The sequence below is a fragment of the Amblyomma americanum genome, chromosome 5, assembly GCF_052857255.1.
Source record: "Amblyomma americanum isolate KBUSLIRL-KWMA chromosome 5, ASM5285725v1, whole genome shotgun sequence".
NCBI classification, from domain to species: domain Eukaryota; kingdom Metazoa; phylum Arthropoda; class Arachnida; order Ixodida; family Ixodidae; genus Amblyomma; species Amblyomma americanum.
This window is the reverse complement of record NC_135501.1, coordinates 130,759,146-130,831,234: the sequence shown is the minus strand read 5'-3', so window position 1 is coordinate 130,831,234 and position 72,089 is coordinate 130,759,146. Positions and strand designations below refer to the sequence as shown.

At 48.2% G+C, this 72,089-nt stretch overlaps 1 protein-coding gene across 1 annotated transcript; it reads right to left on the bottom strand.

The window, feature by feature from the left end:
* Positions 1–26,830: 26,830 nt before the first annotated feature.
* On the bottom strand, positions 26,831–44,309 carry LOC144134195 (uncharacterized). Its single transcript, XM_077667154.1, has 4 exons — positions 44,200–44,309; positions 38,308–38,334; positions 35,977–36,105; positions 26,831–27,039 (listed from the first exon to the last, which is right to left on the bottom strand). The coding sequence occupies exons 1-4, from the start codon at positions 44,285–44,287 to the stop codon at positions 26,831–26,833; spliced, it is 453 nt and encodes a 150-aa protein (XP_077523280.1). The 5' UTR covers positions 44,288–44,309.
* Positions 44,310–72,089: the final 27,780 nt, after the last annotated feature.

Sequence of the window (72,089 nt, the reverse complement as noted above, 5' to 3'; positions counted from 1 at the left end):
ACAGCACTAAAATTGTTTGTCATTTAACTTCAGATGGGCAGCATATTTTTAAATATAACTTGGAGCGTTTCACACAAGTTTTCAGAACTTGAGGCAATAGAATAGACGCTCAGATATATTGAAAATTTCATACCGAAAGCTCATGAGGTACTCTCCCCCATTAGGCAGAAGATAGAACATACCACTGTGACAAGATTCACACCATCAACTGCATTACAGCCTTAAATGTAGCTGAATTATGCACTGCCTGAGCGAGGGTGTCACCTCATCATAAGCGGAGGAGAAATGAAGACTCCCTCCACACCCCCGTGATTTACACCATTGTAATCCCATATTGTGATCTGATGGAAGACACTATCTTTTCTAGGCTTAAGATTGTCAAATTATGTGGTTCTGGTGACGTCTCAAGGCCCTCTCGAAAAATGATATTTCGTTAGGGGAACTCGGTAGTTTTTAAGACTACAAACTACATCCTATTGCGTTAAAAATGTTCACACGCTAAGAGAACGAACACAGACGCCACAATAACGTGTAATCGCGGAAGAGAAAATGTACAAGAGAGGCTACGTACGCGCGCTCGCACTCAACATCGTATCACAAAGACACCATGCGTGTTCCAAAAAGGGTAAAGCTGCAACGTTTTCAAGAAGTCTCTTTAGACGTCTCGTGAGGATATTTTGCACTCTTAAGAGAAATTTGCTCTCGCGTTCGGTGCCTTTAAATCTCTCCTGCTTGCGCTTCACGGCTATGGAAGTAGCGATAGTTTTTAGCAAGGGTAATGTTATTGTCGCACTTTTGGCGAGCAAACTGTTACATGAGCGGGCGAGCGATACTGGTATCTCCGCGTCTCCCACGTTACGCTCCATTGCGCATAAGTCATCAAGCATACGCAGTTCATTTATCGCGCACTGGTGTCACGACATTAAGCTAACCTCTAAGTTGTGGCCAACTGAGACCATAGGATTCTCGATACAAGGGCTCCAAACACTAACTGGTGTGCTGTGCTGAAAGTACTCTTAGCACTACGCGGTACGCCCAACCGTGCAAACGTTGCAACCGTGTGACGTTAGACAGCATAGCATGTACCGCCACCGCTTACCGCGCCGCGCAACTGCGCATGCGCAGATCGCCCGGAAGGCATTAGGTGGCGCCACGTTCCCGTCCGCAGCCCGCTAGCCTGCCACGTCGAGACTGCAGCGCGGTAGGCGTTTAAGAGGTAGCGGAACGCGCTATGCTAAAGGCATTTCGTCGCACGAGGGAAAGAGCGTTTCTCGGTGCTGCAGAGACGGCGAGAAGAGCCGCGATGCTTCTGGTAGAGAGCGGTAGTGTGACGCTTACTCGAAGCGCACAAAACAAGCCGTGCACAAACCGCGTGCTTACCTGCTCTGTTTTAGAGAAAATGCTGATGTATTTGTAGTCGTTTATCTTTTTGGAGAGTTTGAAAACCCGTTTGGCACCGCTGAGATTCTCGAGTTTTGACATTCTGAAAGTCGACAGCTTATGGTGAGACACTGAGGACCTGCCGAGTCGCCACGTATGGCGATGATGTGGTGCACCTCTATCTGATATGAAAACCTGAAGTGCGCACCTGCTCAAAAGTTGCGGAAAGAAACTTCACTTACTATGTCATTGCTGCGGAACGATGCCTGTTTGTTTTAGCGCAAAAGCGCTGCTTCACTGTAGTCGGATACAACTCAAGAATACAGCGGCGTTTCCCCGTCAAAGGACCCCCTTTCCTACCAATGCCATCGGCCGACTCGCAATACCCTGGCACCGTAACAATGCAGGAAGCAACGCGACAATAAGGACCGCGGTTTATCGCCGAATATAAAGAGTTGAGATTATCCCCTTTAACCTACAATTCCCTGCTTCCTCATAATGACAAGGTCAAGAGAATCGGCCGACGCCACTGCCTGAATGGAGTCATTTGGCAGGGAAAAGCCGCTGCGTTCTAAAATTGGTTTGGTTTGGTTTATGGAGGTTTAACGTCCCAAAGCGACTCAGGCTATGAGAGACGCCGTAGTGAAGGGCTCCGGAAATTTTGACCACTGGGAGTTCCTTTACCTGCACTGACATCGCACAGCACACGGGCCTCCAGAATTTCGCCTCCATCGAAATTCCACCACCGCGGCCGGGATCGAACCCGCGTCATTGAGGCCAGCATCTGAGCGCCATAACCACAAAGCCACCGCGGCGGCGTTCTAAAATAGTATCCGACGATACGAAGGCAGAAAAATTGAAGGTGATATTTTAAGCTTTGTCTTAAGTATATGACGCGATAGGAGATGCGGAACTGATCATTTACTCATCATTTTCACTCCCTCTTTCATCCCTTCCCTTACAGCGCGATTCGGCTGTCCACCTAGGTATGGGAGAGAGCTGCAGCGTCATTTCCTTTCCTCAGCAGCCAATTTCAGTTTCCAATTACATGTATATGTCCTTGGGGGTCATCATAGCGCTCCTTGCGGATTGGTGCAGCAATGGCCCTGCGATGCCCTGTAATGCCAGGTGCTCCCATCGTCGCTGGGTATTGTGCGACCCAAGTTGCTCTTTTCACGCAACCTCACGCGATCTATCATTATTTAACTGCACCTTGACGTGGTGGTTGGTTTCCTCATTACACGGTCGGCAGGTTGTCATGATCCTCACAAAGTCAAGTGACCTAGGTAGCCCTCTTAGGAAGTTTCTTCGGGGGTGACCGCATGAGCCAACCTATGCCACCCTATATCTCTCACAACGCCGACAACGACGACGCCGGATTTTCTGCACAACGGGAGCTTAACGCTATGGCGTTAAAAACGCGAGGTTAAGTGAACCCCTAACCTGTGACGGTTTAGCGGTGGAGGACTTGCACAGCTCTTCAGTCAACGCACGGAACTTGAACCTACGTCCTCACTCCCCGCATGCTGATAGCTGATAGCGCGACTGCGGCAGCAGCCGTCACGATCGAGATTCGCACGGCTCCCTCAATCCCGCTACGCGAAGCGTGGGGAGAGTGGGGGAGGCTCAAAGGCCTGCCATGAGCTACCTCTTTCTTTATGTTCCCTTTCGAGTTCTCCCTCTCGCCTTCCTCCAAGAGACGAACTTTTCGCAGAGGCCAGCCATGTAGCTGCCTCTTCTCACATGTTCCCTCTCTAGTTCTGTCCTGTGCTGATGCTCCAGGAAACAGACTTTTCGCCGAAGCCGGCCGTAGATCTGCCTTTTCCCACGTGTTCTCTCTCTAGTTCTGCCCTGTGCTGTTGCTCAAAGAAATGGACTTTTCGCCGACGTCACCGTGTATCCAGCTATTGCCACATCTTTCCTACCTAGTTCTGCCATCTCATGTTGCTTTAGGTAACAGATTTTTGCCGAGGCCAGCCGTGAAGCTGATTTTTCTACATGTTCCCTTTCGCGTTCTGCCCTCTGCTGTTGCTAAACAAAACAAACTTTTCGCAAAGGCGAGCTGGGGAGCTGCCTATTCCCATATGTTTCCTTCATAGTTCTGCCCTATGCTCTTGCTCCAGGAAACGGACTTTTTGCAGAAGCCAGTCGTGCAGCTGCCTTTTACCTCATGTTCCCTGCCTTGTGTCCTCTGTTTTCTCTCAAGGAAACGGACTTTTCGCCGAGGCGAGCCGTGGAGCTACTTCTTCCCACATGTTCCCCCTCTAGTTCTTCTGCCATCTGTTGCTGCAGGAAACAGACTTTTTGCAGGCGCCAGCCGTGCAGCTGCCTCCTCATGTTCCCTCTCTTGTTCTGCCCTCTGTAGTTGCTTTATGAAATGGACTCTGCCGAGGCTAGCCATGGAGCTGCCTTTTTCCTTATGTTTCCTCTCTACTTCTGCCCTCTGATGTTGCTCCAGGAAACGAGCTTTTCGCCGAGGCCAGCCGAGAGAGCTCGCGGCACAGCAGCGAATATCCTTGGAGTGGTGGTCGTGGAGCGTGTGCGTGCTTCACTTTGGCTCCGTCCAAAGATGGCGTTTTTTGCAAATCGCCTGCACTACCAGCATTGATACCTTCGCCCAGATCCTCGTGAAGGTGAGCACCACTGACAGACAAATTTTTGCACACGCCGGACCTTTTTCGGGCCCCACGGCCCCTTTTTCAGCAGAGCCAGCACACGGCTTAAGTCTGGCCTCGATCCGCCTGAAGCTAGGTGTACTGCTTCGCGACCTCCCCTAGAAGCCCAACTATAGCGATGCATGTACCCAGAGACCATCGATCCACGGGATTGTGACCTCCGTGACTGGACATTTATTTAGAGTGTTCCAGCCCAACACCAGGAGCCGGCTAGAATTCACCCGATAGCCTGAGAACGGCGCCGCAGAACGCCATAAACCCCAGCGCAACATCTGGCTTGCAACGCGCTGTCCCTGCGTACCTGTCTCCAATGACGTAAGCGCTGCGCGCTGCACGCCTAATCGCCCAAAAATCAAGACAACGGCCTCGGCTCCAGCCGGCATACTTCACGGTAGTTCTCCGCTCGAGAAGAGGCCTACAACTCACCACTCTGCTTCCCGCCAACTACGGTCCGCTCTTCTCCTAGCAGCCCAAGAGCTCCGAGAACCAGAGAAAGTACAACTGCGCATCCATCCAGCTAACAACACATGCGCTGCAAGCACACCCAACCAACAAGACGCCATCAGTATGATGCACCTACGCCCTGGCAGTGTACATAGCTTCCTCTGACGGGTCAGTACGTGGGGAATTAGTAATGCGTACTGGAACGAGATCCCAGCAGAACTCCTGGATGACTTAATCAAAGGAAACTGGTTTGGTTTAGGTTTGGTTTATGAGGGTTTAACGTCCCAAAGCGACTCAGGCTATGCGAGACGCCGCAGTAAAGGGCTCCGGAAATTTCGACCACCTGGGGTTGTTTAACGTGCATTGACATCGCACAGTACACGGGCCTCTAGAATTTCGCCTCCATCGAAATTCGACCGCCGCGGCCGGGATCGAACCCGCGTCTTTCGGGCCAGCAGCCGAGCGCCGTAACCACTCAGCCACCGCGGCGGCTAAAAGGAAACTGGCATGCCCCTTTAGTGGCTGCCAGAAGGATGGGCAATATCATATGCATTCTCATCACCTTCCGGGAAGGTCCATCCCTGAGAAAAATCTTTATGGAGGAGGTCTGCACCTCTGCACCCTGTACTGAGGCCATATGGACGGGTGCATTAACAGTAGGAAGCCAGGGCATCGATCTGGTGTGCGCATATTACCCCGCACCTACAACTGCCCCAGAGGCTGTACCCCACACCCTCTAGAAGAAATACCTGCATGCACACCAAAATGCATCCTGTGTGGTGGGTGTCACAAGACGGGAATAGCCGGATGCAATGCCCGTGGTCACCGAGCCCTCAAATCTGGCCACTCTACTCACATATGCCGCAAGGACGCTACAACCCATCGCGAGAACTCCCACATCAAAAACCGCTCCGGTGCCTTCAAGTCAGAATCACGCCCCCGAAATGTGGACTCCTCAAAGTCAACCACCACACCGCACCACCTCTCATGGGCCGACAAAGTTGCCGGCAAGACCCCCCCACTTCGTACGGATCCCCGGGACAAGGAGCTATAGGCCCTAAGGGTGTAGGTAAGCCGCTTTTTCTCGCTAATGCTTACCTGTTCTCATAACACTTCTCCCTCAATCCATCCCACACAAACATCCGCATTTCCACCCCCCTCATACCACTCCTCCCTCTCTCCATCCCACACAAATTTCCTCACTCCCATCAGAAAGCCCCTCATCACGCATCACACCCACTCCCCCGTAGCCAATCGATCCCCTGCCCGCTAAAAAGATACGCACACTGGAATCCCTTCATATCACCCAAGACGGCCACAGGAAACTGGAAGAAAAATTGAACTCAATATTACAAGAAATGGAGGCGCGCCTTGTGACAAAATTTACCAACACCATGGATCAAATCACTCACCGATTTCTACACCAGATGCAACAACTGTTCACCGGAATGATTCAGACGCTCGAAATGCGCTTAACAGCCTCACACCTCTCAGTCGTGGCACCCCCAACCCTTCAGTATGGCGGGGCAGTCACTTCATTATAGCCAATTACCTCTCCTCCAATGGAGCTGTCACGGCTTCCGTGGCAAGCGCGCACGCCTTCAACTTCTCAGCCTCACCTCCAAGCCCCAAATCCTCCGACTGCGAAGACCCCAACACATCCGCCAATCTCCCCAGTCATGTCTCGGTCCACACCGACACTACACTACAGGGTAGCATCCTCTCATCATTTGGGGGGGGGGGGGAGTTCAATTGTGCACACACTGTTGGCGGGTACCATGCCCCACTGGGCAGAGGGCAACGCCTTTGGTCCTTGGTGTGAGGCCTCCCGCTCACTGTGCACATTGACTTCCACACTGCCACGAGAATCGGTATCGCATTTCCATGGACATCAGTCCAGACCTGAATATAAGCCGCCCTCTCGTGGGCATCACCGGGAACCGGAAAAACCATACACTAGGCATACCATACTCTGTCTCTATCCCGTTTATACAACAACGAGGGAAATACCTTGTACACAAGCTAACAAATTGCGAAGTCATCTGCAAACTGCGAATGCACACCCCAGCGGTCGCCATCACAGACATCGACCCATGGGTGAGTTGATTCACGACCAATGTTGCCACACACCCAACACATTAAAACTATACACGATGCCCCCACATTATACTGTCAACTCTCCCACCTCTGGGAAGCTTACCACAGTCTCCAAGAGTGCTGGAAAACGGACAAACTCAACCGCAGTTCGGAAAAGCGGCTGGCTGCGCTGCAGACTCAGATCAACCAACATGCAGAAGAGCTATGCCGCTCCAAGTTTGCCCAAATCTTTGACACCATGGCAGGTAATCTGTCTACCAAGCGAGCCTTGCAACTGATCCGCCATCTCAACGACCCCACGCAGTCCAAAACAGCTACACCCTATCATGTGATACGGCTCATGCACAATACTCACTTATCCTTTGACCCCCTCCTGGGCAACCTCAAGCCAACTCATACATCGCTGGGCATATTCGACTCCGTTCCTCTCTACATAGGCCAACCAAATTCAACCCTCGATGCCTACTTTGCGGCAGCGGAAGTCAGAGCGGCCCCCCTGACTCTCCATACCTCCTCCGCTCCTGGTGTTGACAAACTCTCAAACTCTATTCTCTGCAACCTGGATGATCAATAGATGAACCCAATTACGGGCTACTTCAACTAATGCTGGGTGCAAGTCATCCTTCCCCAATCTTGGCGTCACAAAAGATATTTATCCCCAAACCGAACAAACCACTCACACCAGCCAAAATCCAGCCAATCGCTCTCACGTCGTGTCTCGAGAAACGTTTAGAACACGTCGTGCTGGCGAACTCACTCAACACATGACGAACAACGACATGTACCCCCCCCCCCCCCTTAGCATAGTAGGCTTCCATCCCCATTTATGGGCGCAGGATACCATGCTGCAGCTCACAATCGACATTTTTGACCCCGCCATTCCAGGTCACACAAAGGGCGTCCTGGCTTTGGACTTATCTGAAACCTTTCATCGCGTTGACCATCAGGCAACTATGATGCTCAACAACCCATCTTGCAACCTCTGCAACAGCTTTTCTTAAGAACCGCAGGGCTAAGTTCAACTTTGGCCCACATAAATCACGTTCTTACTCCTGTAGAAGCGTCGGAACCCCTCAGGGGTCCGTCCTCTCCCCTTTCTTTTTCAACGCGACTATGACTCTTCCTCGCTCATAAACTCACTAATATACAACACCTCCGGCACACTCTATGCCGATGACATCACGCTGTGAAGCACCCTCCGCAGAGATGATGTAAAGACAACACGCTACAAACCATCGCCACATTCACACAAGAACAATCCTCAATCATCGGACTCTTGTGCTCTCCAGACTCGTCCGAGCTCACTCTCCGTTCCACCACGCGTCACTGTCCCACCAGGCCTATAACTGTTGCTCTGGACGATCGCCCCATCCCAGAGGTCGAGACTGTCCGGGTTCTAGGCCTTCATATCCAAAAAAACGGTAGGCACAGCCTTATCATGAAGAAACTTCAGCAGGTGAAAGGTTCGATCACGCACCTCATCCCCAGAGTTTTGGGCCACCATAAGGGCATGATGGAGCCCAACCTATGCGTCTCATTCACGCCTTTATCCTCAGCCGATTCCTATATACGCTCCCATACCTCAGACTTGCGGGTGTGGAAGCCTCCACCTTGAACGCTATGCTTCACGCCGCGTTCAAGAAGGTCCTCCATCTACCCCTGAACACTTCAACAGAAAAACTGCTCCAGCTGAGTCTTCACAAAACTATTGGGAGCTTGCGGAGGCCCATACACAGTCCCTGTATATCCGATTAACATGGACGCCACAACCCCAACACTCTCGGCATTGATATCCCGGCTAACGATGCCACACTCCTCTCCATCCCACGCCCTATCCTCTCCAACCTCCTCGTCAAACCTCTTCTCAAAAACACCCATCCGCAACACCACGGGCCACGCCGCCGAGCTAGGACAAAGGCTCTCCACAAATATTGCGGCTATGTGGAGTATGCCGTGAAGGTGGACGCCGCATGCTCGGGCGAGGAAGCGGCGGCAGCCATGGTAGGCTATACTCCTCAATCCCCTGCTACTTTCGCTCTTTCCCGGTGTCCTCTTCATAAGTGGTTGAGGAGGCAGCCATAGCCCTTGCGATTGCCCACACGGAAGCCCGTTATATACTCACAGACTCAAAAACTGCACTACTAAATTTCGTGAGTGGGCGAGTTCATATTCCTGTGATTTGCACAATGACCTCGCCCGGTGCCAACAGGCCCCGCCGCGTGGAGCTGCTCTGGGTACCTGCGCACCCAGTGCAGTGGGGTCGTGCGGATGCCCAGGGGCCTCTGTGCCCCAAACACCCCAGACATCAAAAGTTTTTACCACCTCCACCGTCGCAGTGTTGTTTTTCGACCGGCGTGTTTTGCGCAATCTTATTCTTAATTTAACTCTGCAAGACGAAGTGAAACGACATACGACTAGACGTGCGGCCTTTGTGCTTATATGAAAGGATGACGGTGTAATGCTGCGCACTGAATAGCGCAATCAGCTGTGCTATTCAGTGCGCAGGTGCGTACTCATCTCGACGTTTTTTTAGTGCAGGAAAGCTTAGCGAACATTTCGGAGCTACTATAACACCTCGCAGGCTATTGTTCAAATGATCCGACTGACGGCAGTCCCTTGATATTTTTCTGCAAATAGGTGAATACAATGTCCTTTTTAGTAAAACTGATAGTAATAATAACATTAAATCACTTTCTTTTCACCTTCGTGTAAAAGGCAGAATTCTGTGCCGGTTAAGCAAACCATGCTTGAGTGCGGCACAGGTGGACAATGGCTCACATAGGACCATGATAGTACAAAAACTCTGACATGTAGCAAAACCAAGCTGCGCACTAACACGGTTCTGACCAGAAAAAATTTTGTTGTGGGGTTAATTTTTTGGGTTGAATAGCAGCCATGAAAGAAGGCTTTTAAGCGCTGCCTTGCGCGCAGCTGCAGCGCTGCATGGTTCACTAGCATATTGTTTGTTTCGGTGATGGTCATCTTGGGTCAGCTAATGCAATAATGGCATATTTAACTTCTCTCGTGTAATCGCCAGGCATAAATCGAAGCAGCCTGGACTGACGCAGTTAATTATTCGCTTTCAGTCGAAACCGCATTCAAAAACAATCAAGCGCAGAAAAATCCAAACTAGAATTTACTCAGTCCAGCTTGAACAAACACGTTCGTTTATGAAGTTGCTTGAAGCGAAAATAGAAAAATCAAGAAGGAAATATCTGTAACCATGTTAAAGAAGGCCCACGCATGTATTTTCAATTATTATTCATGCTGATATGAAGCATCCAGTCCATAGATGCCGTTACTATGTCTAGGCACCGCAGCGGCTTGGTATCAACACTGAACCCTTGCAGAACACGGTCAGCAGTGCACGCAGCATCAAAGCTAAACTTGCACCGCGAGCAGCGTACACGGCGGGGCTCAAACAACATGAAGCGCAACTTTCGAGTCGAGCCTGCGAACGATTCCGACTACAGCCAAACCAACACGTCATGTAATGCGCGTGACATCAAAGCTACACCTGCAGAGCCTAGCAGTGCGGCGGGGCTAAGACAACGAGAAGCACGGCTTTTGTAGCCCGCGAGGGAATGAATCCATCTACAACCATTCCAGACAGCATTTACTGCGAAGGCTGCAGTCGCTCGCGCTTCACACCGAATCCTCCAAAAAAACACGACTGACATGAGAGGTACGGCCACTAACATCGCAAAGACGCGGATCCAGCACATTATCTAATTTTTCCGGGCCTATCCTATGCGGCCAAACATTTCAGAGAGCCGCGTTGCTTTTTCCGGACGGAATGACGAAAAATTGCCGGTGTGTCACGGATCTCTCCGGAGAACACTCGGACTGAAAGAATGGGCTAGGCGACTGGTGCACGCACACAAACGCACATTCAATGCACCCTACGTGACACACACACGAACGCAAAACTAACAAAACTAACAAACACAAAACACAGACTATAAATACACACGACCCGGGCACACTACTGCCAGCGTCTACTACTCGCGTTCTACTATTAGCGGTCGGCGTGCGTGCTCACGGTTGGCTCGGTGCGGCTGCGGCGTTGTATCGATCCCGTAGCCGGCGTCGATGTGGCGTTCGGCGTGCTTGGGCTGGCGTCGCTGGCGGCGTCGCCGGCTGTGTGGTACAAGCTACCGGTCCAAGCGCCCGTGGAGGTGATGTCGGTGTTGGCGTTGAGGCACCACCCGGATGGGTGGCAACAGCGCTGGACACACCTCTGGTCGTAGCAAGTGGTAGCGTTCTCCGTTGACTCCACGGAACGGGCTCAGGCACGGCAGGAAGTCCACGATGCGATGTCGTAGAACGCGAGCTCACCGGAGCAGTCGCCGGCGTCGCTCTCTTCCAGCCGATGTGTCCCTGACCTGCCGGAGCCTCTGCTTCTCTACTGTTGCCCCCCGGGCCTTGCTCTCACTCGCCCTTTTATAGCCTCGGTGTTAGTCCACATAAGCCTTGTCGTCGTCTTCTCTTCTCCACAAATCATCTCTCTCCACCTCAACGAATGCTTCTTCCTCTTTGTTCTTCGGTTAATTCGCGTCGTCTTCTTCACACCTTTTTCCTTTAAAATTGAATTTAGGCTCCTTAATATATGTGACACGGTGGTTTAGCTCTGGTTAAATCTGGAGGGACGCGATAAGTTCTTGTTGCCTGAAAATATGATGGCACATACCCGCGGTGGGGGATGGTCCAGGGTTTGGTGCAGATCCAATCAGGGAATGTCTAATCCAAGTGAATCTCAACCGATTTATCAATTAAGATTGGGAGTGAAAAGAAAATCCTTAATTTGATTGAACATGAGGAAATCGAGTTGTAAATCAAGGAAACAAAGCTGTGCGAGTAGAATTACTGATGTGAGGATTGATAAGAAAGCAAATAATTTTGAGAGAATGACAGTAAAAAAAAGAAATTAAAACAAGAAAAAAATAAATAAATCTAGAAATTAACACTAAAATCTCCCAGTTGCACTGATATACTTGTGGAGCAGTTGGCACGCTTGCCAAATGGCATGCCCTTTGACGGTTGCACCGAATGAGAGGAGGACGGGAAGAGTAAACGGCAGTCCTAATTGAGCGAGCGGATTTACCAAAAACTGAATTCTCTGCCGGGCAAACCGCCGGCAGTAGAGGATGAAATGATCTATGGATTCAACTTCCCCGCATGACGCACATAGATTCGACGGCGTGAACCCCGAACGGCATAAGTATAGATTAAGGCGAGGTATCCTACAACGCAGCAGTGTCAAAGAAACCTCACATTGTCTTGATGTACATTAATGTATTTTCCATGGGAATTTCAAATGTTCGAAATCCGCTGTACCAAGGATGGGCTCATGGCTCAGGTAATGGTGAATTTGGAAGCGTTCATACCGGGACGTGGTCAGAAGTATTAGGTTTGGAACGCCCTGGGCAATAGGGCCATTGATGGCATATTTCGCTAGGAAATCGGCCATAGAATTGGAAGAAATGCCACAATGTCCTGGTATCCACTGAAAACGCACCTCTATGACATGACGTGGCACGAAGTACAATAGGGATTGGTAAAGAAGAGTATTTTGCGAGCTTTCCAGTGCAGCCAAGACTGAGCGGCAGTCCGAGAGAATGTCTTGATCAATATTGCTGGGAATGCTTTGAAGGGCAAAACCGATAGCGAGTAATTCAGCAGGGTAAATTGGAGTATAATCGGGGATCCGGAGAGAGTAACGCCAATCTAGTGTTTGTGAATAAACACCTTTTGCTGCCTTTTCGGCTTGTTGAGAGGCATCCGTAAAAATTGCAGCATGGCTCGGATACTGCAAAAGATAATCATCCAGGAGACAATTTAGCATGTTGGCAGGTAATTGCTTTGCGTAAATAGGAATCACATGGTCAACGCAAACAGTTATTGCAGCCTGCAAGTCGGTGACGCTTTGCACGGACCTAAGCGTGACTGCAATTTTGGACAAAAGGTGCTCTGTGAACACAAATTGAGGCAGTTTGTAGATCGGCCAATGTTTATCTAGAAAGAATGCCGGGGTTGTCAAAAAAATTGGAGGGGCCACTCCAGGCATTGGCTCAAGTCGCTGTAGGAAGGTGCGCACTGTGAGAAGTTGGAGATGGGAGCTTCCAGAAAGAGGACCCAATTGGCCACTAATTTTGGTAGACCCAGGCATAGCCGTAGAGCACGTCTCTTCAAAAGAATCAGCGGTTGATTTTTATATCTAGGGCAACCGGAGAACAGAACGCAACCGAACTCCAAAATTGGTCTAACGTAAGTTTTGTAGAGAAATAAGAGAGTGTATCTGCGCATACCAAATTTCCTATTGCAGATTCGCATGAGACGACCGAGAGCTCGCTTACCATTTAGGGCTATACTTTTGCTATGAGGTCGCCAGTCGAGGTGAGGGTCGTAAATGACCCCTAGATACTTTAAGGACTGCACTTGCGGGATTTGGGCGCCACAATACTGTAGACTGATATAAAGAGGGGACGCTGGAGGAAAAATGAGAACTGAAGATTTGTTCACGTTTAGAGGTAAGTGTAACTTGCCCAGCCATACTTCCAGTGCATTAAGGTAGGTCTGCAAAAGCTGGTAAAGTTAGTGTATGTCTCTAGAAGAAGCTAAAAAGGCGATGTCGTCTGCATATACATACACCTTGACGTCACCCTGAATAGATATATATTTCGCACCAGTATGTTAAAAAGTAACGGAGACAGTACAGAGCCCTGCGGCACGCCTCTAGTCTGTGGAAAAGTCTCGGACGTAAAAGAACCGTCCGAACAGAAGAATCGCCTTTCTTTTAAGAATTCCTGAACCCATGCAAGAATATAAAAAGGCGGCCGAATTTCGTCCAGCTTGTTCAATAAAATCGAATGTTCTACACTGTCATACGCTTTAGCAATATCAAAGGTGACTAAAGCCACGACCTCTTTCTTCCCCATTGCCATCCTAATTCTACTTTCCAAGTCCATGCGCGCGGTCCAAATTGAGCACCCCCGACGAAACCTTATCTGAGAAGCGCCGAAGGCTTGTACCGCTAGAACATGATCTGTTAGACCGGTGTGCACAATTCGTCCAATAACTTTAACTAAATTACACAAGAGGGAAATTGGTCGAATGTCCATTTCTAACACCTTCTTTATCCTTAAGAAGTAAGATTATTTTCGCAATTTTCCATTCAGGAGGAAGCCAAGATTTCTCCAGAGAGACATTAACCAAATGCAAAACATCCGAGGTAAATTGTTGCACAAGAGATTTCAACATACCAATAGAGATCCCATCGCATCCGGGAGCTGCAGGTTTGAGGCCAGAAACAATGGAAAATAATTCAGAGGGTGTAACCGCAGTGAAGTCTGCGCGCGGAGGGGGTTGTACAAATGGAACCGCCAACCGCGCCTGAAAAAGGCCTTGTGCTATCTGGCCAAGTTGATCTTTTGCATCCTCTGGTGATAAGACCACGGATCAGCCACGGCACCGGCAGCTTATCAGAACCACGTGACAGCATGGCGGCGCAGCCAAAGGGTGGCGTCGCCGCCACCGCGCCGGTGACGGCACGCGGAAGGCTCGAAATGCTACCGTAATGTAGCTATCGCTACAAAACTTTTTCCCAATGTGGCACGGGAAGGAAAATTTTTTTTCGTTCTTTTATCATCCCACAATAATTTTTGTCCCTCCTCGGTTGTCGCACTCGTAAGCGCAGCGGAAGCTTTGCATCACCGCAGCGCGTAGACGCCGTCAAAGGTGAAGAGAACGAGGCGCGATTTCTACCCCCGACCATCACAGGAGAGATCTACAGAGGATACAGCTACGAGACAGACTTGTTCATCTTTAACGAGCTTAAAACTTGCAACCCTGACCTTCCTATCGCGGCGTTGCGGCGTTTGGGCCAGACTCGCCACTTCAGATTACCTTTGCCAACACCACACTTCCCCGGTACGTCCGATATCTGAGGTTCACATTCGAGGTTTCTTTCATTAAGAAGAAGACTGGGGGCGTGTTTTAATTGCCGCTAAAAGGGGCATCGACCGGTCGTCTGCTCGCACCTAAGGCAGCAAACCTGCCACAGAACCGGCATCGAAGATGCGCCGCCACAAGGACAGAATCCCACGTTATAAGTGGTATGCATTGTGTGCGAGAGCCCACATCCGACCAACAGCAGGAGCTGGAAGCACCACTTCGTACAAAATCGCCGTGGCATCTCGTCTTACCATTCGAGCTCAAGCTCCAGCTCAAGCCTGGACACAGGTGACACGGAGCTAGGACCCTCACCAATCCAACGTCCATCTCGATTATGGGTCAGAGGTCAGCCGAATCGGGAACCAAGGGAGGACTCTTTTCCGCCTTTAAGTGGGCGCAGTGGGAGCACCGGTAGGAGCACATCGTCATCTCGAAAAAGCAGCTCTCGGACCAACTCCAATTCTGGAGCAGAAGACAAACCTTCGAAACATTTGGCCAATTATCGACGGCAAGCAACGCCAACCAGCACCCGTCCCACAGGTATAGGAGGTGGCAGAGTTAGTCCAACAACAGTCAGCACAGTCCAACGCTAAAGCCAAGCGGCAAGAAACTGCGAATGCGTAATCCAAAAATAATATCACGTCGAGTGACACTTGCACTCGCGTCGAGGTCACCCGCAAGGAATACATGGAAGTGGATCGCACCCGCCGTAACAAACGAAAAGCGCCGCTTGTACCTCGGCCATATCCAGATGAGCTAGACAATAATTACGAACAGAGGCTTGCAAAAATAGACGAACGACTCGACGAGATTATCCAGAAACAGGTATCACTGCTGAACAAAGTAACCGAGGCGGTGGCCAGCGTTGCAAGCACTTTCTAAACGGTGTTATCTAAGGTCTGCACGCTATCAAGTAGCGTCGACGCTCTAGCGGCCCCTAGAAACCTGACCATGACATCGGCAACGCTAAGTGTATACGCCCCGTGCACCGCCTATAGAGGCGCCAGTGAAAGCCGCCTAGCGGCCGTTTTCGGCCCATCTTCCGGGAGTCCGGTTCAGCGCCTCCCGTTGCCACTGCGAGAATGGCTGAAGTTCGCAGCTGCGATTTCCCGGTTGTTCGGGTCCCCGACGAATATTTCTGTGGAGACAGCGAGAGAAAGGGCCGGGCTTTGTACGAGAGCGGGCATGTCTACGACGTCGCAGCCGTCTGGGACAACCCAGTCCGCATACGTGCGAAGTGCGTGGCGCAGACGAGCGTCACGAAGCCCAGCTACGAAGTGGAGCTCGTGGTCAGTAGCCGCTTTGTCGATAAAGTAATCACTTCAACAGAGCCTCTATTTTTTTTAAACACATCTCCCGCACTGCTCATGTGTGGTGAGCACATGCGAGTCGCGCGATTTATATGGACCCAGCGCACATGCTCATGTACATGTATCCGGTCCTCAAAACATCGCTTCACTGACGTACTGATATGCGCTGGCGACCGGGATACACGAATGGCAGAAGCAGACTAACGCGCTGTCACAATCTAACTCCCACCACTCCTTTGGAAAGCAAGAACGGGAAGTGCTGCGCATACGCAGGTGTAGTGTCGGCTGCGCTGCCGTGCATGCATAACCCTGACTGCTCATTCTTGCTGCATTGAGATATGCAGATCAGCACAGCGCGCTCCGCTTACTGGTGTCCGCGCGTGTACGAGAATTGCCATTGCAGCGCCCAGTTCGCGAGTCTACCGCCCAAGTAGACACTCTCCTTGTCCCTTTTACCTTTTCCGGCACAGATCTCACATAATTACCTCTCTGTAACCAGGAGACGCGTACGGAGGACGGTCGTTAATTTTTTTTTCGGCATTTCTTGCATTCACTACAACATGTCATAATATGGATATTAAATACCTACATGCGACACGGGTCCAATTGTGTAAAAAAGTTATTTCCTCTTGATACTAGATTCACACATTTAACCCTTTGTGGGACAGTGGGACACATACGTCCCACATAGTGCTCGACTCTAAAGGGCTCGTACGAAGCAGAAGGAAACCGGAATCATTCTTGTGATGTGCTGCCACCTATTGAGAGGTTTCAGCACTTCTTTTAAATATAGTTTCAGCAGCCTCCACTAGATGAGGCAGTGAGTCCAGAACTTGAAACTTCGTTCTTTTTTTCTGATGCATTGGAAGTTTTCGACTATATGCGATCTGGCAGAAAAGAAAATCAACATGCCTGGTAAGTAATTCCTTTTTTCTGCATTCAGAGAAACAACCCTGGATTAAAATCAGCTCTTGTTTCTGAGATTTGAGCTGACATATAATGAGATAAATGCAAATTTTCAATACCATGCTGAAAAAAGTTGCACATTTTGCTAAGCCTAATGGCAGAATTTTGAGCGGTAATTTTCGAATTATTTGATCTAGAACTTGTCGTTGCTTTCTAATGCAGGGTTTCGATTGGTTCTTGGACGGGAACTCATCAATGGCCAGACATTCAGAACCACCGGCAGCAGGAAGCCGTTCAGAATGAACAAGGAGGGTAGAAAAAATGGTCACAAAATGGTTGGCGTATCGGATGAAGTTCGGTTCATGGGAAGAGAGCACAACCCTGTGAAAGTGGAAAATAGGCGCAGATGCCGTTGGTGTTCCACGAGGGGGAAAGAAGTGCGAACAAGTTTCTTGTGCAAGGCATGCTCAGTCCCGCTTTGTGTGACCTGTTTTGGACCATTCCATGAAGTGGTTAGTCAACACTAACCTAGTGTGGCACCCGTGTAGGTCAATGGGATAAATACGTCCCACATTTCATTTTCCCATTTAGTGTCAATGGGACAAATGCGTCCCACATTTTTTTCTTTAACTATACCTAATAAAATTGTGAAATTTGTTCAGAATCATTTCTGTACGCCTCATTTTCAAGTGTAATAAAAATTTTTTTATAATTCTTGCAAAACATATATGTTGTCCCACAAAGGGTTAAAAGAAATTATTGGACCATTGTGGTTATGCAAGGAACATTTAATTGCAGCATACGCCATCGGCATTCCTGCAAGCTTTAGTGCATTGCTAGTGTTCCACAAAATTAGTTACTGCTGAAACTTGCTTTCTGAAATAACAGAGCCTTAATTATGTTTAAAATCTCACCCTTCAGCTGATTGCACAAAGAATTTTTCTCATCAATTTTACCTGATGATTCTTGCATACTGGTAGCTTGTGATGAAAAAGAGAGTAATATACATTTTTAAACTTCAGTTCTTCATTATTTTCTTGGCAGGCATCAGTTCCAGACTTTTCGCTGGAAGATGGCAATTGCTCCTGTAAGGCAGGACCAGGTGGACGATGCAAGCATGTTGCTGCTTTAGTGCAGTACATAAACAAAGAAGAAAATGCATCACGTACAAGTGGACCAAGAGAATGGGGGAAGCCTTCAGTACGGTCACTGGGGACGTATAAAAAGGGAGCTTGCTTGGACGGTTTTCTTGGGAAGACGGTTGAAGACATTGAACCAATGGCACCAGCAGTACCGCCGCCTCAAGATGCAACTGCTGTAGCCGCATTACTTGATGAACTGTGGGACCATAACTGCTCACTGGTTACAGCCATCAAGCATGAGCTATCTGTGAACATCGATAAAGAACCAGTGGAAGAAACAATTGTGTATTGGCCACCAGTGGTGCAAGGCAACTTGCGAAAGTCTGGTCTCTACCGCTGTCTTGAAACCAATGAAAACAACGACGAAGATATGAGTTACTACATGGCCAACATTGTACAAACTGCTGAGCAATAGTAGAAACTGAAAGAAAAACACGAGGGTCAGAAAGAGACTTTCTGCAATGGAAAAAAATGCGGGCATGCCGTATTTCAGCCAGCAGTCGGCCGCACAACATACTGAAATCAAGAAAGGAGCGCCATGTACTGGCTGAGGAGTTCTTGTCCGAACGGTCATTTTGGTCATCAGCTACAGCGTATGGGAATGCCCTTGAAGAAGAAGCCATAGAGTCATTTTCGAGGGAAATAGAAGCAGAAGTCCACAAGTGTGGGCTTGTGATTATGCTCGAGCAGCCTTGGCTGTGCTGCACACCAGATGCTACTGTTGTACAAGGCCCTACTGCATCGCTTCTTGAAGTGAAGTGTCCCTACTCGTGCAGAGACAAACCTATTGTAGATTTTGAAAACACCATATCTGGTGTTCCATACCTGGTTTTCCAAGATGGCAAGTTGGAGCTTAAGCGTACACACATGTATTACACGCAAATTCAAGTTTCAATGTATGTCCTCGGTTTAGAAGCGTGTTTCTTCTATGTGTACTCGAAACAGCAGCACATTACAGTCAAGGTACCAATTGACAACGCCTTCATTGCTCAGGCTGTTCCGCAGCTTGAGAACTTCTATTTTAAGTATTTGTTACCGGCACTAACAAAAGAAGTGATGCCCACTTTCAGGTAAACTGGTGTGTATTCTTCTGTGCATCACAAAGATTTCAATTCAGTGTTGGATATTGTTATAGCGCGTGGTTGCGATGAGCACGCGTTATCAGCGCGCTATCAGCCACGGAAGTGTCGCCATGGTTTGGAGTGCGTGACGTCACCTCGTGCTATATATATGTGTTCTGTGCCCATGAATAAACGGCTTTTTGTTCCCAGGATGCCAGCGTGATAACTTACTTCAGATATTAATGCAAGTGCATTAGAGGGACCATGGTGAGAAAACGTGGTGGGGCGCCACGCCAACAATAGTGATACATGGCCACGATGCATGACCATGGTGCACGGAAAGGAATAAAGAGCAAGAATGACGGAAGCAGTCAAAACGAAAAGTGTTGCTGAAAAGACAACAAGACAGTTTTCAACATCATCCAAGCAGGCTTGAAGATATTGGTGGCTTTTTTAGGGCTTCTGTCAAGACAGGACAAGAACTAAATCAGCGTGGAAAATTTAAACTAGAAAAGGATTGAGTGCCGCTGATGAAATCTAGGGACATAGTGTCAAGACTATTTTCAACACTAAGGAAGCAAGGAACGAGCACAATGGAAAGGCTAAATAAAAAATAATTTATTGTGAACATTGATCCCTCAGAGAAATGAGTTCTTTTTACCAAAAGTTTCATACTTCATCTTCAGCATGGAATCAGCATTTTCTGGTTGCTTCACTTATCAAAAAAAAATCATACGTTAGCCCCTTTATTTTTATAAATCAACAAAACAACTAATAGATTATCAAACATATACCACAGCCACTGTATTTACAGTCTAGAGCACTGCACATGCAAGTGCGCTTTTCTACAACTGGATAACTGGCACCGCAAATCACTGCCATTGAGCTCATAAGATAGAACAAAAAAGGGTGAGGTGTTTTCATTCAATTACTTGAATGTATTGGGCAGAAAAAGTGGGCTTTTCGTAAAAGCGGTTTGACAAACTCAGTTGCCCTTCAGCTCTCATTGTGCACATACTGCAGAAAAAGTATTTGTACACATAAACTCAGTGTGAAATGCAGAGCACGAAAGAAATGCTTCAAGATGTTCTGAATGCATATGACAGCCTGAAACGGTGAGTGCTTAAGCAACTCCGAGTAACAAAGCAATCGCACTTCAAGCTGAAACAAAGGAGTGCTCGATGAATTTAAATCCCTACTCTGCATAGCATCACACGAGAGTGATGTCTAGTTTTTGACCACCTGAGAGAAGTTTGGCAACCATGGCAGCTGCACGCACTCTCTCTGCCTGCCCATTAGTTCACAAGTATCCAAAATGTGGCACATACGTGTTCTAGCTCCAACTAGACGACCCTGTACATATTGCCCGCCTGACTGTGCAATCCACCAACACAAAACATGCCAAAATATCTCTTGTATTTAAAATTAAAATCTGTAAATGTTACAAAAAAGTCACGCTATAAGTTCAGTCGGGGAATTAAAAGATGGCAATGATTGTTAGTTGCCATGGTCACTCGGAAAGTAAGTGAAAACAGGATTCTCAACAGGGTAAACCAAAACCTGGATTTTTAAAAATATACATATTGCAGTTTGACAAAAAATCTGCTTATTTCCAAATTTGTGTTATGGTTTATGGGGTTTAACGTCCCAAAGCGACTCCGGGTATGAGAGACGCTGTAGTGAAGGGCTCCGGAAATTTCGATCACCTGAGGTTCTTTAACGTGCACTGACATCGCACAGCACACGGGCCTCTAGAATTTCACCTCCATCGAAATTCGACCACCGTGGCAGGGATCGAACCCGCGTCTTTTGAGCCAGCAGCCGAGCGCCATAACCACCGAGCCTCCGTGGAAGCTGTTACCAAAAATGTAGCTATGGCTGCACTCCAGAGATCTTGCTGAGACATACATACTCGCATTGGAAGGCTTACCTACTTTTAATGGTATTTTTTTAAATGCCTATATTAGTTATGTAACCTAAGTATAAATGGAAGTTGAGTGCTCATTGTGCTCTCACACAGTCAGGTTTCTAGATTTGTGTAGTAATAGGATCACTGAGCAGCCTAAGTTTTTCGTGTCTCAATCAGATCACTGTTCCCAACAGTCAAACAAGTCCCAAGTTTCTCGATGTTTTTAAATAGATGTTTCAAAATTTTGACAAAGAAATGTATCCTGCAATGCGTACCTTTTACTAAACACATCCTTGGTGCAACTATTTTGATAGAGATACATGAAGATCCTAAAAAAAGAACTACTTATTTCCTGCAGTAAAAAATGGTTTTGTGCATTAATGGTAATAACCAGCCCTCAAAAGAATATACTTGCACTGTAACGTCATCTGTCTATTTTGTACATGGTGAACATGACAGCTTGCACATTACCACATTACTCTTTAGCTTTAATGATTGGGCTGTGTAAGTTTGTAAGCACACCGCACATATCAATTATTTTTGAGACGTGAGGAAGCAAATCAGCAGACAACTTTTCTGACAATATCCTGAAAAGTTTCATACGTTGAATACATCTTTCAAAGTGTATTCTTGCACATGCCACTTTGTATGAGGCAAAAACTTCCTCACGAATAAAAGGCTGGTTTGGTCGTGCAAAAGTAGGCACCTGAAATAGCACTCCTCGTTCCACAAGTGCACTTCTGATTTGAGGAAAGCCCTTCAGCAAGCACAAGATCTCTTGGGCTAAGCAAGTGCAAAATACCAGAATCAGTTGTTATGAATGAATCGGTGGCACGGCCACCATAAGGCCTTAATAAGAAGCAGATATTTCCGCTAGGTGTTATTCCTACAAGAAATTTGACAGTGTATGTGCCTTTATAATTAGAAAACATCAGCACTTTCTCATGCACAGTGTTTGGTGCTGAGCAGAAAACCTCAGTGCAATCTATAATGACTCGACATTTTGCATACTCGGGCTTGAAACATTCAGGCATCATGAGCTCAATGGTTGATTGTGAGGGCCAGTAGATAAGACAGCGCATTTGGCCATGTAAAAGATTCAAAATCAGAAAAAAATGTCGTGAACAAGTTGTCCTATGCATACCAAAAGAGACCGCTAAAGCCGAATAGGAAAGGCTGAGCTTTAGCTTCATGAGAAAGAGGAGGAGTTTGTTTGATGCATTTACAATTTCCTCTTCCCCACTGACAGTAAGCACCCCCACAACAATGCTCTGCAATTTTGAAAATACTGGCAGTGACACACCAGCAATGGATTTTAAAATGTCTGAGGCCTTTTCACTGGAGCAGGCAGATACACTTGAGTAGCCTCGAAAGCTACAGGTAGATTTCAAGCTGTCGATGTTCATTGGGTCCCACGCGCTGTCCTTGACGCCATAGGAAGTGCCCCATGCGGCATTCTTTGTTTCCTTCTTGCTAGGAAAGGTAGCCTGCAAGAAATTACGCACACAATCATTTGAAGCCGTGCTTATTAGAGGGTAACAAAGCTATTTTATGTACACATTTGCATTAAATATTGCTTAAAGATTAATGCAGTTAACAATGACAAAACTGAAAATGTGCTTAAGATAAATATTAACACATAGTTTATTTCCCAATCTGAAGTATTTTATCTATCATACGCGCTAGCTGCTATCTCAAAGCTGTACCTACACAGCCCAACACCCAGTCCACACTTCGAAAAATTGGGGCGCTGCAGAAAGGTATCAACAAGAAAATATATGTAATTTTAGGTACAAGTCTATTAAGGTGCAATGAAATTAGAGCAAATATGCATACTAGTTCCCATCCTACCTGTGTCTCAGCACTGCAACTTTGCATGCAGCAAAGGAACAGACTCGGCATATCTGGCTCCAAAGTCCAAGTACAGGTGTCTGTTTGTGTTTCTGCCTGCATTCATTAAAAGGCACAGTCACTTCTTTTTTGTTCAAAATTTCCTCCCCACATTACACAATGCAGTCATGCAGTGAATCGTAGTGTTTGTTAGCACCAGTATAAACTGCAATCTTTTAAAGAAAAAATATGAATGACATATATGCAAATGACCTGAAATTGTGCGGTAACGATTAATGAAGACTTCTGGTGTGTTATGTTCACTGACACAATGTTTTAAAAATGTCTTGGGCAACTTTCCTAGATAACAACACAACTGAAAGCACAAAATGTCAGCATGCTATGTGCAAACTGATACAAAGAAAGAAACCAAAGACTAGAACATCGTCCTGTCCATAGACACAAGCATATTAAGGGCAAAAAAACTGGGAGAAAGCATTAAATCTAGCTTGCCAGAAATTCCAAAGCTTTGTTTGTTGTTCAAGTCAACACAGAACTTTGTGAAATCAGCTTAGTAACGTTGGTATTGTGAAAGCTTTTCAGGATGGGTATGTGAAGAGAAATACACTTATGAGTCCATTTGTGCAATCGTAGCCTTCTTCATCAGTAGCCACTTCCTGCACACAGCTTGATGTGGGTTCTTTGCTCTGTTCACGTGACCGCAACCTGGATTAAGACAACTCTTTGAGGATTGTTACACTGTGAATCAATATTCATTGAGAAAAGTCATTACCTAGATAGAACAAGCAACAAAAATTGCTCCACAGTTAATGAATCTTTGAATACTATTGCTGTATTTGGTCTAGCACTAGTTGAATCAGTTTCATACTAGCTGCATAGTTAAAGCAATGACACAATGCGTAGTTATAATCCTACCACCACAACTGCTAGCCACTAGGACCTACAGTATGTAAAGCAATCATTACATTTCCAGTATCGCCTGCCCTATTTGGTTCTCTCTGTCACAGTTCATTCCAAGTTCCGTTCCATTCACATTTAATAATGCCAGCCACAAAGCACACCATTTGATTACAATTTTTTCGCTAGTTCATCTTACCTTTCATATCTGTAAGCAGAAGGTGTCTTGGTGCGTCTGTATTCACTTGGAAATAGGGTCGGCAGATATGCTGGACTCCGAGGGTCGTTGGATTTCTCACCATTTACAAAATGGTTGCTGCAGATCCTGCTGTGTTTGGTCGGCTCCCACAGGCTTCCGTCTTTTCTAATAAAATTATGACAGAAGCACACATAAACACAGCCATTACAGCAAAAGGGAATAAATTGTTTGGTTTTTGGCTGCATGGGCAATGAGGGTCCCCGTAGCGGAAGACTGCAGATTAATTTAGCACCTGGGGTTCAAAACAGTTTGCTGTTGGGCTAGCTGGTGCTTTGACATCATATGCATCTAATTTAACAGCACAGGACAGCGTGTTCGTCTTTTATTTTGTCCGGTCCTTTGCACTAAATTAAGCGATTATGATGTTACCTAAAAGTCTTTAACTTGCGCTGACATCGTACAGCCAACGGGCATATTTTTTTTTTATTTCGCCTGCATCGAAATGCCGCCTCCGGCGGCGGGGTCCAACCCATGTCCTTGGGATCAACAGCCGAATCCACAGGGCTACCGCGGCGGGAGAGACCTGATAATGCAATGTGCTGTCCTGCCTCTAGACACAATTAACTACAAAAAAATGGACACAAAATCACTGCAAGCATGAGGTCATCGCGTCACAAACGAAGCTCAGACCACATCCATGCAAAATGAGCAGAGGTCTTGCACGCGGTAGCAATCTGAAGTTTCAATGCGCGAACACACAGGCCCAAAACATCAACATGCGGAAAATGAAGATCAAGCTTCTAGCGATAGCGAAACTATCTCCATGACGCCGAGACACAGTCATGCAGGGGACAACATACGCAGCATTCACATATCCTAATCGAAATAAAGCACATTATCACAGAGCAGACAATACCCACAACCTGTGCATTAAAATTATCGCCATTAAAAAAGCAAACGTTTCAACACGAAAACACAGAGGCGCGATAAATATCAACATGCGAAACTTTCGAGCGATAGCGGAACTATCTCGACAGTGACCCCAAAATGCACTCATGCAGGGGGCAAATTACACACGTATACCGTCAACAATTGAGCGCATAATCACGGTGCAGGCAATACCCGTAACGAGTTCTTTCAAAATACCACCACCAAAGCAACAGCGCCCTGCACATGCCCTAGCTGCGATGCGCAGTCAACTGCTTACCAATGTGAACTTCAGTCGCAGCAGCATGACGATTTATGATGAGACGACGACTATCCCGAACACTTCCTTGCATCATTAAAAAAAGAGGCGTGAATAAAAAATTTGACGTTTTAAAGTAAATGGAATCAGTTCCTCACCTCTGCCGTCGAACAGCGGCGATCCATTGCTGTCGTCGCTCCCGCTCATAGGGCCGCGCTGGGAACGAGTAGCATCGCGTCTCCGGCGTATTTTTATATGTGTTAGAGCAACCAACCACACAACAGTTGTTATTGGACATCCCTTCGGGCTCCTATCGCAATGAAGATGCACGGACAAACCTTATTTGATCGAAGAAACGACCGAGAAAGATAAAGCCACGTCGCAACAACACAGAAGCGACCGGCAAACGGCGCGCTTCACTCCCGGAAGTTGGGAGCAAAGCCGCCACCTGTGGCGCGGCCGTCGCTTTGCACGCCGCCTTATTCGCACCGGCACTGGGCCCTCCCGCCCACCGATGACGCGTCGGCGCGTGCGTCCGCCAGCGGTATTCCCAAACTTCACGTACTGCCACCCGCGCTCCTGTTATAGTATGGCTATGGAACTACATGGGATTCAGATCCAAGCGTAAGGCTATGGAATATACAGTTTTGGCCCAAACAAAAAGACCGGTAATCATAGCCCTTCTAGAGATGGACGGTTAAGTAAAGCTCACTGGATACAAAGCATACAACGAGAAATTGACGGCTGAGTCCCGTTCGATCACAGCTGCACTTGTACTCCGCAATCTCTCAACAAATCAACCTAATCTGGAAATGTCGGAGGTCTCTCATACCTTCATACAAATCTTACTGAAAACGCGCTCGCCCCTCTACATTAGCAATGTATACAGTCCACCTGTAGGCAACAGCATGAAAATGACTACCCTCATCCGCAAGGCGCATTCAGCCGCGGAGATTTTAACGCGCCCCATTCAGAAGGGGCTACTCAATTAACAGTAGAAAGGGAACTAAACTCTGGCTGAGGCGCTAAGGCACACCTCACGCATCGACCCTGAAAAACCTACGCGCATTGGTAACAGTGTAGCTAGGGTTACGCGCCCCCACCTTACCTTTGCAAGAAATATCCCCGGTGTGAGATGGGACAATCTCAACATTAACATAGGAAGCGATCACTGTGTGCTGTGTACCATTTCCGATCCGCGCATTGCAGAATGCGTCGCCGGGAAGTGAAGCACATGAATTGGGAAACCTTCAGATATGTCCGCTCACAAAGGCACGCTGGGAGAGGAGAGCAGCTGGAAAGATCAAAGCTTTTCGTTGCTTCTGCTTCATTGAGGGACTTTAGCCCCACCAGATAGTTGGCTCCACCCATGTGAAAGAAGGCGTTCTAGTAGCGTACTAGCAGGCGCCGCTTTGTCTTTTTATTTTTTTGTTCACTTGTTTTTGGACAGGCGGACGACCGTTCCAAAGGGACTGGCCCTACTTCTTTTTTGCCACCACCTGTTCGTATCAGTTTCTCTGTTCTCACATCACAGATATTTTCAATGCTGCTGTCATGTGCTAATAATTTTTTTTTCTCCAGCGTGGTCACTGCACTAGTAAGCTGGGTCTAATGGAGGCCGGGGCCGCCTAATGTTCATAGTGGTGAAAAGCACAAGTTCATGTGCTGTACGAAAGGCAACGCACAAGCAGTCGAATTAATCCGGAGTCCTTCATTACGGCGTCTGCCATATCTTATCAGAGAGGATGATATCTTCATTTTCGTTACTCTCACTTTGACAGTACTGAATGGTCCCGACTTGTGCGCGCACATTTAAGGTATCATGTTAGCACATTAAAGGGGCTCATCTCATCGTCTTCACCACAACTCGATTCAGCATTGCTGGGTATCTCGTCCTCCTGGTTGACAACAATCGCTGTTCCTTGGTCAACAACATCGTCGATGATGTGGTCCAGTTTTCTCATTACATCTTCCTCACTAACATGGTGCACATAATTCTTCCATTTCTCGGTAGTCACTTGCATGATGCCTTGTCAAAACACAGGGTTCACGTCTCGGAGCTTCAACGTTCTGTTTTAACTGGCCACGAAACCCAGGACGTCGCTCGAAAACCTCTATCAGGTTCAGTTGGCAGTGGTGGGGTGGCAGGCGCAAAACGAGATGGCCAGCAGGGGTGAAGACTACATGGTATCGCTCGCCACCTGTGTGCACGTTGTTGACAGACTTCATGAGTTCGGCCTTCATCTTGTCGCTGCTCCACGCGACACCGTTTTCGGACAGCCAAGCCTGTCTGTCCTTTTTGAGGCTACTCATCGGCGGCCCTTTATCGTACTTCACAGAATGATATAGCGCGTTGTCCATCACTATAACGCTGCCTGGCGGTAATAGAGGGAGAAGTTTCCGGGAGAACCACTTTTTGTAGTGTTCCTCGCTGAGTTTTTCCTTTTCTAGCTCGGAAAACTTCCGCTGCGAATTCGGCAAAACCTCGTTCACTGCCACAATGCGTCACAATAAGCCTGCCACCTATGCCACTGAGGTTTCGTAGACCAATCCACAGTCCGGATCGATGTGCTTCGTGGATAATAGTGCAGTGTGTCCACACTCGAATTGGCGTGTGGCCGGCACTGACCCACGTTGCGTCGGTGAAAAATATAGGTCTGTCCTGACGTCTATCCTGTCTGGTGCAGGTACCGGCGGCGACACTGCACTCTATGCGTCGCTTCGGTTAGCATTGCATTCCAAGAGCACTTCTCGTACCGGAAGCCAAATTTCTTCAGCCTCCTCTGCATTGTCGCTGTCAACATGGTCGGTAGCGTGTCTTTTTCGAAATGCGCCACCACCTTGGCAATGGCAGGAATGTCCCCTCTCTGAAAAAAAGCGGTCTACCGCCCTTCGCAACACGCTCAGGTCAAAATCGTCTAGCTTCGTCGTCCGCTCGCGACTTCTTCCGCCAACACGCTTCTTCGGTGCACTCGGCCCACCTTCAACGTCTGCGCTGACCACTGGAGAAGCGTTCACTCTATCGACTGGACGCCTTTTTCCGTCTCTTGATGAGAGAATTCGTGATTAAACTGCCCCACATCCGACGCGAAGCGCTTCAGGAACTATGAAAGCCAACAGCTTCGCCCGTCTGCGAAAACAGCGCACTCTCGGTGTAGGGCACACAGGCGACAGAACCGACTCGGTTGATGCGATGTTGAAAAAGATGCGGAGCATTACTCCTTGCAGCCTTCCTCCTCAGAGCTGTGTCCGTACGGGCTTTGTTACTTTCGCCAGTGATTTAACACTCTACCATCCACACCTACCTGTACGTTTTGAATTGCTGTGATTATTGTTTTATTTATAGTCCTACACTGCTGAAATATTTTGGAACTAGCCCTGATAGGACGACCGAGCTCTGCCTTCCGTGGTGCTTCAAACATGGAGGAGGGAAAGCACTCAGGAGAGGCGGCTACGCCACAGTGTTTGACGCCGGCTTCCCCATACGCCCTCCCTACTTGGCCGCCGTCGCAGGGCGCTTGCGCATGCGCAGCAGGCATTGCAGCAGACACCGCCGCGGCGCCTAGCGTTACTATTGGCGGCGCCGTCGGCTAAAAACCCCCAGTAGTCCTTGCGAAAGGGCGTGACATCCGGCACACTTTTTGGCGTGCAGCTCGGAAAAAAAGAGGGCCTTTCGTGAGTTTTCACTCGTCCACGGCTGCAAACATTATGCGAGAGGGAGTATAAACATTAGACTCGCAAGACTTGAAGCGTATATATTGAGGCATTGAAAAGGCGCTGTTCAAAATGAAGTTTGAAAACAGCGCACTTCTGTCCTGTTTAACGCAAGTTGGAATCTCTCTGCTGCCGTTGTGAGATTTGAGCACATGTGACAGCTCCCATGCAGCACATGCTTGGCTCGCGTCTTCGTGCTTTGCTTGCTGCACGACAGGTGTCAGCCCCTGCCACCCCAATCACCCAGTTTCAAATGGCACGCTCCTACATTCCATCCAGCCGCCGCGGAGGCTGAGTGGTTATGGCGCTCGGCTGCTGGCCCGAGAGACAGGGGTTCGATCCCGGCCGCGGCGGTCGAATTTCGACGGAGGCGAAATTCTAGAGGCCCGTGTACTGTACGATGTCAGTGCACGTTAAAGAACCCCAGGTGGTCGAAATTCCCGGAGCCCTTCACTACGGCGTCTCTCATAGCCTGAGTCGCTTTGAGACGTTAAACACCCATAAACCCAAACCCTACCTTCCATCCATCCATCCAGCCTGTCACTGCGTTGTGCGAAGTCTTCCGCCCATGCTTCGTGGGGTGTGTTGTATGTGTGCGCGCTCCCGCGCCTAAGTGTCATTAATGTGTTTAATTTTTAATAAGAAGTGTTTCTTGGTTCTTCGCCCTCGCGCACAGCTTCACATCGTCAAGCTTGACGGGCAGCTGAATGCATACGCGGAATACCGCGCAAACTGATAAGTTAAGCGTCGCCAACGTGTTGCGGGTATGTCTTCTTCAATTTTCCACACACTAGACCGAGGACTTATTACTTCGTACTATGGCGGAAACAATAACGGCGTTAGTAGAAGAGCGAAGCGCCACCTAGCTCTGTTTGATGCCTTGCAGGCAACGGTGCCAAGGCTGCGGAAGTAGTTCGTCCGCGGAACAATATTACTCTGCCACATATTCGTCAATCTCGAAGCTTCGGTGAGCGTTAGGGCTAAAACAATGAGCGGTATAAAGCGAAGAGGTAACACTGAAAACTACGATGGAAGCTGTGAGGCGTTCAGTGCTCGCAGCCTCTGGCGATAACATTCACCGATTGTGAACTACTTTTTAAGCGCGGATGGAGTAAGGGCGGTTCGCCCTTTTAGCCGCGTATCGGACCGCCAAAGTAATTATTTCTGGAAGTCACGATGAGTTGGGAGACGAAAATGTGGTAAGTAAAACAAACCACAGGAGATTGCCATTCATGGCACTTAAGATCTGTCGCCACGAAATAGGCTTGTGTTACTTTGGTTTTAGGTCAAATGTTTTAGGGGAGTCCCCCAAGATGAAGTTGGTTTGTATTAAGGCGGTAATTACTGATTGGCATCAACCCAAGCGCAGCCATACGGCTACAAAGGAAAGCTGTACAGCTTTCTCAGAAACTTCATTGTAGAAGAAAAATTCTTCGTGGTCCGGGGTTCAAACCCGGGACCACCGCTTCACCGGAGCAGTCGCTCTACCAACTGTGCTAACCGGGATGGCAAGCTTATGATAGGGCGAGAGCGAATCGGTCAATACCTCGGAGTGGGAACAGGATTGGTCAAAAGTTTTGTAGCCGTATGGCTGCGCTTGGGTGGGTGCCAATGAGTAATGAATCCCTTAACAACTTCGGTTTTAGGAAGAAGTATTTTTGGGGCGCAGACATTGCAGGCAACGCCTCTCCTGCCAGGACCACTCACCGTGCCCGTGCTGACTAGTCTGGCACGAGTAATGACTGCGCGAACAGGCACGCTAGCTTTGGCAGCGTTGTCTGCTATGTATGGAACGGAGCAGGAGGCGGCTGCAAGGGGAGGATCCTGGCGGGCGGCTATTAGCGTAACACGCCACGTGCCAGCAGTGAAGACCTGAGATCAAATTTCGCATTACCGGCTATCTTGACAGCCTGTAAATTTTCTCACTAGCCAAAATAGCAACGTTGTGTCTCTGTGCGCATTAGGTTTTTTTCTTGATTAAACTATACCAACATGTAGACGAGTCTCCCTCATGGCCCGCTTATAGGTTTGCAGCGTGGCCATTCTGTGCCCTCAAGGCGATCAAGGTGCATCGTTTCCTTTTTGAGATTCTGAATAAACGTTGCAACGACTAAGGTGTGCCGGATAACCAGAAAGTCCGTAATGTAGGACATGAGTGTAACGTATGTGCTACAAGGCCCCAACACGACTGCAAAGGCAGAGGCACCATTTTAACAGGCACAGCAACCGAGGAGTTCAAGTTTTAGAAAACGTCCGCTTCTCTCGCATTTTTTGTCTCGCCTGGACTGGGATTCCAGTTTTTCTATTCCTACGACAACGCGTCATGTTACTTTTTTGTTATACGAAAAGAACGTAGCCATCCCTTTTATGAACTTTCATTAAGCGTCTTTCACATTCTACTGTAATTTGTGCTGCACGCCTCTCTTGCCAGGACCACTCATCAGGCTCGTGCTGACTAGTCCGGCATGAGTAATGACAAATCAACGCATTGAGCGAGTATTTCAAAACCATCCTTTTCGTCTGCCAGGTGGCCCACTTTTTTCTCACGTCCGTCAGCACCTCGCCACTTTGGTCGGGTGTGTCCGTCGTTCCAGCCATAACTTCGGCGTCTGAGGAGAGAAGAGAGGGAGCGACCGTGTCAGCGATTTGTAAGATATGCGACGCAGCTTTCTTCTATTCCATATCGAAAAGCAGAAAATTTTTGTTTCCACAACAGGCTTTCCTGTAGTTTTTTGGGAACTCACAACAAATTCTTGTAGTAGCAACATGATTTTCTGCAGTATTGAGCAGTCCCCTGTCGTAACGATGGATCCCGTTCTGTCACCACAACAGACAGTTTCGCAGCAAAACAAAAATTGTCGTAACGACAGGACCAAATTTTCGTTGTATTTTGGGACCAGCTCTGTGGTATTTTTCGACCAGGCCACTTCGCCAAGTACGTTTGTGTGGCATGTGACCAAAAATGGGCGAGGGTGAGGAGGACAGCCTCTGCCCGCTCATCAAAGCTTCGAACAGAGCACTTCGTCTCGGCAAGGTCGGCAAGACCATGTTTAAACATTGCCTAAACTACCGAGTCCCTCACACCGCTTAGGGCGGGTGGTGGTTCAAGTGGGAGCCCAGGTTCGACAAAATGTAAAATAAGGCTCGCGGGCGTACACAAAATGTACTGGAAATTATTCAGGCATCCGATCCTAAGCCCGAATCCTGAGCGTCAACACCGTGTTGGCATTGCTCAGTCAAAAACGCCTTTGTTTGGCTGGAATTGGCGCAATTTTTAGCTGCGAGATTTTAGGTTTTCAAGTAAATGTGACCTCTATGCCGACACTTGTGTGCTACTCGTCTGGACGATGCTATTTTCGGTCGACCTACACTTGCTTTGCGTCATTCCTTGGCCTGATAACTGTTTAGTCTGTTTTTTTCTTGTTAACGTTTCCTCGGAGACAATTTAATTTTCTGTGCATATTTTGCTCTCCTCTTGGTGCACAGGCTGTCACATCATTTTTAGGTCTGGCTTTTTAAAAGGAAAGCTGCTACAAGCAGCCCTCGTCCCACCCCCGCCCCCACTCCCACCCCTCGTAAGGGCCTAAGCCGTTCCCATCCGGTCACATGGCGATGACTTGTGATCAGGTGGCCAGTGGTGGTCTTGAGATCGTTATGGTACCACGTTGCAAAACAGTTCATCCGTGTAAGACTTTACTGTAGATCTTAAGCATTAGAAAATGAAAGAGGCATGGAGACTTGCTTGGCGGAGTTAGGCGCGTTACTTAAGCAGGTAATTTTTTTTAGCCTTCCCTGGTGTCACTGGCTCCGGTTCGTTTGCCACTTTATCTTTTTGTCGACGAGCGTGGGAATTAAACGTCAAATCTCGGTCCTGTTTCACCGGAGGCGTTAAGGATCTGCGTCCTTACATCTCGGGTTCTTTTACTAACCACTAGTAGCTTGGAATTAATTATTCCTTTTTCTAAGCACATAAGGTTTTGAAACTTCACCACATAACAAATACACAAAACTATAAAGAGCACTGAGCGCACCTGAGAAGCACCTGGAGAGGCTCATAATGCAGCATAATGCCCTCGTAAAAACACGGTATGACCTCCAATACGCTAAAAAACTACTGGTATAATAAAATAAATATAATAAAGGCTGGTATAATTTTTTTTTCCAAAATATCCAGAACCTGTCGATTTAAAGAGCAATTTACTCTTAGTTTTTCATCACCTCCTAAATGTCACTGAACGCACTCGAGATCACAGCAGTACGCAGGAATTGCGTAACTAAGGCGTAGACGAGGCACTTGCAGGGGTGCCAAGCAGCACAATTTATTGGCAAAATATTGGTAATATATTGGCAAAGGCCCGTCCTACGTAGGTCCAGAGTGAAACAATTCATTTCCAATATAGGGCCGATTACCTGTGCGGCTTAGGATTCTAGAAAATGCCCATAAAGGTTGCACAGCGACCATAGAGTTTCTTCACAGGAGAAGTGAGAAAATACCAATCGGAAAGGGTGCCATGCAAGGTGACACTACCTCTCTGGTTATATTAATCGTTTGTCTCCCGGAGGTAATCAGAGATTGTGATGGGGAATATTTGGGTGGTGAGGGAGAATACCTTTATCTACTGTGCGCTGATGACACCCCCTACTTAAGTACCTCAGAGAATGAATTGCCAAGCACGACCGAGGACCTGACGGCGGGCCTATGGATTGATATGCAAAAAACAAGTGATCTTCAAGTCTTGGAGTGGAACCGCAGTTTACTATCGAAGCGTTGCAAGTGGTAAGAAAGTTAATCTGCTATAGGGTGGACTGCATTCGACAGGCACCCTCAGGTGATGCATAGAAGTTTACAAGTATTCTTCACGAAGAAAATGAAAGACTGCTCTATCTTACTGGTACTCACCTATGGGGCAGAAACATGGAAGCTAACGAAAAGGGTTCAACTCAAGTTAAGGACAACGGAGCGAGCAATGGAAGAGGAAGGAAGAGAGTAGAGTGGGTCAGGTGACAAAACGAGAGTTAATGGCATCCTACTAGAAATCAACAATAATAAATGGGTATCGGCTGGGCATATTTGCACGACAAGATAATCGGTGTTTATCTTGGTTAAGCATAATGGAGTCGATTCCAAACGAAGACAGCCGTAGTAGCGGGAAGGGGGGGGGGGGCAGAATGTTACGTGGGCGGATGAGATTATACTCGGCCAACTCAAAAATTTAGGGCGAAATCTGTCTTAAAGAATGCGCTCCACAAATAGCGTCGACCGGTCTTTATAATATCGCAGTTATTCCCACTTCGTGCAGGATCTTGGCTGGGCGGCCTTTCCTCCCGGATGCATTTTTCAATTGTATCCTACCATAGGAAGTCTGCAGGAATTATCAGCTGGCTGCAGCTGGCACTAGACTGTTTAACTGCAGAGATATGGGAGAGGCCTTTCATCTGCTGTCGACGTAGGTAGGCTGATGTCGATGATGAAGATGATGGCTTTCTAGGCACAAAAATAGCCAGGCGAAAATAAAACGAATATGTGAGACTCGTTGTAACTGAAACAATTTCTTATTGTGATTTTTAATACACAGTCCGGAGCGTTTCTCCAATGCAGTTGAGTTGGCTGCTCAGTGCCGCGTGCACGTCTCTTCGCCCGTTTCATCCAACGCTGTTTCTCGTAATGCAAAACTCGCTTAGCAAGCTACCCTTTCAACCAGACATTCTTTGTTAGGGTTGGCGACAATACCCCGAGGTTGCTGTCATCGCTCTCCACAGCGAATCACGCATTTTCCACAAAGGCAAGCCACCTACACTCCGCAACAGCGGTCCCGAAGAACCAGTAAAATGGCGAAGCCCACACCGGTCGCGGTGCTGTAGAGCTCACCAAATAACTGACCATTGCCAAGACAGCGTAAGCCCCTGTTACAGCCAGAAGCCCCTCCTCCTTCAGAAACTGTGGTTGTCACCCGCACGAAATGACGCCATCAGATTGCCAGGTCACGTGACCGACTGTCATTGGTCATATTAATGGCTCGTGCAAAACATTGGTCCAAAGCCCCCTTACCCATATGAGCTAATAAGTTTAGAACGAAAGCATGGCCGCATATGCATCCAAGCAATGTTCACAATTTCGCTCGCCGTGGTGAAAATTCATTATGGGAACGCCTCATGCTAAGCAGGCGCTTCACGAAAAATGCATAGCGTATTAACGCAATTACTTTTAAGATGATTTTGCTAAAACCCGATGCGATGATGGCTGCGCCAAGCCCTATTTCTGTAACGTTTGTAACGTTATGACACTCAAATGGGCAAAATTAATTTTTTAAAGAGATTTCATTGCTTTTGAACACTGAATTTCGTTTCGTTGTTTCCTGGCAGTATAATGCTATCGCCGCGGGTGGTTTAGCACAACCTCGTCTCCGCTTGATGGCGGGGCTGAATTCCTGTGCCGCAAGGGCAGCTTTGACAAAAGAGCTTCATGTCACAAAGCATTTGTGGCCACAAGAGATGAAGTACCTTTTCCAATTATTTCCTCACAGATAAACGGAGCACGAGGCCAGGGAGAAGCGTGTGCCCCTTGTCTTACTATGGGTACCCGAGAGGTTCGAACCCTCACCTCCCGCATGCCCAGCCGATGCTCAAACCTGTAGGCAACAATAAGCGTCACCAGAATGCATGGTTTGTTCCTCAATGCCCTTACGGCTTCCCCGAAGAAGAGAAAGGTCTTGGAAGGTGAAGACAAGGGTTAGCATATATTTACTTCGCTATGCGGCTGACAAGCAAGCCATGCGCCTGGCTACCTTTGGCAGAGCCTGTACATTCGTGAAAACACTTTCATCACTCAGAGGAAGAGGCAGCCAACCAGTGATTGCCACTGAGCATGAAAGGCACGCAGATCACCACATGCTCATGCAGGAATGGTTCCCAGACCAAAGGTTTGTGGTTTATGGGGGTTTTACGTCCAAAAGCAACTTACCTTAAGGAGGACGCCGTAGTGAAGGGCTCCGGAAATTTCGACGAGCAGTTCTTTAACTAGAACTCACATTGCACAGTGCACGGCTCAACAAATCTGCTATTGAATGGTACTGTCGGCCATTTGCTCTTATAGGTGAAATTGAGTGCCCTTCCCGGCCACGGGATATACAGTTTCGGGGCTTGTCGCTGACACCACCAAAGTGCTCACAAACACACCCTGTGGCCTGGGGAGTTTGGAGCAACCGTGGTCGACATTTCCTGTCAAATGAGTTGCTGGCTAATTAATACCTACCAGGTCCTGTGCCGTCGTAATTGAATTCGGTGATGCAGATCAGGGAGTCCGTCGCAGCGTACACTTTTCCGCTCACGCCGTGTTCAGTTCTGCTCAGTGTCCCAAGTTCTACTCCGAAGTAGGTCCATTCTGCGGGCATGCAACGTGCGAATTAACAAGATAGCCTGGAAGCCTAAAGACTTAACAGGACAGCCTCAAGAACACACACGAGCACTCGCGCATATTCTTGCTTGTTCTTGTGTGCTGTTGCGCTATTTTACATGTCACGCTCTGAGAACAATTCCAGCCGACTTTCGCTCACTGCGAAACTGGATTGTTTGGCTCTTCGGAAGGCTCTGTTGGCTGTAGCTCAGCGGCGAAAGACTTAAGTTCGAAATGAATATTTCTTCGCGGCCACTCGACTCAAACTCGTGACGCTGCGGCTAATATGGACTTCGCGATCACTGGACGAACAGTGGATGGCGGTGCAGTCAAACCTCAGAAATACGCGACCAAAAGCTTGAGTTCATCTTAACCAAATTTTAGCCTAATGTTGTTCTTGCCAAAACTCCGGTTAGAACCGGTTACAATGCCCTCATATGGTATGAATAAGTCAGCGCCTTCGGAAATTTCGAGTACCTTTCATGGGATCATCATACATTATTATACTAATCCCACCCACTAATCCACCTCAACCAACCCACTAACTGATCTTAATTCATTTTCCTGGTAAGCCTACTTCCAATATTTTGAGTTTCCTTTCGAATTTTTTTCCGGTGGCCGGTCTTCCAAATTAAATGAGTCCTCCGATTTTCATATATGGAGGGTGCTGATGGCTGCCCGACGCTACCCAGCAATTCTGAACAAATTATCTTTAGTAGCACACATTGTTGGGCTCTAGAAAAGCAATTCAGCTATACATATTTAAGATGAGCGCACAGACAGACTTAACAGGACGGGCGCTAATTCAAACTACGTTTACTGAAACGCACGCTCATTAAATTTATGTATAATGCTATGGCCATAAATGCGCATGCGCTGACTGCATTCTTTCTAAATCAAAGTAACGAGTCAGATCCAGTGAGCGCCCTTCCTGTCATGCCTTTCTGTGTGATCGTCTTAGGTAAGTAGAGGTAAGTTACTTTCCTGGAAACAATACACTTCCAGTAGAAAAAAAACGCACCTCTCCAGATTTCAGAATATAGTAGGATTAGGCAAACATTCAAGCTCACACAGCATCATAGCCCACTGTGGGCCATGGATTTAGTCGGGCTTAGCCTGCTCCCTGCTAGAAGCTGAAGGCCGTCGCTTTTGCAATAGCTTGTTGCTCCGCCACAGTTTGTTCAGCGCTCCATATTCTCGCATTAAACAAAACCTCTTTCGTGCTGCCAGTACCACTGCGGCACCGACAAAACTCGAATGCTTAGAACACGTCAAATACCTATGCTTATATGAGCACAGCACATATCATCGTAGCATTTTGGAATCTGCTTTCGTCGTGACAAAAATTCTTGTAACCGAAATGCGGTGCAATTGCACGACAGCCATGTTGTCACCACGAAGGGCGACTCCGCAATACTTGACAAAATTCGTTCGTTCTGAAAAATAGGCAAAAAACTGCTCTTCTAGCTGGGCACTGAAGTTGCCGTTATTTTTTACTGAAAACTTACTTCTGCATCTATCACTACTGTTGACATTACAGCTGCCTAATAATAACGTTTCTCCGGCAATAAAAAAATACGAGACACTTTGGCAACTAAACTGTTGACAGGCGAAAGCCGACTGCTTATGCGATAATATTCACTATGCCGTGACGACTTCCGATGGATGTGACGTCACACCCTTCCCGAGGCTATATCGATACCCAAATTATACATCTTTTGGGGATCTTAAGTATTAATTACGCTTAATTCCTCATTTCCCCATCTAAGTTGACAAAAATCCGACCTTTTTCCGGCCATTCTGTAGAAGTTTACACTGTTGTGACGACTTCCGGTGGATGTGATGTCACATCGTTCCCGTAGCTATATTGACGTCCGCGCTATTTCGACGCAGTTTTGACATTTTGACTACAATTACTCTACAGTCTTCAAGCTTGGCTTCTAGGTTCATTTTTTCCATCTCTATCTGAAAGCAACCATTTTCTCCCATTGTTTTTAGTTCCTGAGTTAACACGTGTGACACCCTCTGTTAACGGACGGACGACAGTATGAGCCATTAAAGGCTTTCGCCTTAATATCATGCTGGCTGAATTTCAGCGCCTCAAGGAGCAAAAATACAATGCGCACTGATACCTTCCACTAGCCCTTTTTTAAGCCCTTTGTGACATCGTAGGAGCAATGGAGAACTTACTTGACGGGTCTATTGAGGTATCACCTCCTGTGCGGAAAAAAAAGTTGTAGTATTGCTCATCAACAGGCACAAAAAACTTTCACAGATATCATCCTCAAGAGCCCAATAATGATGATAGCGAGATACAAGGCCATATACATGTCAAGTGAGCAGTCCAGCATGACGCTTGTGCCGAGATATGTGACCTGAAGCGCAAACTTGTAGACCAGGTGACCTATCCCCAGAGCGGGCCACTGTGCGGTCTTTTAGATCAGCCGATCTTTAGCCTGCTGATATTCAAGTGTGTATGAACTGCAGGCACTGAGGAAAAAAATGTTATCTATATTAAAAGAAACCATCACGCGACCGCTTAGAACACCAGTCATGAAAATAAGATGGTTGAAAGTAGGCCGATGCGACGACTCGTGAGGCGTTCACTTAGTGAGGGGCAAGCATTTTACGGCCCAGAGAAGATAAAAAAAAAGGGGGACGGCTTCAAGAAAGCTTCGCCTGTTAATTAAGGCTGGTCGCATGGCGCAATACTCTTGCACGGGTCATTTTTTTTTGGCGCATTACAAGCCCCAAGGAGTCACAAACCGTCGTCAGTGATAATCTATTCCCATTGGCTGCAGGTAAGTGAAGTCGTCAGACCGGGTCATTCCTGTTGGCTGGAGAAAAATGACATGACGAGATCTGAGCATTCCCATTCGCTGAAAAAAAATATTGATATCACCAGATCGGAGCATTCCCACCGAAAATGACATTACTAGATCGGAGCATTACAATAAATTGGAGGGGCGTGACGTAAAACAGCATTGCCACTGTAAGTGACCTCACTAGCGCTGAAATGACGTCCCGTCCAGTAAAGGCATAGCAGCGTCTAATGCGGTCGCAGTGGCAAGTCATACATGACCACATATCTCATTATAATGGGATCACGTGTCTCTGAATTTTCTCTATAATATCTCTTCAGAAATGTCATGAACGCTAACTTGAGGCTTTAATTCCTCTAATTTGATTATGCCAGTTCTTTCAGACGGAGTCACCAGCGGTTTTTCTCAGAGGTGCAGGGGCAATTAAACGTCCCTTATTACATTAAAACATGCCACTGACAAAAAATCGCTACTGGTGATCACGGTGAAGTGGTGTAGCATGCATTGCTACCGCGTCAATCCTGCCGAGGCGGACGAAGTGCGAGAGTGCCACGAAACCATTAAGCTAACTGTCAAACTCGGACGCTATCCAGTGCTTTCTTTTCAACTTGGGTTTTATCGACCCTTGCAGCGCACCCGTGCCGCGCAAGCCAGTCCTCGCTACAACGCCGACTATCACCATTAGTGCAATGTGTTTAGGCTGATTCCCTAAAGTGCAGCAGGTTCTAATCAGCGGAGTTTCCACCTGGGCGCATTCATGCAGCGCCAAAAAAAAGTAATTCAAGCATCCTTGTCTGAGGAAAGGTGCATAAGTTTCGTTCAAGCTGCCATGATATTCTCAAGTGAATGCTGACGGTTAACTATTTTGGTTGTTGACCCTCGATGATTGTCGCCGCATTGACGTGAGCGTTCCGTATGCGATATACCACAGCAAAATGTACATGCCCGCGAGGCCGTGCAACGCAGGAGACTTTACACTGGTATGTAATGGCACGGGAATAACAGCACCAGTTAAAACGCGATACAGACAATAATAATAATAATAATAATAATAATAATAATAATAATAATAATAATAATAATAATAATAATAATAATAATAATAATAATAATAATAATAATAATAATAATAATAATAATAATAATAATAATAATAATTGGTTTTTGGGGAAATGAAATGGCGCAGTATCTGTCTCATATATCGTTGGACACCTGAACCGCGCCGTAAGGGAAGGGATAAAGGAGGGAGTGAAAGAAGAAAGAGGTGCCGTAGTGGAGGGCTCCGGAGTAATTTCGACCACCTGGGGATCTTTAACGTGCACTGGTATCGCACAGCACACGGACGCCTTAGCGTTTTGCCTCGGTAAAAACGCAGCCGCCGCGGTCGGGTTCGAACCCGGGAACTCCGGATCAGTAGCCGAGCGCGCTAACCACTGAGCCACCGCGGCGGGTATTACGCACTGGAGTCGATCTGCTTTTCGAGCAAAACAGGGCACTATGACGCAAACAGACAATGCCCGGGCGACAAAAAAACACAGCACCAAGAAAGGGCGCATCTAAATCACTGCACGGTGAAACAGTAGCACCCTGAAACCACAACGCAACGACAACACGGCGCTCCGAGCGTACAGCAGAGTGTCACGGAGAATTGCCAAGCCTGTAGTAAGCTCGTGCAGAGAAAAGGGAAAATTACGTTTAGCATAGCGTGTACCGTGCCCCGCCACTGCGCCGTGGCCTTTTCGATAGAGAGCGGTGCTGCCGGAGCCGGTCGCAGAGGCCACGACTGCGCATGCGCTCTTTGTCCTGAGGGAGCCAGATGGCGCAACGTTTCCGTCGACACCGCGACCGCTTACCACGTCGGGACCAATTAGCGCGTGCGTAACAATCAGCAGCTATAAGCAACATAATCGGCAGCAGTAAGACCAATTGTTTCGCATTACTGGTCTCAAGCAGACTTAAGTAAACCCTTGGATTTCTTTTTTTTTAAGCAGTGACTTGCTATTTCATCACCTGCCACCGTAGTGTTTGGTCGGGGAGCGGTTTTTTTTGCCTGCGCGAGGTTATCGGAGTTTTCGCTTACGTGGTTCGTTTTATTACATGTGCTTTTTTTTCAGTACTGTATCTCTGTGCCCCGAGAAATAGCGCCTACAACCACGTGCAACTATGCCTAGCAACACCACATACCGCCGTCCTTTCCTTGCACGTAGCCCCCGTGACTGGAAAATCTTTTGTTCAAAAGAGTTACAATGTTAGCCATTGTTCGCTTTCAATGAATGCTTTTTTTCTGTTCTTTATTTGCAAGGTATTTTAGGAAGTACAAAGCACCATTGCTTCTTTTTTCTTTGGTCTTCATGTATGAAATGCTCTTTTTTCTTACGCACTTTCCTTGGCCACTTAAATTTGTTCTGTACATTTAGGGATTAGTAAATACACCCACCTTCGTACTACGCTGCACATTTGGAATTCTTAGATATGAGATAAGAGATCGGCAAACGCTTGCGCAAACGATGCAGAGTTGTTCCAAGTTGCATTATACGTTTACAGCCCGGTCAGCTCGCGAGTGGTCGATATCAAAGAGAGCATGATTATTTTCCCATGGCAAGACTGACTATCCCCCAAGTGGCGTTCCGTTTTTCCTCGAACCTATTTTTCACGGCAGAAAGGAAACGAACGGGCAACACCTGCCCACTTCAATGTACTCTGCTTTCGTTCGGCCTCAACGCATGCGCGTGTGTTTAGAATTCATGGAAGAGATCAAAATGGCGGCAGCTCAGTTTGTACCACCTGTTCCGGGGGGGGGATGGGGGGGGGGGGCATCGGGCCCTGCTGGGCCACCTGGGCCGCCACTCTCTCCAGTAGTGGATCCTGAACCTCAGAAAAGAAAAGAATGCACGCACGTGAACTTGATGGCTCCCACACTGTGAGACGGGGCACTACGAAATTTGAGAAGCGAAGCCCAAATTAGGGCATGCTTTCGACACTTCTGGACATGAGAACGACAAAGCAGCTCAGTACCAATGCACTAATAATAAAAGTGGTCGTTGGCGCCCGTCCAGTAAGAAGCGGTACGTTATTTTAACCTCTCAGTTCCAGCGCACCCACATGTGCGCCGAACTTGCGTTGCTCCTGGGACATAATGCGTCACGAATGGCTAATGCTTCTATGCAGAATTTTTAACCAGCAGCGATGTCGCGTCATCTGAGAGACAGTTTGTTAGCGATAGATACATCGCGGTAGTATTTCGAGCCTTCAGCGTGGTGGCGTCGCCGCCACGCTGTCGCGTGGTTGGTCACGTGGTGCGGAGCAGCTGCTGGCGGCGCGGTGCCGCGGCTGATCACGTGGTTGGTCAAGTGACCGAGTTCCACTCGGCCAGCTGTAGATATCGCGTCACTACAGGCTTAACCAGAGCTAAACCACCGCCAATTTTTTTTGTCCCCTGCTTTAGCTTTTTCAAGAAGCTCCGGTGAGCGGTTTCGTTCGCTTGTCCGGCAAACGTGATTGCTTTGAAAAAAATTTAAAATCTGCTTGTCCATTTACATGGAGGCTTCTTATGAACAAATTGACACAAAGAGAGCCGAACACGAACAGCAGTCCGCTTTCACGATACATAACAAGGCGCGATGGAAATCGCACAACCGATCAGCCTGGACGGTGGCATTTTGTTCTCTGAAAATTAAGCATGTTGCGGCAAAATATGGCTATAAGAAGATTCCCACGAAATAATATATAGATTGATAATTCTAAAATCTTCCCATATGACTCACACGGAAAACACATGCAACACCTAAAGTCTGTATGCACTGTACTGAAACACATGCAGAGAAGACGAACTTCCTGCGGACTGCGCACAACGTCATGCACATCATATAATAGGCATGCGGAAACTGTGTGCAAAGGGTGTCGGAACAATTCCAGTTTGAGACTCCGCAATCCCATAATTTCATTAAAAGCCATTACTATTGGGCGTCTGAGTACTGATTATACTGGGCCGTACCCTAGAGGTAGGAGCTCAAGGCTTCAAGGCAGATAATAAAGACAGTGTTATTGAAAGGCTACAAAGACTTTGTACACTACAGATGGGTATACTAGTGTTCGTGGCGAAGAACATGTTGCTCAGTAACGAACTCCGTGTCTCCCGAACTGGCGTGGGTCTTTGTGCACGGCCTTAGCTCTTTGATGCGTCCGGTAAACCAGCTGCTTTTGGTCCTCCAGGCTCGAGCTGGACGGCACGGCCTGCTCAGGTTGAGAGTTTGGGGACGGCCTGCACGCTTTGTCAAGCCCATGTAGTATTAATACTTAGAAGAGTGCGAAGGATGGGAAACAACGGAGACACGACTAGCGCTGTTTTTAACTATGGACGCTGACCAACAGGACCAATTCACTACACTTATCCACGTAATCTAATACAGATTTGGGTCTCCCGCATAGCCGGCATTTTTTAGGGTATAATGTGGGCTGTATGTGGTGCAAGACGTTGAGGATGTGGGTATGTGTTCGTCTGTAGCAGCCTCCAAGCTTTTTATGTGATTTAAGATAGGTTTAGCTCTTACCCATTTGCGCATAAGTGCACAAGTGGCGCCACCTTGTAGGCTAACATACTACTCCCGCAGGCGAAGAGGTCGGTCGCAGCCGCATTAACGGGTCCCGGGACTTAATTTCAAGCGACTTGTCAACGGTTCGTGTTATCCCTATCAAGCATCTTTCTTATGCAATAACGCCATCCTTCACGGTGTACTGGATATGAGCACAGCGCGACTGGTTTCACATTAAATGCACGTAACCCTCCCTTCCGCTTTCATTTAATGCCGACTCCCTGCCCTAGGCAGTCAGTTAACTGAGGGAGGACCATAGCGTGCCCTCGCATGCGAGCCCGTTTCAATCACTGGCAGAATGTCTTTCGAAGCTTCATTCCTCCGGCACAGCCGCTCGGATACCAGCCGCGTCGAGCTGTGAAGCTGCTTAGCAGGGATTCCTTTCTGGCTACTCGGAAGCAACACTTGGCGCTCGAGTCGAAAAAAAAAAGCTCTTGCAATCGACAGAGGAGAGTGGCGACACGACGCTGACTAACAACCCCATTTTATTGCCCGTTCTTTAGTTATATACCTCATGAGCGTAGACAAAAAGGAAGAGCGCACCTAAATGTAGCAAGTGGCAGAACATCACGCTGTCTGACATAAATATTCAATTTATTCCGATAGCTCTGTTAAAATAACTTCAAGCTTGCTTGCTCGCTTGGCCTGTTGAGGCGGATAGGACTCACCCTCGTCGCTGGGCCCGGACGTCGCCACTAAGAGGCCGACGCAGGCCACAAGCACCAGCACCACGCCGCCGATGACAATTGGCGGCATGTTGCCTCCGCCGTCACCCTTTGCTCCCCTGAGAGCGCAGAAGTGTTGACACGCCGCATTTTAGTGCAGTCACTTTGAGTACGGTGGCTAGGTACAAGTCATTTAAATCTAGGTCAAAGATGAAATAACTCAGTTGCAAAGAGCCGTTTTCTCTGTTGCTAAGAGGGTCGCACCATGTGCGTTTTTGAGACATTTCGTGACACTTTAAAGGGTGAGAATTATTAATATATTCTTCTTCCTTTTTCATAGTTATAAGGTTGATTCTTCCACCTTGAAGGTTTTCTTATTTGTTCCAGTCGGTTTGATGTTGCGGTTTATTTGTTTCAGAGGCGAAAGAGCGCACTGTGTAAAAAGGCAAAAAATTTTGCCTAACGACGCCACAGTATGTAAAAAATTGTACACAGCAGGGCGCAGCAAAGAAATTCCAAATATTCAAATATTAGCAAACATTAGTTGCACCAAACGCCAGTAGTACACAACAAATGTTACATTATATACAGGCAGTGCACTATAATGTAAAAGCAATCTATAAAATTCATAAGCATGGCGCTAAATCACTCAAGCAAAAACTCGCAAAATCTACATGACACGAAAACAAAAAATACTTCGCTGCAAAAAAAAAAAATGTGATAATTTTAGGTCACCATTGGTTAGATGCTTTTTAATGTTTTTTTGTTCTTAGAGAGATCAAACATGACATGGGTTCTGAGAACAATTGGAATCTGTTAACTTAGTCTTCCGTAATTATTCCAATTGCTTTGTGGACTAAGTTTCTATGTTGACAGAGGGGGTATTTAGGAGGACGGCGATTAGGACCGAGGAGATACAAACGATTGCAGTGGATGTATTGCAAGAAGCGAATTATGGAGACATTGTTTTATTTGAGTAGGTTATGCTTATGCTAGAGTGGTGACGTTGGTAAGTCTGCCATCATATCCCTCAATAGATTGAAGTGCTTCTTTTTCTCGGTCAGTTTACGACTTGTACTTTGGCTCAGCAAACGGATAACCCATGAATTCTAATGTCTAAAAGAAACTATTAATGAGTTTTAGTATAGGGGTCCCTACCGATTACGGGAATATCTGGTTGCCGATGCACATGCGCAAAGCAATAACGCCCCACGTGGTATTGTCCGGCAACTAGGATGTCGTTAACCCGCGTTTGTTCCCTCACGCACTCTGCCCGGCTTCTGGTCTCTTAACGTTACGCCTATCTGTTTTCTTCACATAACTCGCTGCGCTGTCCGGCCGACATAAACGGTCCGCGTCACGATAAAGCAGGTGGTAATGAAATTAATGCAAATAAATTCGACGCAATTGGCTACCTGCCTACGGCGCAACCGCGCATCAGCTCGTTGGCCGTGGGATAGTTTCCCGAACAAGTTTTTGCGAAAAAATGAGCCTTATGTCAGCTCGGGAAGAGAGACCTGGCTCTCACAAGCCTGTCACAAGAGGCTGTGTATGATACAGTTTATTGCTGATGCGCTGCTGTATCTTTTAGAAGAAAAAAAGCCCCTTCACTACTACTGTGATGTTGCATACCTTGCCCGGTTGAGCATACCACGGCACGAAATCAGAGCACAAGGCTCAAGAGGCGACAGTACCCGGGATAAGAAGTGATTGCCGCCTTGATGGTGGCGGCTGCCGCTTATTCAACTTTGTGTTCTAAGTTCATGCCGCGGTGTGGTCAACTGCGTCAAAGTGCATGGCGTCACAGGAGGGGAGCAGAGGTATTTTCTGTCTAGGAGGCACTGGGCAGTGACGCATCTCTTAACAGCTGCACAACCACGCCATAGCGTGAGGACACCCGGCGATCCATAAATCTTTGAAATACAAAGAGTGCTTGAGCGGGAGGAATCTCTAATGCTCTCACGTTGCACTCCTGAGGTTTGGTTATGCGTAGTTAGGGTTTTCTCGCGATGATGCTAAAAAGAGGTTGCATCTAATGCTAACCTAAAAACAACTAAAAGCATATATATATCCTCAAGGTGATGTTTTTTGGAGGTAATTGCGGGTGAAATTTTATTCCATAACGGTTTCTATTATGTGCAAGAAAGTACCGCTGCGAATCAAAGGAAGTCCTTTATTAAAATGGAGTCAAAGGAGACTCCCCCCGATATGACTAAAATTAAAGCTCAGTTATTTCTGAGCACTTTCCCTCCAGACATATGATACGTTCAATGCTCTTTAAGGCTAAACTCAAAAAATCTCTGGAGCTTCCACGCCAGCCGGCTCGTTTCATTGTGTATTGATTGTTCGTAGCTCTACGTGACCGGTGTATTGAGGAGAAAATAGTATTGGTATTGTCTTGGTTACGCCGAACATTTACTGAAACACCCTCATTCTCTTCTATTCTCTACCCAATATTCTGGAACGGTTATTATCTTTTATTAGTATGCTTTCCCAAAAACTTTAGTCTGTCTCAAATATGCCCTCTCCTCGTGTATTTCTGCACATCCAAGGTATTGTCAGAAGGAATCGATTATTCAAGACGAAAGCTTTGCTCAGGAAATGTACTTACTCAGCCCCAGCTGAAAACGAAAGCAAGATGTGATTTTTCGGTAAGTCGCTCCGATAACTCCACTACTCTGTGCAGTGAAGTGCAGTGAGACGAAACAGCGGCCATGAAACAAATGTGATCAAATATACAAAATGATAAAAACAAACAAACGGCGCCAAGTAAACAAACTAGAGTTGTGATCGAACCGCGGTAACTTCGCGATCACATTGTCTCGAATGCCTTGAAATAAAATGCTCTAAAAATTCCCTGTCCCCGTGAACTCGCCCGCCTGCTTGTAGAGATGTTCTCGGAATCGTGCAGTGGTATGGCAGTAATGTGACGTGTAACAACAGGCCAGGAATTAGTCATTTAGAGAAGTTCAAACCTTTCCGCTGCTTCTCGCTTGTGTGCGTGTTAGCAAACTACCGTTAACCTTCGAGAACGGTCCACGCATCTAAGTAGGCGGAATTTCGAACCAGCTGCTGGGTTTTACGATGTCCACAGTAACTACAAAGCGGCCACAGTGAACAAAAGAACGACAAAAGACCAGCCATTAAATGCGCCTGGCATTTTCATCCATTATTAAAGCGACTGCATTACAAGCTTCACCCGAAAAATGCGTGGCCGGTAATAAAGCTCGAACACTAGCTGAATTGAAGTGACGTCACTACCACTTATGTGTCAGCACATGCTGTAATTGAGAGTCGAGTGAATTTGCTTTCACCGGCGTGAATAACAACTTCCCCTTTGTGGCACTTTGGTTAAGGGGAACCCTGGTCTTTAAAAAAATTATTACTGAAGTCACGATCATGTACTTTGCGATGAACAAGTATTTTTGTGAGCTCATTCTAAATATGTCATTTAATTTGATGTAAGACAACAGCTTGTCACTTGTGCAATGTGTCGTTAAATTTTTAAAGCGCAAGCTTCACTGGCCTACTAGCACCGATTTCACCGTGGGTTGCAGTTTGACCTTCATTTGACAGGAGCTGCACCGTACCCTTGGCAACGCCGTCGGCGCGTGCGCTCTCCGCAGCTGGGTGCCGCCTGACAACTTGACTCGCCGAGCACCTGGCGGCGCCCTGGCCTAGTCAGTGCGGGCTTGGCCATGCATGACAGCGAGGCCGGGCCGTCTTCTCTGACAGTGGGGGAGACTGAGCCGTCAACGGAAAGCGACGGCTGACCACCCCGCGGATATCGCCCGGCGAGCTGCTTCACTAGAGGATCCAGCATACCAAGCGAGCGAAGCTTTCGCTTGTGTATCCATGCTTAACCCCAGTTAAGCCAGAGCCATTTTTTGGAGTGGGCTTTTAAGAAATTTCGCTGCAGGGAATTTGCGGAAATGCATTCACTGGTTTGTCTTGACATCAAGGAACGCAATAACTGTAAAATTGTCATCCTGCCTATCATAGTTGAGTTATGGGGTTTGATGCGGTCAATAAAGATGGTATCCCTGTTTCTAGTATGGCGACTTGAAAACCCTGTAACTCAAGTTGTATGATAGGCTGGATGATAATTGTGCCTTATTGCACTCTTTGATGTCCAGACAAATCAATTGCATGCACTTCAGAAGTTGCCTGCAGCAAAATGTTTCTCCGAAACATTCTATAATATATTGCAAAAGTGCTTACGGAGTTGTCTTGCATACAATTAAAATTAAATGACATTTAGAATCAGCACACAAAAACATATGTTCTCTGCAAATTGCACGGCTAACTTTACTAATATTTTTTATTTTTTTTTAAAGAGCAGGGTCCCCCCTTAAATATTACGATTTCTTTCAGCCTGTTTTACGTAAGCAGCGTAGGAGGGAACCCAGAACTTTACCTATTATTGTAAGCCTGAATTTGCACAACAATACTCTCAGACCGAATGATTAAATCAGTCTTACCTGTCGTGTTTAAAAGTGGTAATCAGTGGATTTCTTTGAGAAAAGAGAGGTATGAGGCTTCCTAGAGAACGCCTTAGAAGCGTGCGACTTGGCAATATAACTGCTCTGCAAGGAAACTCAGAGGACGAATAGTGGCGAATGATTAAGGTCTAATCCTTATTGTGAATAACATTACAGTAATATTCAGCTATCGAGGATTGTAACAGTAACAGCACACGATGATAGTTAACTATTGAAAGCTGACAGAGGGCGCGTGTACAGCCGTCGTCAAAGGTTAACGGGGCACGTGAATTGCGAAAAACGTAAATATTTTGGAAGCCACTGCGCCTACCATCAAATGGTACCCCTTAACCCGCTTCTTTACGGCTGAAACTCTGCAGCGCCCCCCTTATTTTCAGGCTAAACGTCCAGGCTACACGTAAGTAACCTCTATCGCATCGCCCTAAAAACTTCTGAAGCTGGGTGCACATACAGCAAGCAGTGGTGGCGAGCCCGTACCACGAAGCATGAAGCTTGCGCTATAAACGCGTAGTAATTACTATCGCTGGCCCACTAAGGTTGTGAGCGGCATCACGTCGACATCCCTGACAAGAAAAGTACACATGTCCAGCGTTACTGGGCAACAGTTTTGAATATCGGAACACATGTGATGTACTGTAATGTAAACATTATAGGAAATTGTCTATCCTTTAGATCCGTATCAAAATCTTTTTGTCTTTCCATCGCTCACATCGAGATGTTCAGTTTGTTAGAAAAGCAATCGGGGAGGGTTTTTATGATAGCAAAAACCTGAGCAGAAAAAGTTTAAGGCTGCCCATGGGACATCTCCTGATATATTGATTGTTATAATGAAATCTAACAATATACGAAAGAAATTGCGTGCTTAAACTCTTTCGCATCGAAAGATGCTGCTGTGCAGGATTGCTGGATATGAATACTTGCAACTTAACAGCACATGCATGTGGCGCTAACGCATCAGCTTGAAATTTCATTGCGAGCAGCGAAACAGGCGACGAAGGGTAGAACAGAGTGGAACAAAAAGAATATAGAACATAGCGAGTGTGAGATTAGAAGGGTACTTGAACAACCCTGTTTAACCCTCACGCTTCCACAACACATTTATATGGCTGTTCTTATTTTTTTTTCTTTTTCGATCTCTTTCCGCTGCACCCAGGGAAAGCCTGTACAAAAAATGCCATTTGAACGAACATCCGCGGACCACAACAGAATGTGCGCTTAAATGAAAGTTCGCTAAGAAGAAATGAGCATGGAGAGTTCCATACTGGACACAAAGGGACATGAAGTATTTAAATGGTTGCTGAAGAACTCCACGCGTCCACTGAGCACATAGCGTATTCATGAAATGAAGTACTCTCATGCGTAATAAACTTTGGCACTCAACATCACACCGTCGTGGACAGAGTACGTATGAGCTTTTATGCAAATTTCCTAGCACAGGTGTCTGCAAAGCGGAAAATGCTTTCGACTTCCGAGACGCCGCACATTTCTTAGTTTAGATTTATTGTCTTCTTTTTAATTAATAGCATTCAGGCCACAAGGCAGCCGAGTATCCACACTAGCCTAAATGTGATATGACGGCCCGCAGTGTTTGAAGCAAAAGCATGTCGCTGCGATGTTTGGCATCCGGCACCCACTTTCGGTACTGCAGGGTCCGCTGTTTCAGGAACGAAAATTGCCCCTCCTTAGTCAAAATAATTTTCTAACAGGAAGGAGTACTTTAGTAGGTTCCAAAATGCTTCCTGTAATCAATTTAGGATTGCCATGCATTTAATTTAATCAGCTGAAACTTCTTTGCACAGGCTATAATGGTGCTTCGCCAGGACATCTGGCAAAGGATCTTACCTGAAGATTTGGTTTAATTTAATCTAATTTAATAATACCTGAAAGGTTAAGACGTGGGACTTTACATGAAGGGTGGGCGGGTGTACGGCGATAAATTGGGACAGGCCTGCGGTATACATGGTTATGATGAGACAGCTTCTTCGATGACAGTATCGAAGCGTGCAGGATCACCGATAAGCACCAGACGGTTAAGAAGGCCATTAATTCAGTCGTGAGCGGCGCGCACGAAAAATGACAATTGATATTCGTTCGAGTGAGCATACGAATGATTATTGATATTCTGATTGACATTCGCTCAAGCAGTATTTCTATGTGTTGCTACGGCCCTTTCCGTAAGTGTGCATATTGCAGCTTAACGAATGAACATGTTCAGAATGTATGTTGAGAGTGCGTCTTTGCCTAAAGCCTGCCTTCATGAGGCCGCTGTTCTCGAGCTTGTACAGTAGTCGTAGCTGCAGTTACGCAGAAACGCTTAAATGCATCGGTTCTTAATCGTTGCGTGAGAGCAATTGGCTCCAAAACAATTGACATTGGTCCGACGAATGGAAATCTGGAAATTAGAAAACGTGGACTTACTGCTTGGCGCCGCTGACGGCTCTGAAAGAGAAATGAACAAAATTACTCCAATTTCGCTCAGGACTCTGATGGTACATTCATTGCAGAAAGTACAGAGACCATGAAACCCGATTCTCAGCCATGCTGTGTGGCTCTTTATGCGTCATCCGCGTTTCAAATATATTTAAAACTGAAAATTTTGACAGAATTCAATATCGGGTTGCGTTTTATAACTTAAACTCTGACCTGGCTCCAACCACAAACATTTTCAACTTAAAACCAAACGTTTCGAAGCCGGCTCGGCTATTTTCGTTACAGGTGACTGGGGATGGTAGCTATCGTCTTTAGGTAATCATGGCAGGCAGCAGAAGGCCCATAGAAGGAAAGAGGTGATGCTAAAGGTGCGGGGAGGGGGGATGAACGGGCTTAGGCTGCGAGGCACGTTGCCGAACTGTGCGTTGACGGTCAATGGCGACGTCTGGGGTGCAGAGCAAAGTCCCTGCGCGCATGCAGGTCGGCGATTTCCCTTTTGCGGTTGATGTTGTTTGGGTTCATTTTACTGCGCCAGGATTCAAAATTAAATATGCATGTTTTGAAAGTAAGAATAGCTCTAGCCCTCATCTATACAAAAGTTAGGCCTCCACGGATGCTTCATGTGTCCCGCTATAGGGCTTAGAAGCAAACGTCGTGACCTCTCTACTTTTGATAAGCGCTGCACGTGATTGGAGGCGATCTGTCTCGGAAAGGCTTTGCACTGGCAACGAAGACAACGTTATCAACAGGGAGCAATCCATCTTATCGTGTTTTCTATAATGCTTATGAAGCCGAGCTGGTCCGGTATACGGTTGGTCGACTACACATTTACCAGTTGTCTCACTCAAGATATCCTGCAATCTTGAAACTAGCGGTGCAGCGTATCAGAAAACAGCTCAAACATGCTATCTATTGAGGTATTTAACTAATAATGAATAGCTAACTTTCGACCTATTTTCATTAGCCATTGCAGTTAGGAACAAATCACATCAGCGGTGGGCTTCAAACTGTCCAAGAGTGCAAGCGCCTGGGCTTCACGGAGAGCTCTGTCCACTAGCCATGTTTGGAAAACTGGTTGAGCAGCTCGCAGAGCGGCCTACCATGAGGAGGGGGATGGGCTGGGCTGGGTATTGGGCAACTGGCATAGGATGGGGGCACTCCCGCGGTAGTGCATGGGGGTGACCTTGGCCGCCCCACGTGTTCAGCAGAGTGGGAGGACCAATGCAGGGTGGTACACCGATGAAGGATGTAAGGTAAGGAGTAGCAGTTTCTCTGCAGTTGCAGCCAGACCACCCTGTATTTCGAATATAATCTATGGTGAGAAGTTGGGAGGGTGAAGTATTGTTTCTGCATTGTGTGAACATTTGGTGGTATGTGGTTATAACCCGCGAGGCTACATGCGTGGGTTTGTGTATCCGATCTTCCAGGGCCCGGAGGGATATTTTTTGAGCCATTGCATATGAACACGTTGATTACCAAGGATCGAGGCATGCCCAGAAACGCACGCGAGGGCTACCACTGGGGTAAGCGTGTATCCTGACGCGAGAATGCTTCGGGCGGCTGCCGTGATAATGCTTTGCTGATAGTTACGGTACGCAGGTTCGGAGTCGGTGTAGATTTCAGTGACGTTGGGCTCTTGTGTAGCGTGTATGAGCGCCATGGGGACGGCCGCGCACTCAGCCTCCGTAGGATTGTTGACGTGGAGGGTGGCTGCGGCCACAATGGTGCCATATTCGTAGCCGGCGAGAGAGGTATGATATCCTGGTAGGGTGTGTCATGCCGCATTTACGTAGAGGATGTCGGGTCTTCATCTGTAGTGTTTGGCGTAATATTCAGCTCGGGCCTGACGTCTGCCCTGTGTAGCTCGGGGTTCATATTTATGGGAAGAGGTTTGATGCGAAATTAGCCCTGAATGTCAGGTGGGATCATTTGCTAGTTAGGGGCAGGTGAGCCGAAGGTGGGGACCAGGTGAGGATGCTAAAGGAGGTGTTGGCCAGCTTCTGTGCTGGTTAATCGAATTCAAATGGCCGGTGAAGAGCGCGCCTGCCATATTAAGGGTTTCCCTCTCCGACAAGCCGTGGTTGCGTGTGAAGGTTGCATCCAAAGTGTCCAAAGGGTCCAAAGACCTTGAGTCTATTGACGAGTGGAATGTGATTGTCTTACATTCGGAGATGCAGGCATTTATCATGGGGAAGGGGTCGAGTCATGAGCAGTTCCGATTTTAGCGGGGAGCATTTAAGGTCCATACTGGTGAAGTTCGGCGTGATGACATCAACTGCCAATTGCAACGTGTCTTGTGCTTCCCCTATGGCGCTGTCAGTCTTCAATAAGGTGATGTCGTCGGCGCATATTTCCGCGTGGAGGTCAGGTATGTTGGCAAGTTGTTTGGCCTGCGGGGCTAGGGGAGAGAGAACGACCACTAGTGGAGGCTGCCGGTTGAGGAGAAAGATTGGAGGTGATGAAATAATATTCTTAGCAGTTTAAGAATTTTGGCTATTTTGACGAGTTCCGTGCACTGGAGGGGTTGCTTTACCTGCAAGCTTTTTGAACTCGCATGCATTTTAGCAGGATGCAGGTAAAATATGTTGGGTCACAGCGCCGAGGGTAACTGCTTTTTCAAAATTCTAAAACTGATGTGGATATTGCTTACGGTAGGCCACTCGCCCCTCAGTAAATGCGGGGACCAAGAGTAACAGTTAGAAAACAGCCAATCAATCTTAGATAGCCAGCCTACTAGTTAGCACGTCCTAGCTGAATTCTGATGCGCTTCACCGAAGAGAATGGCACGGCGAAAAAAAGCTCTTCTAGCTCAAAAAGCCTATTATCATAAATTGCAGAATATTTGAGGTGAAACACTCTGTATTTATGCGCCTTTTCCACCGCGATGGCGTTGTCATTCATGTCCAGCAATTTCGGACCAAAATTTGATTAATTGGAAAATTGCTAAGGTTAGGTTTTTAAGGAAATTGTAACGGTAACATCGAAGGCAATGACCCATTCTTCTGATATGTAGTGAAATCTTTCTTTTAAAGCGTTCTAATCGGTCGCATCGAACAGTTAAGACTGCCACAGGAAACCAATGCGGAATGCTTAGGACGATAGCAAGGACGTTAGTAGCAAGAAAAATAAAGGACTGCCGTCAGATGATCTGCATATATATTGATTGTTATAGTGAAATCTTCCATTATATGAAAAAAAATGCGTTCGTGAATGGTTTGCAGTTCCTTTTGTCCAGAGTTTCTGGGTATGGTCCTAAAGATCGCAGCTAGCAGTATTCCAAGAGCGGTAGCGAGATTCTAGATGCGCCTCGCTGTGCGTCTGCCTGTCCGAAGAGGCCTGCAGTTTTCATTACTGCAGCCGTCTCGACAATTTGCAGGGGCACACTGAGTTAGCCAGCACAGTGCCCGACACAAATCTTAGCTGCATCAACTTCCGGAGACCTTAGGACGTGTCATGTCCTTGGCAGAGTGAACGCCTCATCGAATACGCTAATTCGGAACTACCCTCACATGGCACGAAACTCGCGGGTCACTGCGCGCCTCAGCAAGGGGACACCAGGGCAAACAAGCCGCATCCTGCAGTGCCCGTGCCAATCAGCTCGATACTCTGTTCGTGACGAGGCCCGCCCCACTCTGCGAGCAAATTGCAGATGCAACGTCGCAAAGGTGGCAGCAATCCAGTTGATCTACGAGAGACTGCGAGCAGAACAACGGAGCTACTTTGAAATAGCGGTAAACCATCTGTCTTCCAAGCAGCGGGACCTCCCGTTTAGACCCTTCCAGATGTTCTGGGAGGCGACCAGCGAGACGAAGGTGTCGGATAGCTGAGGCTAACGCTGCAGCTTCTCGAAGGCGATCTGCTGCCCACAGACAAGCTAACTTGACCGTTTTTTCTCTTTGTTTTCGATTCCCTTATTACCCCTTTCATCACTGCGCGGTTGAGGTGCCCATCGAGCAAGAGAGTTATTGTGCCTTTGCTTTCCACACAGGCAGCCTTATGTGCGAGCGGGCCCTAGATTGAAGCAGAAGCCTCCCAAGCCACCACCATAGCTCGTCGCGCTGTAAGCAGTACGCCAGACTAGCAGCCCAGTTGAAGTGAGCTCCGGGCATAGCAGCTAAGCGGTGACGGCTCCGACGTGGCCGTCTGAAAGGAGGGACTGTGCTCACTGCCGCCACCTGCGTGGATACGTGGGATGACACTCCTCCACCAGCCGCGAGGCGAAAGGTCACCCTTCACATGCCGGTAAGGGCTGCCTTTCCATCATGAAAACACTACGTTCCTGCTCATTATGTTTTCATTGATTATTTACACTGTCATCCCTTACATAACCATTTGCATGCTACCCTCTTAGCACACTCTGTCCTGGCATTGGCCGGACGCCCATCGCTTTGTGGGCACTTCTACTACCAGCAAACAGCTATGAATTGGGGGCAGCTGCTAGTTAGAGCCCTTAGGCCTTGCGGGCTACGTGGCTTCATTGGGGAACGGGCGTTCATTTTTTTTTATAACTAATTGTGCAGATGACGAACTGGGTTTTGCCATAGGATTTGGGTCGCCCCCCATCACACCCTTAAAGGTACAAGCGTCTTATCGCCTCGGCTAACGTTTACTTCATAAGCATGCAATGTTTGAATGATGGGTCTATGAAACTACAAAAAATAAGTGACCTTTTGTTCGACAAAAGCACGATTTTTCAAGAATGTACGACTTCAGCAACTTTTTGACAGTGGCTGCAAACAGAACACGGATTGGACTCTCCAATTTTTAATCCCATGTTTGTCGAAACAAATAGGAAAAATTTCAGAACTCACATTCCCTCAACACAGTTGCCGCATCTCTCGCGCCAGGGCTCCAAGCCTATGCATCCATACGCTTGTTTATGTCGCGCCGTAACTGAGTGGCCTGACGCTGCAACGCATACACAGTAGAGAACGAGGTTCCCCCGACCCCACCTACGCTATCCAGGTTTTTTTTAGTCAGACAAATACAGCGCTTAGTTTTTCACGCGACAAATGAGGGCTGAACAAGCCGACTAGAGCACTGCCCCAATTCCTGGTAATCAGGACAACTGATGCTGCTGATACTGCCGCTATTTCTATTGCTACCGAGAGCAGCTACTACTAGAGCTGCTGGTAGTGCTACTACAACTATTAAAAAAGTTCTACTAACACTGTGGCGCCGTCTTAAGACAGACGGTGCCTGTTTTTCTGTCGTCATGGTAGATTCATTCTATTGGCGGCATGCTGACATGCCACATGTAACTATGACATCACTGAACTTTCTGTAACCAGGTACTAGTTAACAGCTCCCTGGTTAAGCTAATGCTGGGCGAGCACTCACGTACCGCTGTTCTTTCCGGCGCTTGAGACGCGTGAGCTCCAAAAGAAAAGAAAGGATAAGGGAAATGATACCATTTGGTCCTTCACCGCCTGCAGTAGTGTGGATAACACTGAGCAAGACGCACTATCTACACTAAGATATTGGGGAGAAAATTTGAGTTAAAAATAACAATTAAAGGCGGGTGTCCATTAAACTCCTCGCACGCAAGTACGTTCTCATCTACCTACTACCTTCTCTGCCTGCTTCGTATCCACCGAGTAGGCAAGCTTGATAACAATTTGTCTGTCGGGCTATCATGAAGTGAGCGACGTATTAGATTTTTTGTTCTGAAAGACGGCTCGATCGGCGTTACGTCATCAGCTGGGCAATGTTTTAGGATCAGCTGTAAAAAGGCGTACGCCGCTACAGGGTATGCTACCAAGTAAGCTTATAAGCCACAGGATGGCAATCATTGAGGGTGAATTTCTTTTCCGCAAGCACTGCACCGACCAGCGAGTTCTAAGAGCAGTGTTAATTGCCAACACTGGTATTTAAGATGTGCCGGCTATATGTGGGTGAATTTGCTTAAAACAAGCACAGACAATACTGTTCCTTCTGTGACGCTGTTCCTCTTGCTCAGTACTTCCTTCTAACGTGCACGAACTAGTGGGTTGCTGTCTTGCATGCTTATTATATTCCTCAATGTTCATTAGCTAAGCAACCCTAAGGAAAAAATTACTAATACGTAAGCACTACTCAGTTGTATAAATAAGCGTCAACAGAAAGTGTGGATACTTACCTGGGCTTACTCTAGTTAATACCGAGTAACTAGTGTAAGCGGGGATAAGATTACAGGACTTTAGTGTCTGAAAGCAACTGAGGCTCTGAGGGACGCTGTAGTGAAGGGCTCCGGAAATTTCGACCACCTGGGGTTCTTTAACGTGCACTGACGTCGCACAGTACACGGGCCTCTAGAATTTTGCTCCAATCGAAATTCGACCGATGCGGCCGTGATCGAACACACGTCTTTCGGGTCAGCAGCTGAGCGCCATAACCACTGAGCAACCGCGGCGGCTAACCTCGGGTAAGTGTCTACACATCCTGTGGACACTTTCTGTACACAACGAAGTAGTGCTTACATATTAGTAACAATTTTTCACAGGGCCGGGGAAAGAGTAAGATATAGCTTTCGCTATCATTCCATTAATGCGGGTAAAGAGAAAAGTGACTTTTTTCTCGCTCCCGTGAGCCAGCGCGCATGTTTAATTCTACATTATCGAAAGCACACCCTCATCATCAGACATGGCCCTTATTCCTGTCTCCACGCGGCCAATATTTTTCTGGACAGCAGAAAAACAGCCTTTCCGGTTGCAATTTGACCGGTTTTGATTTCAGGTTTACCCTTTTATATCGGAGAGGCCTGACGGATTCTACCGTAAGTGTGCTAGCCCAGGAGACAATAAACTTTACAGTCCTTTCGGAATGCTACGGCAACGTCAGAAGCGATGTCGTTTTGCTCGGATAACTATTTCTTGCATCTGTTCTTTACAAAAACTTAGCTGTGGCTCAACTAGGTTGAACCTGGTAAGAAGAGCGAGAATTCTGCTGAAGAAAAGCACTGAAAGGGGAACACATGCCACAAGATATTATGTAGCGAACGGCGTGTCACGTGGCAGTTGCTAAAGTACCGTCCGCTCCGCATACGGAGCTGTGACGAGGCGCAGCGAGTCACGTGATTCGATAGTTGCATGTTGATCGAGCACCGTCGGATCAACGCGCGCAGCTCTGGAGAGTCACGTGGCATGACGTCAGAGGCCAGCCTCCGCTCCTGCTGGTTTGAAGGTCAAATTTCATAGCCACGTGACCTTCAGCTTTGCACGGGAAGAGTTGAGCTTTCGCTTTAAATAAAGAAGGAGAGGAAATGTCGAGCCTCAACTACAGAACTAGTCACTGACAAGAGGAATTCACAGAAGCGAACCGTCCGTGCGCATCACATTCCTTTCTACGGCGTGTTTGCTTCAGCTGGGATGACTCATGCTATTTTCGAGGTCATTTTTACGCTGCGGTGCTCAGGCACACCTATGTGCCAAAGGAAAGACGTTGCGGGGGCGCAAAACTGCGAGTGAGAGCAGTCACTGGTAGTGTAACTGGCCTCCAGCTAGGTTGTTTTCCCGAGGTATAAGTCATGATGTTTGCTGGAGGGAACGCTAGGCTGCTGCGGCGATAACTGAATTCCGCGACCAGAGCATCACGCGGACAGAGAGCGGCCCGAGGTACCTAACCAGGCGTAACAACCTCTTCACACCCCCCCCCCCCTCGCTTCGTACACCTTACACTTTTTACATAGCATCACGCCGCCGAACAGCGCATAAAACCACGTGAGCTGTAGCCTCCGATCGACAAGCTGCTAAAGGCGCATTTGCACCAGCGAGTCGCGGAGTACTCCGCGACTCGCGCGACATAATTAAGCCAATTCGTAGCGGCGGGGGCCACCGGACATGTCGCCAACGACCTGTCTGGGGCAGTCGTTCGCTGACCAATTTCTTGAAACAAGACATCTTGTCGCAGAACTCCTCAGCCAATCCATGGAGTTCTGTAGAGAAAGCCCGGGGAGCGAGTCGCAATTTTCACTCGCCATTAAACCCTTCAAGTCGCTCGGCGCCCGTCGCGAGATGATCAGAGCAAGTCGCGCGAGCTCCGCGACACGTCAGCGTGACCACGACTCAACGTCGAAATTCGAGCTACGCCAACAGAGGGAGAAGACCAAGGGACGCGGACAACCACAAGGCGCTCTTATCGGCCAGCTACGCCGCGGCGCTTGGCTAGGCCCGACCAGCAGCACGGCCCGGCCGCCGGCGCTGGCTGTTCGGTCCACCGGCGCCGCCGGCGTCAGCGGCAGCCGAGAGCGTCGACGACCCCTCAATCTGTCGGCTGAGAGTCGCTAAGCCTAATCTGAACAGCTTCTCGCTGTAAATTGCTCACCCATGGCGGCGGCTATGGCGGCAGCGGTCGGAGGCCGGGCGTGACGCTCCTTGCGAGGCCGGGGACCAGCGTGGGCACGAGCGTCACGAGGAGCGAGGCAAGCTCGAGGCGCTGCCACCCCTCTTCTTCGTCGTCGTGCAGACAGGGAGCAAGGAGGCATACTTATATGAATACTTACGTAAGTCCCGTCAAATTCAGCTATATGTTTCCAAATTCTTACCACGTGCATTGCGTCGTCTGCGGTGGAGTGGCTGGCGTATACCTTATCGTATGGGCATGCTAAGAAAGTGCGCCTAGACAAAGAATAAACAACGAAACAACTGAGGACTGGGAGGCGGCGCTGCCCAGCTCATTCAGAAGACCTACTTTCTTCGGTTAACTGGGCAAGAACTGGATTGCAATTCATAGTCTGGTTACTCGGCACCTTCCTCACAAGGTACTGTGACTGGGTTATTTTCGCTATCGCTACCGTTAAAAGGCAACTCATTTGCAATCAGCGCCCTCCAAACAATTGCGCGAGAAATAGAAAGAAAGTGGAGGCGTGGAGGACTCCGACTGCTTCTGGAACATGTTATAGACGAGTTGCATAAATTCCAGCAGCGCTGTAAAAAAGGCTCAGCGAGTTCGGGCAACACTGAGCAGCGGGCCCATTCTGCAGGACAGCGATAAAAGCGAGCACAAGCGTGTCTTGCCACAGCGTACATAGCCCGCATCAGGTCGTCTCTTTCCTTGAAAATAGCAGCTGCTGTGTCGCTTATGCTTCGTTACAGTCTAGCAGGGAAAGACTATACTCTTCAACGTAGGCCTCGCAGCGATGTCACAGTGGCTCATTTCTCCATTACGGGATGGCAAAATCATCTGACGGCGATTCCGCCGCTCTCGCACCAGAGCGTCCGAGAGTTTTGCAAGAGCAAGTCGTGCACAGAGCGTATCTTACGATCATAACTGCAGCTTCCACGTAGAACAATACGCCAGTGTGGCTGCTCTGAACACAAACATCTGCCAGAGCAGGTCAGGCTGCCGCGGACTAAACGTTCTTCGTCGTAAGGTGTCTTCCTTTGCTGCAGACCTTACTAGGTTCTTCGAGTTGCTTCTTCTCCGCACCAGTGGTGCCCACCGCCCGAGACGGTTGCTTTGTTGGATGACCGCAGACTTCTTTTCCGCACCAGGGGTGCTCCGTCGTAGACGGTATTGCGAAGACTCAGATTGCAGGCGTTAAGGGGAGTATGCATTGACTGTATTATACGAAATATTTACATTGCAAGCACTTTGATATACATTAGACAAAATGGAAACGGTAAAAAGGTTGAAGAACAAAAAGGTGGAACTGGCTAACACAAGGGGAGGCCCCTACTCGGCATAGCCGAAGATGCATTACATCTGACCTTAGCCCAGAACATTTTCAGGGCTCCGGGCCCTGGTTTTAAAGACCTAAAGGCCCTGCCCATCCCTTGCATCACCCAATCACAACAAACTAACTCATGATTGGTTTACAAATTGCATGGCACGCCTTCCAGATTTCGCAAGGTTCAAAACCCTCTCCCTAAAATGCACAGCAGGAAAAGAGCATCAAAATCGCTATAAGAAAATAGATTTCGGGAATGGACCCCCGAAACGAGTGGCCCACAGGGTTAACGTGCCACGCCCCATACTTCCACAGTATGGTTCGAACTCTCGCCGTCAGAAGAAAAAAAAAGCACAAACAACCACACATCGTACCCGCCCGTGCAAGCGGTTTCCTTTGACTCTCGGTTTCCCTTGGCTGAAGCTGTTCCGCAATTAGCTCTGTCATCGGACTGCAGCTGGGCGCTTCCGCGGTGCAACCCGTCTGCTCGTTTTTATTTACGACCCTCCTTGACGAGCTCACCCCTTTTCACGAGATACTTGTCGCAAGGTCGCATCACGTTTGGCACCGTTCTGACGAGGGGACCGAACAATGCGAGAGTCAAAGCGCTTGACCGTCGCTGTCAGGGGCTCTTGACCCCACGGGCGCTCCTTTTCAGTGCGGCGCCCCGCCGCCGCCCGCCACCGAAGGGGAGGGAGAGAGTTTCAAAGAGGAGGCCGCCTCAGGGAGACGACGAGCGGGCGACCGATTCTAAAGACACCGCGAGTCGTACGATCCCTTTATACGCCCTTCCCAAGATTTTACCAGAGGCCCAAATGGCATCTGTAGAGTCATAACCCAGGAAGGGATCGTAAACAGCCTCGAAACCGCCCGCCGGGAGGGGGGGGTGCTGGTTTTATCAGGAAAGAGGCCCCTCGCCGTTCGCTGGGACCGAACAACGTGGAAATCCCGGTAACAAAAAGGAAGAGAAAAAAACATGCACACACAAATACACATGGTGGCATGCTTGCTGTGCGCCCTCAAACGGAGTCCAATTTGCTAGGCTGCGTCCAGTCCACCTACAACCACGCACGCACTCTGCCCAACGCACATTCGAGCACAGAGTTCACTCTCGTGGCTGTCACATAGAAGTGGCAAGGGGAGCCCCTTCCCGCTCCGCTGCCAGCGGAGCGCCGCTGTCCAGATCCCAGCAATCATTACTCACGCGTGACATGGCGTCAGCATTGGCGTGTTCGCTACCTTTCCGGTGTTGCACCACCACGTTGTACCGCTGGAGCGCTAGCGCCCAGCGTGTCAGCTTCGCGCTGTGAGGTGTGCTAAGTGTAAGGTACGCAAGGGGATTATGGTCAGAGACAACAGTGACAGGGGCACCGAAGAGCCAGTGATCGAACTTATTGACTCCCCAAATCACTGCAAATGCTTCCCTTTCGATGGTAGACCAGCGGGTCTGCGCAGGGAAGAACTTTTGGCTCGCAAATGCAATCGGCCGTTCCGAGCCGTCCTCGGCTCGTTGTGAAAGGCAGGCTCCCGCGGCAAACGCAGACGCGTCTGTGTGCAGCTAGTATGGTCGATTGGGGTCCGGAGTAGTCAAGGCTACCGCTTCACAGGGCGCAGCCTTAAGCCGTTGAAACGCACTTTCAGCTTTTTCCGACCATGGGATCTTATTCGGAATCCTTTTCCCGGTAAGCTCTGTGAGCGGCCGCGCCACCTCGGCATAGTTTGGTACGCAGCTGCGGTAATACCCGCACAGTCCTAGCACGCTGCGGAGTTCCCGTTTCATTGCCGGTGCCTTCAACCCCCTTATCGCTGCCAGCTTCTCTGAGTCGGGTGCATGCTGCCCTGAACCAACAATGTGCCCTAAGCACCGAATGGACTTTCGTGCTATTTGGCACTTTTCCAGCTTTACCTTGAGATTTACCTGTTCAAGCGTCTTGAACACCTCTCTAAGATGGCGCACATGCGCTTCAAGCGTCTCGCTAAACACGGCGATATCATCAAGGTATGCGCAACAGTGGTCCTAGTGCGGGAGCATCAGCCCGTTCATAACCCTCTGGAAGGTCTGCGCGGCGTTTTTGAGCCCGAACGGCATTACCTTCCACGCAAGCTGACCCCGGTGACAGGTGAAAGCGGTAAGCAGCTGAGCCGATGGAGCTAGCGGAACCTGCCAATACCCCCTCCGAAGGTCCAGCAAGGTAATATATTTCGCTCTCCCTGCTTTTATTATCAGTTCCTGCTGCAGCGCCATCGGGTAGGCGTCAGCTACAATCCCGGCGTTCAGCCTGCGGAAATCTACACACATCCTGACAGTGCCGTCCTTCTTAGGCACGCAAACCAGCGGGTGCGCATACGGGCTTTCGCAAGGAAAGATTAAACCCAACGCCAGCAGTTCGTCTACCTGCTTTCCTATTTCGGCCGTTAGGCTCGCCGGCACACGATAAGGGTAGGGACCCTTAGGTGTAAACTCCCCCCTGCAGCGCAATTTCGTGTTCCTTTACCGATTCCACTCCCGACCGGTCACTGAAAAGCCCCTCGTGTTCCGCGAACGCTCCCAGGATTTGGTCTCGCTCATGCTTTGACAAATGGGCCACCGCGTCTCGTGGCAAACGACCCTCCGCTGACCGCGCTGCTGACCGTCGGGGCGCGTACTCAACCTCTCCGAACGCGCTGTCTCCCTCGAACATTACGCCCACGTTCAATAACCTGCTGATATAGGGCCGCATTTTGCTTGCATGAACTAGTTTCCTTCTGCCGTCCGGCATTTGCACGAAATAAGAGTTGTCTCGGTACGTTTAAACTACGCTGCCAGTCCCCTTCCATTTCGGGAACATCTTGCCTGGGCGCTATTCGTCGAATATTAAGACTGTCTCTCCTTCCCCAAAGTCTTTGGCGGTCGCTCGCCTGTTGAATTGCGTGGCGTACGCATTTTGCTGCCTCAAGCTTACGGCCTTTGCGACTTCAGCCGCTCGTTCTAGGCTTCCCTTCAGGTCTAGCATGTACTGAGCTGGCGAAGGCCCCAAACTTACCGGAGACTCACTCTCTCCTGTCCAGGTATTCTTTAGTATGCTAAGCGGGCCGGTCGGCTGCCTTCCATATAGCATCTCAAAAGGCACCACCCTCGTCGTATCATGAGGCACCTCTCTGTATGACCACAGCAAATAAGGTACAAACTTGTCCCAGTTCCTCCCCTCTTTCTGAATAACATGGCAGAGCATGTTTTTAAACGTCTTGTTCCAGCGTTCTACCGCCCCATTACTTTCCGGGTGACCCGGTGTCGAAAACCGAGGGGAGCACCCCAGCTTTCCTAAAAACTCCTGGGTCAGTTCCGCGGTAAAATTTGTTCCACAGTCCGACGATACAACCTCTGGGATGCCTGTCCTACTGAACACCGTGAGGAGGGCGTCGCAGGTTGCTTTTGCGCTCAGTGACCGTAGGCACACAACCTCCGGCCAGCGCGTGCACAGGTCAATGGCGCATAGTGCGTACCTGTGGCCGCTACCCGAGGCTGGTTCCAGGGGTCCGATAATGTCGGCGTTCACCCGCTGGAACGGATACCGTGGCCTCACCAGCGGCTCTATGGGCACGTTGTCTGCTCGACGCAGATCCGATCTCGTTTGGCAATTATGACAGCTATTACAATACCGCCTGACTTCGTCCCCCATACCCGGCCAATAAAAGCTGATTTTAATTCTGGATTTGGTTTTTCTGAAGCCCAGATGCCCTCCCTAATTTGACTCGTGCGCCAACTGTAGTACTTCTCCGCGGCGGCATTCTGGCAACACCAACTGCATCACTGTCTGGCCCAGGAGATCATCTTTGTGGTACAGGACCTCGTATACCACTGTCATGCCTTTCTTTCCCGCTCTGGCGTCCTTCCATGCCCCCTGTAACGTCGCGTCACTCCTCTGGTTCTCCCGGAATATTTCCGACGCGCTTCTCTTTTCTACCATGGCGGCTTCCACGTCGCCGCCGTCCGAGCTCGTGCTCTCGTCACCCTCGCTATGCATTGTTAACTGGGCTACCGCGGCCTCTTTCTTCCCCTCTGTCACTACCGCTTCTGATGGGGGCCCCGGATAATCCTCTTTTTCTAGCGGCGTGTAGTTCTCGCCCTTCTTCACTATGCCGGCGACGATCCCTCGCATCTCCCCCTCTTGCTTGAGCGACTCCCAGGCTTCCTCCGAAAGCAAACAATTGGTCTGGGACACCAGCCTGTCTGTCAATGCGCATAAAACCGGCACGGCCTCACGAATGTCTGCGAAGACTCCGGTGTCTCGCTTTAACGTAAGGGGCAGGATTGCTAGCTTCGCCAGTATCTTCTCCCCGAATGCGGAGATGAGATTGATCGTTCTGTGCGGCTTGACCAGTTCCGGCGGCACTACGCTCTCTCGAACTATTGTTACGTCGGCTCCGGTGTCTAGAATGGCCTCAATCTCTCCATCCTGACACGTCAGCGTAATTAGCTCGCGCTGGTGTGCCGCTGAGTCCTCCCGTATTGCAATGCAGGCCGAGAGGCCGTTCCGACTTTCGTTAAGCGTTTGCGGCGTCCCGTTTTTCGTGTGCGGGCAATTCGCTCTTTGGTGCCCCGTTGCCGTAGGAAAAGCAATCTCTAGGTTGTGACCTTGCCTGCGGTACCTGTGGCCGCCTCCCTGGAGGGTATCTAGGCATTTCCGTAGCTTCCGTTTTTTTCTGCTCTGGCCTCTTGCCGGCGCTGTTTTTCCCCTCTGCGTCCTCGAAGGATTGCAGTAGTGCGGCCAGTTTGGTGGCCTTCCGCCACCCGTTCCCTTCCTGCAGCGTAACGTTCTTTAATGCTGCCTCAGAAAGATAGTTTTTTAGTTGGTCCGCTACTAACAGCTCTAACAGCTGTTCGAGGGTGCTGACGCTGCGCGCATCTAAATAGAAGCGCAAGTAACTGTGGAGTCGCGTCGTGTACGCTCTCCATCCTTCAGTGCTCCGTTTCCTGGCGCCCTGAAACCTGCTGCGGTACTCTCCCGCAGAGAGTTTAAGCTCCTCGAGTACCGCCTTCTTCACGGCCTCGTAATCCTTGTGCTGTGCTGGCGCTATGCGGGTTGGCATTCAGTGTGTTCTCCGCCGCCTCAAACTATACTGGCACTTCTGCGTCGCTCGGAAATTTGGGCAGTATTCCCGCAAGCAATTTTGTGTAGTGCCGCAACTCGCTGTGGTTGCCATGCCTCTCTCCGACGTTGGAGTTCTCTCCAGCGCCTCCTCGCTGTCCCTGCTGAGCAAGCCGCAGTTGCAGCTCGGCCAGCCGACACCTCTCTCGTAACACCAGAACCTCGTCCGGCACTTTCTCGTTCCTCTGCTCGCCCTGTGGCATCTCCGGTGTTCCTGTATTACTCGCCCCGCTTCCGACAATCCCGGCGTCCTCTGCGTCGCTCATCCCCCTTCCTTTTTGCTTATCGGGGTTTAAATGGGCGAAGCGCGTATCCATACACCTCAATCAAGCTTGTCTGGACAGCAACGCTCGCGCCAACACGCAACGAGAAGGGACTCACCCTTTGATGACAGACGCCAGGTCGCCTTCGTGTTGCCGATGGCGTCGAGCCCGCTGCTGCCGTCTCGGTTGTGCTCGGTAGCGGTCCGGTCGCTGCTCTGTTTTCCCGGCCGGCTGCCTTCCGTCGCTGGTCCGCTGCCTTGGCCCTTGCCGCCGTCTCTCCGCAGGTCTTTCCTTGAACGCTGCTGCTCGCTCCTGCACCTGGCCTTCCCGAACTGCCGTTGGCTGGCTGTTCCGGCCCCGTCGCGCCTTCCTTGTCTTTTGGTCTTCCTCCTGCGCTGTCTTCCGATAGCGGCAGGATCCTTGTCGACTGCGCCACTATAAGGTCTTCGTCGTAAGGTCTCTTCCTTTGCTGCAGACCTTACTAGGTTCTTTGAGTTGCTTCTCCGCACCAGAGGTGCCCACCGCACGAGACAATTGCTTTGTTGGGTGACCGCAGACTTCTTTTCCGCACCAGGGGTGCTCCGTCGTAGAGGGTATTGCGACAACTCAGAAAGCTGGCGTTAAGGGGAGTATGAATTGACTGTATTATACGAAATGTTTACATTGCAAGCACTTTGATATACATGAGACAAATTGATAACGGTAAAAGGGTTAAAGAACAAAAAGGTGGAACTGGCTAACGCTAGGGGAGGCCCCTACTCGGCAGAGCCGAAGATGCATTACATCTGACCTTAGTCCAGAACATTTTCCAGGGCTCCTCCGGGCCCTGGTTTTAAAGACTTAAAGGCCCAGTCCATCACTTGAATCACCCAATCACAACAAACTAACTCATGATTGGTTTACAAACTGCATGGCACGAATTCCAGTTTTGGCAAGGTTCATAACCCTCTCCCTAAAACACACAGCAGGAAAAGAGCATCAAAATCGCTATAAGAAAATAGATTTAGGGAATGGACCGTCGAAACGAGTGGCCCACCAGGTTTACGTGCCACGCCCCATACTTCCACAGTATGGTTCGAACTCTCTCCCTCAGAAGAAAAAAAAAGCACAAACAACCACACATCGTACCCGCACGTGCAAGCGGTTTCCTTTGACTCTCGGTTTCCCTTGACTGAAGCTGTTCCGCAATTAGCTCTGTCATCGGACTACAGCGGGGCGCTTCCGCGGTGCAGCCGGTCTGCTCGTTTTTATTTACGACCCTCCTTGACGAGCTTACCCTTTTTCACCAGATGCTTGTCGCAAGGTCACATCGCGTTTGGCGCTGTTCTGACGAGGGGACCCAACAATGCGACGGTCAAAGCGCTTTACCGTAGCTGTCAGGGGCTCTTGACCCCAAGGGCGCTCAATTTCAGTGCGGCTCCCCGCCGCCGCCCGCCACCGAGGGGGAGGGGGAGAGTTTCAAGGAGGAGGCCGCCTCATGGAGACGACGAGCGGGTGACCAGTTCTAATGACACCACGAGTTGTACGATCCCTTTGCACGCGGTTTACGCTGTATACTTTAATAGGCAAATACTGCGTGCCGCTAACAAGTCGCCGCCTCTGTAAATGTCTTGCGGCTTGACTAACTCAATGGGTAGATACCTGTGTATCATTATAGCAGGCAGTAAGAGCACGTAATTTGTCGTGTTGATTGTCTCCTTGAAAACGCAGTGCGCATGCTGAAATACAGCACAGAAGCTGGCGCGTTGCGTCGCCGCATTTAAGTCCCTTGTTTTTACGCCATTTCTGTTCTTAAAAATGTAGAAACTCTTCCAAATTTCTGGTTAACGGTAATTAGCATGTGTTATTATCTTAAGGAACGCCCACCGGCAAAATGGTGAATTTGTATTTGCGGAAACTAAAGAAGATCAAAATTCAAAGCGTGTAAAGAAAACTGATCGACAACTCATTGAAAGCATCTATAAATAGGTAATCTTCGATTTCATCGGTGCACTCGTCTTTCCGAAAGCGTCATGCTTTCGCGCTAAGAGGGAAAATGTCGTAATGATTGCGGTAGACGACACTACGCACATCATCGACGAGACATCCAACTGCCCAGCCGGAATGCTTGCCTGTTATCACCCGATTGCTGCATTGGTGTCCTTTTAGCTCATAGTTTGCTTGCAGCCTTAGCTTGTTTAAATGCAAGCGCTGAAGGCATCGCACATTGGTGCTAATGCCTGTAACCGTTTTCAACTTTAGCGACGAAGTCGCTCTCGACCAAGTGGAGCGAGCACATTCTGGTCGGTTTTGACGCATTAAAAAGTCCTCCTTCATTCCTTCTGATGGCCAAAATCAACTTGTAAATTTACAGATTCTTTGGGATTATATGGGTGGGCACCTGGAAATGAAGTGAATATTACAGTGTGCCTTGTCATGGTTTGAAAATGCGGGACTGCCATTTTGCCCAAGCTGGATTTTATGTCATGTAACACACGGAAAGCTATTGTGCCCAGAATGGATTAGGAATACCACCAATCCAACAGATCAGTGGAAATGAGTCCTGCACAGAAGCTTGATCTCGGAATCGCGGGCATGCGGATGCCAATTCATTGTGTCGAGCTGTGGGGCCCCCAGATATGGGAATGGTTTCGTTGTTTGTACAGCAAACCGACATCACATCATTTTTGTTGCCCCGCCCCGGACATCCTCGAATCTCCAGTTACAACGCACTGCAACCTTTAAAGCCATTGCTTAGCCCAGCGTTTAAATACGTAGGCACTAGCTATTTGCACACTAAAAAATACTTTCCATCCCCACCTCTTCTTCAAAAGCAACTAAAGTCATACACCGCAGGCTTCTTACGTGAAGATCACGGTGTTTCAGCTACGACGGTCGATGCAACTAAACAGAGTACAGGAAGGCTGTACCTCGCAAGCCGCAAATCTCATCAGTTCTATTTGCTTTCACTGGCCTCCCGCATCCAGTTACAATCAGCACTTGTTTTTATCCTCGAGCATGCTTGATAGGCGTCAGTGACAAGTTCGACGACGCGTGCACATAAACTTGATATGAATGCGTTAGATAATCTGAGCTCCCGTCTTTGACGCCGGTGCACCGTGAACGCGGGGACAGGAAAGGCGGGCACTTACTTTTCATCCCGATTTGTCGAAGCGTCCGTAAAGCGCAAACCGCGGCACCCAGCAGTTCACTGGCATGGTGTCACGTCATTAAATGCGGCCCGCTCGTTCAAAACAAGCACCAAAGTCCGGAATTAGTGGCAGGCAAGCGATCAAGGCACACCAACGCCCACTCGGCCCGTTCCTGCACAATAGCGGCTGCAGCGAGCTTTGTGTCGCTGTGCATAGATGGCGATGCTACGGATTCCATTTTGCAACTCGTCTATAGCAACATATATTCGACAATACTTATAAAACAATCCGGTATTATCAGAATTTCAGCACGGTTTTCGCAAAGGCTTGTTAACTGTCACACAGCTGTTATCGAGTGTGTATGAACTCGGATGTGGACTGCACGGGAACGGTCAATTAGGTGTTTTGTTCCTAGCCGTTTCCAAAGCCTTTGACCGGGTTTCACATGTGCGCTGTTGTTTAAAGTGGAATGTATTGGTCTTCCCCCGAGTACTGTTCACTGGATCAAAGCCAATCTTACTGACTGGACACAGCATGTCACATTTAGGAACTGTTCTTCTCGGATATTGAATGTTACTTCTGTTGCGCCCAAGGGGAGTGTCTAGGGCCCGTTATTTTTATTTTCCTCATTGATTTGTGTCGTTTTTTTTTCCACGCAAGTGTCAGCCCAGTTATTTGCCGACGCCTGCGTTGTGTTCAAAAACATTACGTGCACAAAAGATCAAGAAACATTACAGTACACTTTAGGAGCTATTTCCTACTGGTATAAAAAGCGGAGTATGCAATGAAGCATTGATAAAATGGTGCATTTAAGAGTGACAAGGAAGATGCACCCGTTTACCTCTACATATAACCTTCATAAAAACAATTTTTCAGAGGTTGAATCATATAAATGTCTAGAGATTATGCTCGAAAATAAATTAAACTGGTCGAAACGCAAAAATTCCTGCTGCTGCGCTTCGCGGACTGTGGTTCCTTCAGAGAAAGCTTAGGACTGCTCCTGCCAGTACTAAACATCTTGCATGTAACAGCTGCGTAAGGGCTAAACTCGAGTATGCGGCGGTTGGATATAGCCCCCATAATAAAAAAGTTATTGTGCAACTTGAGAATGTGCAAAGAAAAGCTGTGTGATTTATTTTCGCAAATATAGAAGACATGATTTGCCATCTATGCTAGTGAAGGAACACAACATACACACCTTAAAATCCCGAATGAAGTTTACTCGTCTCACCTTGCTTAATCAATGCTTACAAGGAAAAAGACAAATGAAGTTGCCTACATGCGTCAAAACGCAGTGTACGAGGAGGATCAGACAGACGCTGGAACACTCTTTGGCCCCAATTTTCGCCCGCACAAACACATTTAAAAATAGCTTCTTTCCCAGAACTGCGTCTGAATAGAACGCCTTACCCTCTCAAATCTTTGTGTCCGGTAATTTTGCTTCTGAATTGCAGCGTCACCCCCTTTTATCATGAGATTCCGATTCAATGTTTTTTTTTTTAGCGATAGCTACATTACGGTAGCATTTCGAGCTTTCAGCGTGGCTCTGCCGCCACGCTGTCACGTGGTTGGTCACGTGGTGCGGAGCGGCTGCCGGCGGCGCGGCGCCGTGGCTGATCACGTGGGTCGTCACGTGGTTGGTCACGTGCCAAGTTCCACTCAGCCAGCTGAAGCTATCGCATCACTCCATGTTTAACCAAATCTAAACCACCGCCAATTTTTTGTTTATTTTACAGTGCCTCTCATTAATTATTCACACTTGAATGTTGTTTTTGTTTATCTCTACTAATATTATCTGCATATGCTTGTCATTTCTTGTTTTGTAAAAATGTTCGAATGTACCCCTCCTGCTAGAACCATGCATGGCCTGCCGTGTTTGAAGTAAATAGAATAGAACATGTCCCTAGCCTGCTACTGGGCTGATTTAGAGGGAAGATTGAAGAGAGGTCCATCTTAAGATTGCTGAGGGATTGTGCTGTCATAAACAACCAAGTCTCGGAGATGCACATGGCAGCGCACATACAGGCGAGCACACGTCTGTCATCGAGAGGAATGTGTCCATAAAAAATATTTGTGAACGGCAGGCCATAAGTGCTTTAGTTTTCCTACATTGAAACCCAACGCGTGGCAAAACTTGGCCCATAAATGCTGATCAGTCATGAGAACTAGCGAAACAATAACCTAAAAACTGCCATCGAGTAATTATTTAAAGCATTACTCTACGCTTCACGAATCTTACGTATTCAACACGGAGTAAAGGCACCCCAAAGAATGGAAGTTACGTTACAAGTTCAGTACCGAAGGATTTCTTAAGAACGAGAGGCTCCTCTAATCTCCGGGAAATTGGGTTGCATGCGGTTTTCGATTGATTAGATTGGATATTGCCACAGTCCCAACCAATCCAGTGGCGCCATGCCACGGCCGAACTGTTTTAGATGGGTCTTGCCATGCCTTGCTCTCTCGAGGAGCTAGAGGTTTTCGTCTTCCTCGCACGAGCTCCCTGCTGTCTTGGATGCGTAGCACGTCTAATTAAACCTGGCTTTGAGTGCTTTGACCGTTTAACGATGACATTTGGTGGAGGTGCCGGGTAACGATCCATGTACGCTGACCTCGCGGACACTCTTGACGTCAGTTCTGAACGCGTGGCTACAACACCAGTCCACAAGGCGAGCCGCCGCCTGCGAGGGCTACAACCAAAGTTCGGCCAACTCGCAAGACCAGCAAAGGCCATGACATCCGCTACGGCTAGCCAGACAAGTCAGCATTCCGGGAATGCCCCGCCGTTTGTCCTT

Bases quoted from the DNA above. Each gene is read 5' to 3' on its own strand.
- LOC144134195 (XM_077667154.1), bottom strand. From the start codon at position 44,287: ATGCCGCCAATTGTCATCGGCGGCGTGGTGCTGGTGCTTGTGGCCTGC. The intron at 38,335-44,199 runs GTGAGTCCTATC...TTTTCCGCACAG, and splicing joins GTCCGGGCCCAGCGACGAGG to GAGGTGATACCTCAATAGAC. The intron at 27,040-35,976 runs GTAGGTATTAAT...TGTTTTGACAAG, and splicing joins TTACGACGGCACAGGACCTG to GCATCATGCAAGTGACTACC.